Source organism: Arachis stenosperma, chromosome 1 (assembly GCF_014773155.1).
Source record: "Arachis stenosperma cultivar V10309 chromosome 1, arast.V10309.gnm1.PFL2, whole genome shotgun sequence".
NCBI lineage: Eukaryota > Viridiplantae > Streptophyta > Magnoliopsida > Fabales > Fabaceae > Arachis > Arachis stenosperma.
In genome coordinates this window covers 128,768,427-128,840,515 of record NC_080377.1, presented here as the reverse complement: position 1 = coordinate 128,840,515, position 72,089 = coordinate 128,768,427, and the positions used below count along the sequence as shown (strand labels likewise).

At 33.6% G+C, this 72,089-nt stretch overlaps 3 protein-coding genes, 1 long non-coding RNA gene and 1 pseudogene across 15 annotated transcripts; 2 read left to right on the top strand and 3 right to left on the bottom strand.

Moving 5' to 3' along the window:
• Window positions 1–15,628: 15,628 nt before the first annotated feature.
• On the bottom strand, window positions 15,629–18,565 carry LOC130973225 (probable sugar phosphate/phosphate translocator At5g25400). The gene has a single exon (XM_057897664.1). It carries the CDS (start codon window positions 18,255–18,257, stop codon window positions 17,217–17,219), a length of 1,041 nt encoding a protein of 346 aa, XP_057753647.1. The 5' UTR covers window positions 18,258–18,565; the 3' UTR covers window positions 15,629–17,216.
• Window positions 18,566–21,401: 2,836 nt separating this feature from the next.
• LOC130934653 (uncharacterized mitochondrial protein AtMg00810-like) lies at window positions 21,402–22,466 on the bottom strand. Its single transcript, XM_057864204.1, has one exon. It carries the CDS (start codon window positions 22,464–22,466, stop codon window positions 21,402–21,404), a length of 1,065 nt encoding a protein of 354 aa, XP_057720187.1.
• An 8,478-nt stretch (window positions 22,467–30,944) lies between these two features.
• On the bottom strand, window positions 30,945–41,257 carry LOC130973146 (arogenate dehydrogenase 1, chloroplastic-like). Of its 10 annotated transcripts, XR_009084042.1 has the most exons (7): window positions 40,708–41,257; window positions 40,425–40,582; window positions 36,874–38,176; window positions 35,676–36,670; window positions 32,749–32,863; window positions 32,531–32,604; window positions 30,946–32,388 (listed from the first exon to the last, which is right to left on the bottom strand). XR_009084042.1 is itself a non-coding variant. In XM_057897614.1 (5 exons), the coding sequence occupies exons 3-4, from the start codon at window positions 37,989–37,991 to the stop codon at window positions 35,704–35,706; spliced, it is 2,085 nt and encodes a 694-aa protein (XP_057753597.1). In that variant the 5' UTR covers window positions 37,992–38,176; window positions 40,425–40,582; window positions 40,708–41,257; the 3' UTR covers window positions 30,946–32,604; window positions 35,676–35,703. The 10 variants fall into 10 exon arrangements, 7 of the variants coding, with proteins under 7 accessions (XP_057753597.1, XP_057753602.1, XP_057753585.1 ...); XR_009084034.1 differs by having other exon boundaries at window positions 30,945–32,604; XR_009084039.1 differs by having other exon boundaries at window positions 30,945–32,604; window positions 32,749–32,853.
• Window positions 31,931–34,075, top strand: LOC130934644 (heparanase-like protein 3; annotated as a pseudogene).
• A 19,854-nt stretch (window positions 41,258–61,111) lies between the features above and the next one.
• Window positions 61,112–64,278, top strand: LOC130973124 (uncharacterized). 3 transcript variants are annotated; one of them, XR_009084026.1, is made up of 4 exons: window positions 61,112–61,522; window positions 62,003–62,168; window positions 62,298–62,342; window positions 63,536–64,278. It is a non-coding gene; the product is annotated as an uncharacterized LOC130973124 (long non-coding RNA). The 3 variants fall into 3 exon arrangements; XR_009084025.1 differs by having other exon boundaries at window positions 61,991–62,168; XR_009084024.1 differs by lacking the exon at window positions 61,112–61,522 and having other exon boundaries at window positions 61,533–62,168.
• The last annotated feature ends 7,811 nt before the right edge of the window (window positions 64,279–72,089 follow it).

The window sequence follows — 72,089 nt, the reverse complement described above, 5'->3', positions numbered from 1 at the left end:
TTGCTGGAAGCTGTGCTTTGATCACCAACCTTAAAACACAAATGCCAAGAAGTAACATGTTGCAGTAGTAGTGATAAAACTATACCAAATATGATTACAACAGTGCTTAGCCCAACATATGTAAACAAGTTCAACAATTGATGCACAATAATGTTTCCATTTTGCAAGGCCCTAATTATAAATCAGTAAATTCACATTGCAACTACAGTATTATAAAAATATAAACAGTTCAAGATCCTTTGATGAGAGAGTTTTGCAAGAGCAGTAGGTTCCACTTCCACCTGTTCATGGGTAGCATGAAAGACAAAGAAGATGAAAGAAAATTAGCATCTTGACAATCAGTAATCCACTTAATACTTAGTGCAATGAAAAACATGTTAACAACACAACTAACGAACTACTTTACCACCTGAGAATCACCAAGAGTAAATTGATGATACTGACTCTACTAAAATTGACAATGTAGGTGTAAAGCTTGACCACCCCCAAGGCCCCAACTTCCATTCAGTACACAAGAGTTCTTTACCACAATGCAAAATTAAAGAGACCCCCCCCCCCTTTTTTTGTATCTAGATTTTAAAACATTTAAATAATACCATTGCTTAATGTCAAAACACCAAAGCTTCAATTTGTCTCGTAACAATAAAAAGCAAAATGGAAGAAACTCTAAAATAGAACCTTATTGATTCTGGAAGAATTGCCATTAACTAACTTATAATGCAGCGGAAAAGTTTCATTTTTTTAAAAAAAAATTCCATTATAACGTGCAAGAAAAAGAAAAAGAACAAAAGAAAGATACCCTCTTCATCCTCCTTCTCGTTGATGATAAGTCTTGCCTTCTTCAAAGATGAGAAGGCTTGTAGGTAAAAATATAACCATCGACGCATCCATGGGGACTCATCAACAGCATTATTCTACTTCTGAAAACACACCAACATTTTTGTTTCCAAAACAGTTATGAACTTGTACAATTGAAAAGGAAAACAAAACAGAAAAGGGAGAGAAAGATAGAGAGATGAATGAAGAATAATTCGCCTTGAAATCCTTGATTCTTGAAGCATTGCCATTAACTAACTAATAATGCAGCAGAAAAGTTTTTTTTTTTCAAGAAAATCCATTATAACGTGCAAGAAAAAGAAAAAGAACAAAAGAAAGATACCCTCTTCATGATACTTCATCTTCCTTCTCGTTGATGATAAGACTTTGCTTCTTAAAAAATGAGAGGCTTGTAGGTAAAAATATAACCGCCGACGCATTGATGGGGATCCATCAACAGCAACAGCTTCTTTCCCACCATTACTCTGCTTCTGAAAACACATCAGCATCTTTTGTTTCCAAAACAGTTACGAACTGCTACAATTGTGAAAGTAAAACAAGACAGAAAAGGGAAAGGAAGATAGAGTGATGACTGATGAAAGAAGAATTAAGAATAACTCGCCTCGAAATCCTTGAGGAAGCGAGAGAACCGATGCATCGCGCATTGTGAAAGATCAAGAACCAATGGCATCACGAAATGTAAAGAGGGAAAAAAGAACCCTAATGGCAATGCTCTTTTTTCTTCACTTGCAATATAATGCAACTACGCTATGCTGTTATGTCAATGCATAAATCAAAGTGAAAATGATAATGAAAACAGAAGAAAATATTATGCAATTTACGCTAGAGATTAGAGAAGAGTGCTTTTCTTTTTTTAGGTCATGAAAGACGGTTGATTGTTGAAAAGCAAACATGTAACAAAGGATACTAAATTATTTATAGGTCTAAATTGACGCTAATCCAAGTCGGTGGCTAACTTGTAATTAACACTACTTTAGGACCAACAAAAATAAACTTCTTCGGCCCAACATGACCCATTTTACAAACCAAAACAAAAAGCTAAAAGTGCGTTTGGTTTTCTTTTTTATTTTTTGTTTTTATTTTCAGTATTTTTTATTTTTTAAATTTTATAAAAAAAAGTGAAAATAAAAAAAAAGAACAGAAATAGAATTTTTTTTTTTTTTTTTCATGAAATTCCTAAAACATAAAATATTAAAAATAAAAACAAAAATATGAAAATGCAAATTAAATACATCCTAAACTAACTTACGATGACAATAAAAAATTAATAATGGATTAATTTTTTAAGTTGTTAATTTTAGTTTTAGATTTGATCTTTAGAATTTAATTTTTAATATCATATAAAGTAGTTTTATACATATATCTAATTATATAGTATCATATCAAAAAAGTATTTTTTTTTATATTAACTAGGTAAATAGTGATATAAAAAAATAGATGCAATTGTTTTACATTGTGAGTGCAATCAAAATTAAACTTTTGATTCTTATACATAAAAAATTTTGATTTAGGTACAAATATATTTCAATAGCCATATATTTTTAAGTTGTTGTTGCATTTATTTTGTTTGGTTTTTGGTCCATAGAAAATTATTACGTATGTTTTACGTTTTTATAGAAGTTTGTAAAGGTCTTGTATTGGTCTCATTTAAAAGTTTTATATCACAGGGGATTATATTTATCTTTTTCAATTAAAAAATTTGATTAAGAGAACTCACTTCATCAATGATATAACAAAAAAAAAATATTTTGTTGGTTTTTCTTTTTAAATAAAAAAATATCTTTCTAAAAATTTTCTTATACATTTTTTGAAAAGGAAAAGAAATTTCCAAACTTTTTTTCTCTAAATTTTCAAAAACTCTGAATGGGCTGTATATTGGACTGGGACCTCACATTAGTGTTTGGTGTTTGGGCCTAACCTTGATATTTGGGTGAGAGATTTTTTTTTATCTTCTAATGAAAATGTGATATAATGTTCATCCGTCGTCCCGCCGCCGTCCTCTGGTTCCCTCGCCGGCGTCATCTGCTTCTGTCGCCACCGTCGTCTGCAACACCAAGCGGTGTTTTAATTTCTGTTAAATTTCAATGTTAAATTCATAAATTCCGTTGCTAATTGTTGCAAAATTCTATTGACTTGTTAAGCGTTAAATTGTATTTTCCCTCACCGTGTTGAGTTTCTTTGAGTTTTAGGGAATGGAGTTCGTTAATACAATAGTTGAAAGCGTAAGGAAAGTTTCAAATAACAACACACGGTGATCAATGTTTGTCGCTACTTCCTTCGTAGTGCTGACTGGTAGATTTTTCAATCAGAAAAAAATAATTGAGGCTCTGGAGACTGAGAAAGCGAATCTTGTAAAATCGAATAAGGATATTAAAAAGACGCTTTGGAATTGGAAGCAGCAGCTTTACGCTGAAGCCACCAACGAAGACGCTATCGTCCCATTGCACAAGCTCAAGGCCATCTACCGTGAAATCCCGCATTCTACACTCGGTAATTTACTTCCTAGTTCCTACCCCTAATTTTGAAGAGTTTAATTTTGATATATTAATGTAAATTTACAAAGTTATGCAATTACATCTATTATTTTGGACAACCATTTAATGTGAAATAAGTTATTTTTGGTGTTACCTAATTTGGATGCATGCGAAGAACTGTTTGCATAAAAATTAAATTCATTTTTGAAAGCAATTAGATTTGGAATTAGTTTGTATACTCACGTTATAGAAATGTTTTAACTAAAGCAAACATCCAATCATGTATGGATATGATTAGGTAATTAGTTTTAATTAAATTACTTGAATAGTGATTTGATTTACACTCTGTATCTATTTATACTTTGATGAAGTTAAACAAAGAAGTACATATGTCATTGACACTTAGGTAAGCAACTATCAGCATAAAAGCCTCATAGACTTTGAATTTTTGTTAGCTCTGTTGATGTTTAGAATTCAATCAACCTGTCAAAGATGTCAATCCAAATTTTCAATTCAATCTGGTTAAAGATGAGAAAAGACAATAAAGAAATAAGAATTTCAAAAATAAGAAAAGGAGAAAGGAGAGAAGAAAGAAGACTAGAATGAATGGAAGAGAAAAGACATAGAGAAGGGAGAAAAAAAAGAAAGATAAGGAGAAGGAAGAAGAGATGATAGAAGATGATAGAAAAAGTGAAAAACAAAGGACATGAGATGATTTTTATTACATTTCTCTCTTTTTTTTTTTTACATTATCATGAAATTTACCCATTATTTGTAGAAGTACATCTACCATGCATGTCTGCGATTTCTTTTTGTTCGTCCTCTCCATGCCTTATTCGTTAAGACATGTACAGATGATGATCATTCAATGTCTCTTGTCATCTTTTTATACTTTTCTTTTTCTTATCCTTCAATTGTTCAATTTGTCTAGCATTTTCAGCAAGTTGAGCCAAGTTATGATATTGTTGATTTACAAGATTCTTTCTAATCCATTTGTAGCCATTTTGACTTCAGAATCTGGAATTGGAGTAAAGCATCTATTTCTCGTGCAAGTGAATCAAAATTAAACTCATTTGATTTTCATAATGTCTGTTGTGATAGCTTGCTAAATAGGGTCTTACAATTGTTATCTTGTTTTTTATGTGATTTTTTGTGGTGTTATGAATTTTGTGACATAGGAGCCACTGTTATACATATATCGTTTTTCCTACTATAGATTTAAAAATTTCCGAGAGGGAAAAAGGGCTTATTTCACAAAGCAATTGTGTTGGTATGCCTAATGATAATAAGTTTCTTACTTTTGCTATTTGATTATGAGGCAGTTGAGTGAATGTTAGTTGTTTTTTTATGTCATTTTGATAAGAAATTGATTTGTTCTAAGAACTTATTATCGGTTTCTGATTATCTCATCAACTATTCCCGTGATAGAAATTTCCAGTCAGATAGAAACAATGATATAGTATAAATAGATGGAGAATAATACCAGGACAAGGAGGCAACAACATTAGTGCAGTGAAGTGTTAAAAGTTAAAATTGTAAAAAAAAATTAAAGAAAAATATTGATACACAAATTTCACTCATTAATCATTTAAATTTCAAATTAGAATATGTTCATCTCTAAAATACTTCATATTTTAATTTGGTTCTCCCCCTAACAATATTATTGCCAGTTTCAAGGCTGCCCCAGTTTTATAATTCTGGTTTGATGCCTAAAATATTATAAAGGATTGCAAAAGCTTGATGTTGGTCATCCAAGTTTGGATTTATAGTGTGAAAGCCAGATTTTCTTTCTGTAATGCGAATTTGGCTACATCATGATTTTTTATTCTTCTTCTACTACTTTATGGTTTCTCCCGGAGATGCTGTGAATGAAGACGCAAATTCATCTAGTCTCAGCAAGTTTATTGTCAGAAATCAGCAAAATTGTTAGCAACTGTGAAATTTTTTACACTGAGGGTGTGTTTGGTAACCACGTTTGAAGGAAAAAAGCACGTTAGAACTTCTTGAAAGCTTCACTTTTTTGTTTGGCTAGTTTTTTTCTCTACAAACGTAGAAATGATTTTGTTCTTAAAATCACGTTTACAAGAAGCAATAATTTCTAGCTTCTCCGTTGTACTAACTAACGTGCTTTTAGCCAATACCTTGAATATTTATTTTTCTTTTACCAACTTTATCCTTTATACATGTTATTGTATTATTTATAGAACTTTTATTATTCTTCTCTATATGAACTCTTTTTTTATTATTTATTATTTATATTTTTTATTAATTTTTTATTTGACATTATATATTTTTATAGTTATAATTTTTGTGTATTATATTTATTATTATCTTTTTATAATAGAAACTATTGATCCCATTAGGTAAAATAAATTAAATAAAAAAATTATTCATAAATAATAATAATAGTTAAAAATTATAATGTACTAAAAAAGAATACTAAGAGTATTAAAAATATACTATATAAAAAACATATAAAAAAAGTATAAAAAAATTAAACATGTATACAAAAATAATATTATAATTTAATGTCATGTCCTTTTAAGTAATTATCTATCTAAAAGTGATTTTAACTAATATTATCCAAACAATATTTATTTATCAAAATCAATTTTGCTAAAGAGTTGCCAAATATAAATCATGTTGACACAAACTTACTTCTATCTAAAATCAATTCTATAAAATCACTTTTATTCAAACTCCAGTTTGACCAACTACAATTCAAACACACACCGAAACTCCAGAAGAGTGTTAGTAAAATAATTTCTAACGGAACAAGAACATACGATTCTGTGATACTGTGTTGTTTTAGTTAGCATGCAAATTTAGAACCTGGAGGAAATTAAAAGTGGTGAAACCTTCATCAATAGAAGGACAAAATCACATTTTTGTTATGGTTATATGTTTGATCTTTGTAACAATGGGGTAGGCTTATAAAAGCAGGAAGATTTTTTCTTTTTTTTTTGGTGACTTTACATTAGTTTTTGGTGACTTAAAATAAAAAACAGAAAGATTTCACGTTGCACAATGGATGATAAAAATCATTGCTCAATATGATTGCGACTCTATTGTGTATACTGTATATTCTATTGTCTATTATATAAAATAAATATTTCAAAGAGTTAGAAGGTTAATTATATCATTTAGAATAATCAAATAAACACCATTAAACAACAAAATTGCAAATTATTACCAATAAAAAAAGTTTCTTTTAAACTAATTTAAAAATATTTACAAATAAAAAATATTTACATATTCAACATTTTATAGCCGACAAATAATCTAAATCATATAATTATATTATATGTGGATAACCTAACTTAATCTAGGTATTAATAGATTGAATAATAATATCCTTATACATAAACCATAATACAACATTAAAATTGTTCTAATAAAATAACAAAATTAAATGAAAAAATCACTAATCTCAGTCTAATATTTTAATAATGTGTCATCTCTTATTCAATTTTTTGATATCCACTAAACACACCGTAAAAGAGTTCTATTACATAGAATAATCTTAAAAAAAATTCCAAATTTTCTCAAACTTAAGCATTTTTTTTCTTTTTTCGGTTTTAATCTAGTTTGCAGTTTATATATAAAGGTATTTTTTGTTCTAGTTTGGATAAACAACTTAATTAAGTTCATTTTGAAAAAATAATTTAAATAATAAATACTTATATTAAAAGTAGTTTATAAATAAGTTATCTTGTGTTTAGTTTTTTAATTTAAAAAATGTTTATTTTAAAAAAATATATATGATAAAAAAATTTTATTATGAAAAAAGTCATTTTTTTTACTTTTTCATAAATACTTAAATAGTTTTTTAGAAAATTATAATTTAATTTTAAAATTTTCACTAGATATTAATACTAATATTTTTTATAAATCAAAATTTCAAAAAAAAAAGTAACTTTTAAAACTTTTTAAACGAGTCCAAATATATCTCATTGATACTTACGACGAGGAAAAAACTAAATTTTAATTTCATTTATAAATAAAATATATTTAAAATTTTCAACACATATCTCTTTAAAAATTTTCGATCGAGATCTCATTCTGATTTCACTTTTTTTTTTTCTTTGGAATTTCAAACCATCTCATGTATTTGCGAATCATCAAACGCCCTCTAAGGATTATAATGGAGATCTGTGGAGTTGTAGAGAGGCACTGAGGAAGAACAATCGATCGTCGTGATGAGATCCAGCAACAGATTCTTCGAGAGAAAGCAAGAGAGCGCTTAGCATCTGGGTAAATAAGATGAGAGGATCGATCGGCAGTTCTTTCTCTCTCTAGAATCTGCACTATGGAGTGGGGGAAGACACCCGATTTCTTCGGAAGAACCTTTTCATTCTCTGTTTCATCAGCTCCAGTTTTCTTGTGTCTGCGCAATGGAACGGTAAGGCCGATCCAGCGAGGGTTCCCGATCTAATCCATCGCCAAAGTGGACCGAAACTGGCTTCAAAAGTATGATATTATATTATATTTGATATAATGTCCCAACCGTTCTGTTCTTTTCATTCTTGTTCATAAATATAAAAATTATTTTCCTTTTTGCCTAATGTTTATGGCTTTCTGCGATTGTGATTTGTTTTATAGGAGAATGTGGGGTGTTGTGAAGTGTGTCTGATTCTAATTTTGAAAAATACAGAGTTGGGGTGGCAAATGGGATTGAGTGCTGCAAAGGAATCTTATCCCCAAAGGCCTGGTAAGGCTGATTGTATCTACTATTTGAGGAATGGATTTTGTGGCTATGGTTCCTACTACTGTTTCAACCATTCCCGTGACCGGGCTGAGGTAAGATTTATAGTTCGTTTGATTTTTAAGTTTGTGGAGGGTTTTTTGTTGTATTATTTTTGTGCTTGATGTGATCATCAATTTTTTTTAGTGTAGTCTGATTTGATATTGGCTATCATCAGTGTGATAATATTGAGCTTATTGAATCGAAAGTCTTTTTATTTGAGGGGTTTTTCTTTAAATTACTATTTATTTTTAATCAATTGAACTCTGAGATTCATATATTTGCAGTGATCTAATGATTTGGAGATATGTGAATGTTTCAGGCTGTTGGTGCCGTTGCTAGGACTAGAAGAGGGAAGTACTCTGAGCGAATTGGCCAGCCTTTGTGCCAGGTGCTTAATATGGTTTTTCTTATACTTTTGATATGCATTGATATTCCCTTTTGACAATTGACTCCTGTGATTTGTTGTTTTGTATGAAATGATGTGTTCTGTGGTAATCTATATTTCTATTATATGTTGAGGATAGAATAATCTTGAATTTCTATTTTGACTCATCTTTGTAGTTTGAGTTTTCTTTTGCATATTGATTATATCTGATGACGCTTAAAAAAGCAGTATTACATGAAGACAGGGTCATGCAAATTTGGTTCTTCCTTCAAGTACAACCATCTTAAGCAAGCTGGAGGCTCTGCTACCCCTATGTCACTAAATTATAAACATGGAGGAGATGAGTCTTATATCTCTGTGTAATTATGGTGAATCATTTTAGTTGCTGTATTATTATAAACAGGGGCAGAGTTTGGTTGAGACAATGGGGCCATGACCCCAAACTTTTTATAAAAAAAAAATTTAGTAGTACTTCTTTAAAAAAATAAAAAATAGTTTAGTTGACTCAAATACTTTACTATGATTAATCACCAAAAAATACTTTACTATGATTTAAAGCACCCAGATTTAATCTTCATCTCTTGCTTTTATTGCACAATAATTTTTAATTTTAAACATCAAAATCATGTTGGATTTGGATTGAACTGGGTGGACTTTTGTTGGCTTTCACAATACATCAAAATTAAAATATAAAATCAAATCAAATAAAAAACGTTATCTAACAAAAAAAAAAAGATAAGAATAAAAAAAATCATCTAACAAAATAAAAGATGAAAATCGTCATTATAAAAACACAATGCTTTACTAGCAGCTTTTCTATTCACATTTCACAGTTTTCTATTCAACAAGCAACACTCCCTCTACCTTTGAGTTCAAATATAAAAAATTAGATATTTTTATTTATTCAATTTAATATTATTTTATATTTTACTGTTTATTTAATTTAATTTTTTATAATAAAAAATATTAAAATATTCAATAAGTATTGATATTATTGTATTTGTATAAATTGATATAAAAAATTCAATAAATATTATAAATTGCTAAAAAATTTAGTTCTGATTCAATTATTGAAGATTTTAAGTCACTAAAGACTCGAAGAGAACCATTATAAACTATTTTATATTTTTTATCTGTAGAATTATTTATTTATTATCTTATTTATAACAAACTTAAAGAATAATTATATTTATAAATTTTATTTTAATATAAATATTATTATTAAATTTTTATGTTAAATTTTTTGTCTCTTTAAAATTTTGTTTCAAGCTCCACCACTGTATTGAAGGTACTGTTTACTAATCGTCCAGTTTTTTCACTTTTTTTTCTCATTTTCGATTGCGAAACACTAGATAATCATATTTCTATTTATTTAGTAGATTCATTTTATGTTCTTGCGTTAAAATACATATTACTATTCTCATTATACTGTTTTTTTGGTGATAACTGTGTTAGATCGATATAAAAATATTGTGTAGTTTTTCTCGTATAGTTTAACCTATATTTGTATATGTTTGAGGAATTTAAATGTATTTTGTGCATGTTTGAGTGTTTACATGTTTTAAATTGTGTTCATGTGTAGTAATCAGTAACAACTTCTATATGTATTTCATGTGAATTGAGGGTGTACTTAATGATATGGTCCTCTTTTTATTGTAACTAAATTAGGCAACAGAATCTTGTTATAGTACTTTTGGTGTCATTTTGTGTATGCTTGATTGAGTTACATGTATTTTTGAACTGACATTGTGTGATGCAATCAAGAGATAATAGCGGTATATTTGGTTTATTTCCTGGCGTATTTTATGTGAATTGCGGTGTTCTTGGTGTTGTTGTCACCTATTAACCTAATTTTTTATTCCTTATGACCAACCCTGGCTCAGTTACACGAAGATCCGCGCTGAGACCAAGCAGCACTGGTTTGAGAAATGGGTGGTAATTATTTTTATTGTTTCTGTTTTAATTCTTTTTAGCTAGTTTATATCATCTATCTTGTCTAAATGAATTTAAAGGTTAGTTGTTGCAGCTGCACTTCATTTGGGATGTTGAGCACGACCTGGCCATCCGGAAGATATTTGACTATAGATGGGTCGGCGGCTCCAACAAATGATGGACGATGTTTGCCTCGGTCGGGACCAACGGACACACTAGCTCCGACTAAAGAAGGGCTTGTTCGCTCATTAGGAGAATGATGCGGGTTTCAAGCATCGGTGTCTTACCAACCGAGCTAACAGGACAAGTGGTCGTCAAAGTACACTGGCGACTAGGTGATCTTCATGAAAACGAAGGCTAGGCTGGTATGTAATTCCTTTAATATTGTTAATAATTTCGTTATGTTATCTACTTTTCATATCATTACTAGGTATTCTGATAATTTTGTATTTCAATGCAATTTGTGTAGTTGAATTCATTGGACCGCGAGGCCATATTGGCGGAGACCTTCAAGTACACCCACACGCTGAAGAAGAACAAAGCGAGATTTGTTGATCAGTGGCCTCAGGACCATTATGTGAGTAAACATACGTCTGATTATCTTATGCTATTAAATTATTAGATATTAACTGTATATCTGTCTTAGCTTACTAATCACACAATAACTTGTGTTAATTGCAGAAGAGTCCTACACATAGAGATTGAAGGCCGCAACTCAGTAAAGTGGGTAGGACACCGTCGATGGATCTGCGGCCTCAGTCATCGACCCCGATACAGTTTGGCGCGAGATTGCCTCAGCCCCATATAAGAACCGTATATATGGAATGGGGTTGTTCTTCGCTAGCAACCTCTGCACCTCGACGGGCCGTCGTCAGGCTCCGCCACCAATCGAGACGTCCAGCTCGAGGAAGGCGTTGATTTGAGGCTCCAGGTGCAAGAGCTCCACCACAGTCTTCACCAACAGGTTTAGGAGCTTAATGATTATCGGGAGAGGTATTAGGAGATCCTCACTCACGTTACGTCTACGGAAGAGTTCAAGTTGGAATTTAGGGAGTCGCTAGAGCGGATGCAGCATATGGAGGCTCAGATGGAGGTATACCAAGTCCAAATGCGTGCCACTGGCATCAACCCTGCTAGTGGTAGCACCACTGCTGATGGCAGCGGTCCTGCTGCAGGTGGCAGTGGTAGCGCTGGTGGCACACGGACACCGTCACTGCCGACTCAAGACCACGGGACTGGTGACGATGTTGACTACCTGAATCTGTAGATATTAGGTTTTAGTTTTATTGTTTCATACATTTATTTGGTGTACGTGACTTTTATTTAATTTGCACAAGGTATTATTGATGAATTGACTACTAATTGTGTGAAAAAAATTAAATTTAAAATTAAAATTGACAATTTATTTCAAATTTTAAAAAATAAAACAGTGCAAAACAACATTTTTGGCGTCAATATTACTGTTAAAAAAATTCGACGGTAACCAATTCGTTTTCTGAGCTGATAATTCATAATAAAATCCGACAGTAATTATCGATGGACGAAATAAATCCGAGGGTAAGCTTTTACCGGCAAGGTTTATATTGTCCTATTGTTTTCGATGGTAAGTCCGACAGTAAATTGATTACCGTCGGATATGTTTGAAGAATCCGACTGTACTCAGCATTTTTCTTGTAGTGGAACTACATTAACTAGATTCGAATCACACCTCATCCACTTGATTCGATTTAAAACAATAATACAATTCCGCCTGGTTCAATTCACACTCTGAACTTGAAAATACACCGAAAGCATTTCAAAAATAAGCCCATTTATAATTCAAAATACACCGAAACTGAGAACGAAAAAGATTTATCAAAGTAATAATTCGGATTCAGAACTCCTACATTACATTCAAATATAAACTATCAACTATGAACAACAATTTTCACAAATAAAAGCAAAATTATTCAAATATAGAATCATAAACTACTAACGAACTACATATACTAGATTCGAACCACACCTCAGCTACTTGATTCAATTCAAAACAATAATGTAAATCGCCCTGGTTCAATTGACAGTATGAACTTGAATAATTTATTGTCTTTGAAAATGAAATACATGTTCAAAGCTGATTTCAGTGCTTGATTTCAAAGAATTTGATCCAAATCTTCAAATCAGATAAAAGAGTATTGATCTTGAAGGAAGAGAATGCAGAGAACAAAGAGAACATAGAAAAAGAAGAGAACACAAAGAATGCAGAAATGGAAGAGAACGTAAAGAACACAGAAAACACTGAAAAAATTTAGAAAAGAAAACGAAATCCGTATGAAAAAGACAGTTATATATTTGCACGTTAAGTAAAAAATTTGTTAGAGATAATGGCGTGTGTGGAAATGAATTAGGTTAAAACTATTTGATTGAGTTTAGTTGGTTAAATGACTTGGATGTAAAAATTAATTGTAACTATAAATATATAAAAAAAATCTTATTCAGAAAAATAAATAATGAATTTATGGAGAGAAATCATGCAACTATATATTCAATTCAAGCTTTGAAAAAGTAAAAAAAGAAAACACCAAATTGACCGTATTAAATTGAGTATAATGAAAAGGATAATATACTACTACATTTGCATATTGATTTGGTTAAAAAATGTTGAAGAAGATTGCAGTATTAGTTAAGACTTGAAGAGAACAATTAAATTGCAAAAGTTTATATAATCATAATTACTTACATAAAAATATTTTTATAATGTAATAGTCAAATAATAAATTTAATATATTTGATTAAATTAACTGATATAACATATATATTCATGCGAGTAATTATTTAATTTAATTTAATAAATGTTAAATAAAGTAAGTTATAGCTATTTTTGACTAATTTTCTTTTGTTATCAAACATTTTCAATCTCCATTGGCCTTAGATGACGGCATTTGTGTCGTCCCTCTAATGGCGATTCAAGTTACCATTCTACCAAACTCCGGTTTCATTGTTTCTCTAACTTTCAGCCACGCCGCCATTTCATGAAGTTTTGGGCTAATTGTTGCAAGGAGAGTGTAACAAATAGTGATGGTTCTAATAATAATAATAATAATAATGTAGCTATTCCTTTCCATGATAGGAGCATAGTTAAGGACCCAAACGGGCTTAAGAAAATTTATCTGGAAGAGAGAAAAGATTTGATTCCGCTTAGCATGGAGTTTCTAGTTAAACAAGTTTCTTTCATTAGCAACAAGGCACATGCCACTCTCGTGCTGAGTCGTGACAACTGACAATGTTGAAAGTAAGAAGATAGATGGTGGAGTTGAGATTGTATTTGCACTTGAAAAGACTAGAATCCATGCATTCATCAACACCTTTCAACAATACATCAATAGTATCAATAATCATGAACAATAGTTCGCATCATTATCTCTATTTTATTTTCCCCTCCTTGCATTGTTAAGGTAAAATGCATGATTTCTTTTAGGAATTCCCTTTCAAGTTACTGTCTTCATGTATTCAACAACTATTGATATATTGAAAGCAATTAAAAACTTGAGTTATGGTTGGTCACAATCTTCATTTGTTATGCTTCATTGTATGGGGGTACATGTATGTATCAATTAATTAGACAGCAACCAAATTTATATATATAAAAGTTTTTAATATATAATACGTTGGCAAGGGGTTGGTGTGATACATGGACAGGGAAAAGAGATTGGTGCAAATCTTTTAAAATGAACTGTAAACCTAGTTGCTAGTGTGTGATTCTTCGAAGGCAATAACATATTAGGAGTTGGAGTAGTAGTAGTAGTGTAGTGTGATGATATATATGCACGCGAGCTAGGTATATACAAGTTGAAATTAAAACATTAGATGAAAGTATTATGTATTAGACTGAAGAATAATTGAAATCAATTAACTAAGCCAGTAGCTACGACATGAAATTCGCGTTGTTAGTATATACTATTTACTATTCAATATTAAGAACCAATTTATATTCAGGACTCAGGAAACAAATAAATAAAATGTTGTAAGGGATTAAAGTAACCAAGGCAAAGCCTAAATTAAATAAATCCATATATTGTATCAATCATATATCTTGCGGTAGGTAAGATATTTGACATCCAACAACATAAAGTGCTTGCTTATCTTTCCAGAATTTGTTTGTAGCTCGCTAAATTGATCTATTTTTCTTTTGTATGATATTAACATGGAATAAGACAATAAAAGAAAGTGTGGCAAATATATATATATAGAAGACTCAATAATAAAAGAAGAATGGGTGGCAATTTATAAATCTAACGTCTCTGTCGCTCTTGCAATGTGGTGAAGATGGTGTAAGTCTGTAAGATAATGATCCCAGTGAGTAGTTGGTGACGACTATGACCTGTTATGTTGGACTTATAAGCTTACATATATTTCTCTCTGCAACGTGCCAATGTGTATGTGTGTTAATGTTTATTTTTCTCTTGTAATTCTTACATATTTTCTTATTAAAATTGTTATGTGTATGTATAATTTTTTGTTCCTTTGAGCAACAATTTCAATGTAAAATGTCGCGTTAAATTAAAAAGGATGTACTTATGTACATGCAGAAGAAAATTTTCAATTTTTCTTCCTCTATGTCGTACAATCTGTTTCTTTTTTTCATTGGGCCACAATAACTAATGAATTAGCATATTTACTTATTTAGTGATAGCACAAACGTATAAAAATGGAGAAAATAATTAATTTGGGCTATTTCTTTATTCCCTCTATTACTGTTTGAGATGCTGTCGGTAGGACCTAGCTAAAAATACATACAATACGGCCTCTATAGTCCACCTATAGAATTGGCAACATATTCCGCTACTTCAGGTGAAGTTAACACAGGAACAAAAATGAGAGAACGAAAAATGGTTAGTAGTAGGTAAATCTTCTATTATTTTATTTACTTTCGTTTTTTTTTTTAAATGAAAGTCAAATATATATTCGTCGATACATTTAATTAGCATTTTACATTCATTGTAGATACTAGATTAAACTTAAACTAAGCTTAAATTATTGTTGAATTACCTATCCGGACCGTCAAATAGTGTTTTCTGCTATGCTTGTTTGCTAAATATGTCACGTCAAAAATAATTGTTACTAAATACGTAACCGACATTCGCAAGTAACTGTTATTGTACGGTTCGCATCATGATCAACTGTACTTGTATGCTTTGAGTTAGCAAACTGTTAATATCTCCGGAAAGTGACTCAGAGCTCTAGATCAAGGATCTCGCAAGAATGCAACCTTACTTCTGTTAAAGAATGAAAAGCAACTGAGAATTGATAATTCACATGAAAAGTGTTGTATATCTTCTGTTTAAGACAACTTATAGCAACGCCCATAGATTAACCCAGTAGGAGTAAATTATTGTAAATAGAAGATTACAGCACATGGCGCCTCTTTCCTCATGGGGGGAGACAACAGACAAAATAATCTCACAAGGGAAGAAACAATATCGTATCAAACAACACACCGATATAGAGCCAAACAACACACCGATATAGAGCCATCACCACCACCACTCAAGCTAGGGAGTAGGGAGGGACACGTGAGAGTGAGAGTGAGAGTGAGAGAGAGAGAGAGAGTAAATGTGATTAGCACATACTCTCCGTCTCCGGTCTCCATAAGCTAGCTACATATCAAGATTAGCACATCCATGCGAGAAATCGAAGCAACCTTAACCGACCAAAAGTAGTTACCAGGAAGGCTAGAGTAAAATTAAGGTTAGCACTTACTAATCACCACTGATTGATACAAATTATCAAAGGAAAATCACAGAAAAAAACAATATGGCCAAAGTTCAATAAATTCGAATGGGACATGCAAATCCAACAGAATAGAGAGAACAGGAAGCTTAAGTAGAGAGTGAAACAAGCAAACCACTATTATTCTTGTTCGTGTAAAAAACGAAGGTTTGGTTTGAAAAGGAAAGAGAAACCACCACCAAAAAATCATGTCATTCTCTATAATTGTGGTTGTTGGGGTTGGGGGGGCAGGTTCCACCAAACTTGAAAGCTAGTGATTTGACAGGAAAACCAACATACACAGTGATTCTAAAATAATTGAGCGTTGAACATGCGGAGAAAGGGGCCTAAACCTAGAGAAGATTAGAAGACGAAGAAGTACTCAAAGATTTACAGTAAAATTTATTCACTATCAGTGCATTTCAGGACATAAGATTAGAAAGTTAAAACCGAGGTCTTGTAAATTTCATTCTTATCACAATACTAACGGGAACATAGAGATAGATATGTCTTTCCTGTCCTTTCCTATCCTATATCTCAAAAAAAACAAACAACAACGACAAACAATATCATATATCAAATTCAAAACGCTTTCTATCTGAATGATTGCCAGCAGTCTCAAACTCCAAACAGAGAATCCAATCCAAATGCAGTAAAAGCAGAAACTTAACTTATTTTCTTCCGTTCCAAACATTATCTAAACTGAATGACTTCAAACATGATAACAATCATTAACTTATGCTAATCAATATTGAGCTTGGGGGAACATCCACATCGCTTAATTCATTCTCTAGTCATAAACACTGAATCAGCAATATGAGGAGGGACATGCAAATGTCGATCTCAGTCCCCCAATACACATTATCTAATAATAAATATAAAAAAAGGTAACAACGATTAAGGTATCAAGCAGTAACATATTCATCACAGTAATAACAATAATAATAATGATAATTACCTAACAACGGTAAAATACACCACATACCCAAAAACGATTAAAAAAGAAAAAACCTGCCTCAACCGACGCTGAATCCAACAAATCTCACCCAAAAATGAAGATCCATCCACCGATCTGAAACCGAATGGAATGGAATCAACTCTGGTTGTCGCTCTTCCTTCCATTGCCACTTTCCCCTTCTCTCTCTTCCAGCAATCTCCCAGCCTCCTCATCAGCTTGCTGTGCCTTCTTCTGCGCCTCGGAAGCCTTCAAAGCCTGCAACTTAGAGTGGTTATAGTAGGCAACCCCCAAGAACGCCAACCCATAGCCAATCAGATTCACAGGCGTGACGGTATCCTTAATCACCGACCACGAAAACGCAATCAGGAGCCAGTCCTTCACCACTCCAGCAACGTTCATGGTCAAAGCCGAAGTCTTTCCAACGAGCAAGAACACGGCGAGGTTCAAAGCAAAAGCGCAGAAGGAGTTAGTACCAAAGATGACGAAATCCAGATGGAAACTGGAGTTATCCCTGAGAGAAGGGTACTCCATGATCAACCACGGAACCGACAAGAACACGAGGCAGCAGGGCGCAATGTAGTAGAGCGAGGTGATAGGATTAAGCGAGATCCCCTTTGAATTGAGCAGAATCTGGATGAGAACAAGGCGCGTGGCCTCAAACGCAACAGCCATAAGCTGGAGGGAAACCCCCCAGGTGTCGAATTTGGCCTCGCCGTAAGCGGCGATGGCGACACCAAATGAAATGGAGAGCATGTTGGCCATGGTCTCGTTCTTGAAACCCTCCTTCTTGAAGAGAACACCGATGGAGTAGACGGCGACGGGCATGAGAGCCTTCAACATCTGGATGAAGGAGACGGAGAGATAGATGTAGGCGGAGTTGGAGAACCAAAGAGAAAGAGAGTAGAGGGCGCCGATGGGGACGACGGAGCGGAGGTAGAGATCGCGGGACATTGAAACAGGCTCAACGAGCTTGAGAACGCGAACGAGGACGTAAGCGAGGGAAGAACAGAAGGCCATGTGGATCATGGTGAGTGATATCGGGTAGGGCCAGTTGTACATCTTGCGATCTAAGATGTACTTGTTGTACACGATGACCGTGAAGCTCAGGAAGATCCATATCGCGACGTAGGTGTATGATAGGATGATCTTCTTCACGACGCCGTCCGAGACCGCCATTGTTGATGGATTGATTGATGGATCTGTGGTTGTAATTGGCTTCGTAACCCTAACCCTGAGATTTGGGGGTTTTTGAAGAGTGAAGAGGGGTGGTGGCGTATAAGAGAGAAAGAGTGAGATCTCAGATCTGGCCGAATTTCAGGGGATTGCCATTCAATGCAATTTTTTCAAGTACAGTACAACAATGGGGGAGAAAGAAAATACTAGTTTACTAGTTTCTACTCAAATAGGCCAGGGAACCAAATAATATTCTCACCCTCACCCAACTATTTTAAATTCTCCTTCCGCTTCACTTCCAGTGGGGAAAAAGAAAATTAAATAAGGGAGCCGGAGAGTTTAATTTTGAATCAAATCTATTTTTTATTCTTTTTAATAATCAGAAATTCAGTTTTTCTTTTGTTGTCTTTTTAAATTTTTTGTGATATCTTTTAATCCGACCAATTAAAAATCTAAATTTTATTTAAGAATTTATAGCTTATGATTGTGTACTCAATTTCATAATATGCTGTGAGATTTGACATGATACTTTGGGCTATTTAACGTTAATGGGCTTTGCCTGTTGGTGCTGTCCAATGTGACGTTTGGTAATTGGTAATTGTTAATGGTAGTGTCAAATGTCAATACTCATTAGTCATTAGTCATTACTCATTAACCATTTCTGGGGGGATTGCTGGCGGGAATTCTAACTATGCAAAACGGGGGAGTTTTTTGCAATATTTTATTTATTTTAATTTTAAAATTTAATTTTCTATAACTATGGTAAAATGGCAATTAAGGTAGTTGTTTAATTATTTGGAGAGTTGAAAATTGGGGATGAATTGGTATTTGGCGGGGTGGCGCGTTTCGCTCCCACTGAATAATTTATGCGCTACATGCCTAAACTATAATGTATATCTACTAATAGTATTATTAAGAAGGCATCGAAGTTTGGCATTCCATTTGGGCCTATGATATTAAGTCATGATAATTATAGTATATTAGTATTATAAATTACGAATTGAGATTAGGGTATAATAGTCCAAGTTAGGGGAAGGGCGTGCGTGAGGAAGGTGTGGAAAAAAAAGAAAGAGAGCAAGTAGTGCGTGAATGAGTCTTTTCTTTTGGAAGAGAAGGAGAAGTAGACAAGAAACAACTGGCAATGGCAGGTCACGTGGCAGGCTTAGGCTTCAAAGATTTGGGGGAAAGCGATGATGCATTTACTTGCAAGTTTGGCGTGTATTGACCGAAATTTTTCCACATGGGAATGGCTGACTTTGAGTGAACCCACAGCACTTGTCCACTATAGTAACACCAAGCCAACCATGGATTCTGTATTAACCGTATATAAAATTAAATTAAATTAAAAAATACTCATCCCTTTGCTTCAATATGCAATTAGTGTTTACCATACACATTCTCTCTGAACCGAACCCCAAGGTGTTAAGCATTTTACTATTTTAGTTGCATAAACTCTAGGTGAAATTTCGAATGGGATGGAATAAATATTTGTGCAATGAAATCCTTGGACAAATCAGAAATGGACTGAAAAGTTGTTATCTCCGAAAGAAAACAATCAAAGGGCCCAACTCTTGTAAAAACGGAAAAGTCACAACAAAATTGTAAGGTTTAGGTACACTAATGGACCGTGACCAATATCTTCTTATTTTTTGGGTAGGAAATTACCAATATTGTTTCTTTTCCGGATTAGATTTTAAGGTCAAAATTCGTTCAGATTTCACATTCAAGCTTCGACCACTAATTCAAACATGTAATCCTTTAACCTTTTATGATATATTTCTAATTCACAACACTGTAGCAAAAAGTTTACTAAAATGTTAGTATGATACTTTTTTAATTTGCATAAATGTTTATATCATGACACTACAAGATGATGTTCACAAATAATATACTGGGAGAGTCAGACCCCAACAATCCAACATCGTAAGCGTTTTTTTAGACGTGTTTCTAAGCGTTTATTAACATGAAGAGCTGCAAAACGTGATAACAATCATAAAACTAATTAAATGAACAAAAAATCACTTTGGGCCTTGATAGGTGGGCTTCTATTGGCCTCTTTATAAATGAACTACGTATATAAGTTATAGTTACAACTGTTCCTTCGGGGACATCCGATAAAATCTATCAAACTCGGTCACCTCTCAATCACTCCAAGGTAGCTATGCCTCCATGTACAAAAAATGGCCCATTAAGATATGTTGGGCCGGTTGAATAGAATCTTTAATCAAAATCTATCAATCTATTTCATGTGATCACACCAAATTACGCTATTACTAGGATCTATATCCGTACGGGACTATTTAATTTTATTTTATTACAGAGTAAACTTTATTTTATTAGACATATGTTAAATATTTAATATTATTGAAAAATAAAAAATATGAATTTCATTAAAATTTATTATGATATCTTAATAGTAATTTTATGATTTAATAAAAAATGTAGTAAAAAAAATTATGTCAAATCAAAAAGAGAATTCAAACCTAGGGGATGGTAGCTGGTATTGGTAGGAAGAAAGACTTCATACTAGCGTATAATTTTATGCCTGCGAGGGGCTAGTGGCTACAATATAGCTCAGGAATTATGCAATGATAAGTTGATAGCTCCAAATGATGACCATTCACAGAAACGAAAGAATAATAATATGCAATGCATGGACCATATTCATGGGCTTGGCCGCTTCCCGCTTGGGCACATAATAACAACAAAATGCAACTCTCAAAATTTTCGCTTGTTTTTCAAACATGCCTTGCTTCTACTTCATACGGGTAGCCACTAACAGAATATATACTTCATAGGGGTACGCACCAATTAACAGAGCCATGCCATGTGAACTGTTTTCTTTTTTATTGTTAGAAATAAGAGAGTAATTTGAAATAGTGTATTATTCATGTTGATGAAAAGTACAATATACAAGGGATATTTATAGGTGTTAGATGAATTAAAGTAATAAAAACATAGAATCCTACAATTAATATACAGATATGTTATATAAATATAAACGATACTAATTGATCTAAATTGATTCTAATGATTCTCTAACATCTCCCCTCAAACTCAAGTGGGAGCTAAGGATACCAGCTTGAGTTTGGATAACAAAGTTCGGAAACGAGTCGGATGATGAGCTTTCGTGAAGATATCAGCAGCCTAATCCAGTGTTCCAACAGCAATGAGACGAACAGCATCAATAAGGATATGTTGCCGAACAAAGTGACAATCAATCTCAATGTGTTTGGTGTGTTCATGAAATACATCATTATGGGCAATCTGAATAGCAATGCGGTTATCATAAAAAACATCAGTAGGGGACAACTGAGGAGCACACAGGTCTTCGAGAAGCCAACGAACCGAGATAACCTCAGCAGTGGTGTCAACGAGGGCACGGTACTCACCTTCTGTGCTTGAGCGAGCAGTGAACGTTTGCCTCTTCGCACCCCAAGAAATGAGAGCGTCGCCAAGAAACAAACAGTAACTAGTAGTAGAACGACGATCAGTGGGATCACCAGCCCAATCAGCATCGGAGTATGTCTGGAGAGTCAAAGAGGAATGGGCAGAAAAATAAATGCCATGAAACAGAGTGCCTTTGATGTAGCGAAGAATGCGAAGAACTGCCGCATAGTGAGTAGTATGAGGAGCTGACAAGAACTGGCTAAGGACATGAACTGGATAGGCAATGTCTGGTTGAGTGACAGTCAAGTAGACGAGACCTCCAACTAACTCTCGATAGAAAGTCGGATTATCCAAAACAGTACCATCCATAGGGGTAAATCGAACATTAAACTCAAGAAGAGTAGACTCAGTGCGATTATCTGTAATCCCAGCGCGAGTAAGAAGATCTGAAGCATACTTGGCCTGAGAGAGATAGATGTCATCATCTGTGGAGATGACCTCAAGACCAAGAAAATAGCTGAGAGAACCAAGATCTTTCATCTCAAAGGTACGGTGAAGTGAGGCCTTGAGATCAGAGATACCATCAACATCATCTCCAGTAATGATCATGTCATCAACATACAAAAGTAGAAGAACAACTCTACGTTTGCTTTTACGAATAAAAAGGGCATTCTCATGAGGACTAGAAGTAAAACCAAGACTGTATTTGGTAGTGCTGAACTTGTCAAACCATTCACGAGGAGCTTGCTTAAGTCCATAAAGTGCCTTGCGAAGGAGACAAACCTTACTAGAAGGACAAGGATATCCCGGAAGTGGTTTCATATAGACTTTCTTTTTCAAATCCCCATTACAAAATGCATTCTATACATCCATCTGACTGAGAAACCATTTTTTAACCACAGCAATGGCAAGAAGAGCTCTAACAGACGTAAGGCGAGCGATAGGAGCAAAGTCTCTTCATAATCAATACCATACTCTTGCGTACAACCTTGAGTAACCAAGCGTGCCTTATAACGGTCAACAGAGCCATCAGAGCGAGTCTTAATCTTGTATACCCATCTACTACACACAACTTCTTTATCAGAAGGAGGATCAACCAAATCCCAAGTGTGTGCTTTTTCAAGTACCTGTATTTCTTCCTGCATTGCTTGTTGTCAATTTGGATTTGTGGAGGCTTCTCTGAATGACTTAGGTTCATGTTGATGAAGAATAGTAAAAAAGCAATGATAATCAAGAATATGAGGAGGTGGATTTCTTACCCTGTAATAACAAGTACGAGAAGGAGGCATGATGGTAGGAGCAGGAACGTCGTCTGGAATCATCGGGAGATGGAGAAGGCGGAGGAACATGAGGCTATGGAGGGTGACTCGAGATAGAACCTGTAAAATCATCACTAGGAAACATATCAACATTGGGGTTAGTGAAAAAAGGTGACTGAGTAGGAGGAATGGACTCAAAGGAAGAGAACCGAGAAAACATGTGATGCTCCCAAAAGACAACATGACAAGATATACGAATATGGTTAGACAGAGGATCCCAACAACGATAACCCTTGTGTTCAGTGCCATAACCAAGGAAACAACACATACGAACCCGAGGTTCAAGTTTACTATGTTCATAAGGCTGAAAAAGAACAAAACAAACACAACCAAAAACTCGAAGAGAACTATAATCTGAGAAAGTATGATAAAGACGCTCAAAGAGAGTAACATTACCAAGAACAGAAGAAGGGAGTCTATCGATAACATGGACAGCAGTGAGAATAGCTTCACCCCAAGTACGCTTAGGACACGAAGAAGAAAGAAGCATTGTACGAACGGAGTCAAGAATGTGACGGTGTTTGCGTTCAGCTCGGCCATTTTGTTGAGACGTACCAGAGCAAGAAAACTCAAACAAGGTACCCTATTCTGCAAGAAATGTTAAGAGTTTGGAATCACGGTATTCCATAGCATTATCGCGGCGAAAAACCTTAATGACCTTGGAAAATTGAGTTTTAATCATAGTGACAAAGTTAATATAAATCTGAGGTAACTCATGGCGATTGGTCATCAAATAAACCCAAGTAAAACGGGAATAATCATCAATGAAAACGACAAAGTATCGAGCTCCTCCCACAAAAGCAGTGGGAGCGGAACCCCAAACATCAGAATGTATAAGGTCAAAAGGAGAGCAAGCAAGAGAGGAATTATTGTGAAAAGATAAAGCGGGTTGCTTAGCAATTTGACAAGAAATGCAATCAAAAGACTCATGATTAACCTGACACAAAACACCCTGAGACACAAGAGAACGTATCTTTTCCAAGGAGGTGTGGGCAAGACGTTGATGCCATAAGTGAAGAGTAGAAGGAGAAGAGGTAGCACAGAGATTTGGCACAGGAGGAATATGAAGATTCTTGAGTTCAAACAACCTGCCGACCTTACATCTAGTTCCGATGATTTGTCCCGTCCGATGATCCTGTACATGACAACCAGAAATAGAAAAAGTGACATCAAAACTGAGATCAACAAGTTGACAAACAGAAATGAGGTTAAAGTTCAACTTGGGAATATAATAAGTATTAGGGAGATTAAGAGTTGACTGGGAAATAGAACCCTTGTGTGTTGCATGCAAGAGGGAACCATTAACAGTATTGACAGAAGGTGCATTGGCAGTAGTAGACAAAGACGTGAAGAGATGACGCAAATGTGACATGTGATTAAAGCAATCGAAATCAAAGTACCATGTAGAATTACCTGGAGGAGTCGAAAAAGCACCAGGAGTATTACCAGAATGGGAGAGAAGATACTTAAAGAGAGACGTAATATCAGAGAGAGAGACAGGAGACGAGTTGAGAGGAGCAAAGGTGGTAGATTTAGTAGTAGCAGCAACAGGAGAAGCAGACACGTTCTTGGAGAAGTTGGAATGACAAGCATGCTTGAGATGATGAGGACGTGGTGGGCGAGAAGGACAGGCAGTGATCAAATGTCCCGAGAGCTTGCAATAATGACAATTCTTGTGGCATGTGCGACATTTAACAGAAGGACAATCAGAGAAGAGGTGCCCAGAGCGGTTACAGTTTCGACAGAATTTATCCTTTCTGTTAGTGGCAGCAAAAACATCTGACTTTTTCATAATAGTAGACACAAAGATCAAAAAGAAGAGAGAAAATGACAGTTTTGGAGCAAAAAACAAGAAAACAGACGGCAAAATCGAAAAAAGCTGACCAAAAAACTTTAGAGAGGGCCCCATTGTCTGACACGTCAATTGCCACGTCAGCAGCCACGTCAACAGGAATGTGACACGTGGCGACGTCTAAGTGGAGAAGAGAAGCCTCGTCAGCGCTAAGTCAGCGAAGGTGGTGCACGGGTCGTGAAGCGGTCTGGGTCGGGTCGGGTACGAGCGCGGGTTGCTGGAGGCGCTGATTCCGCGACAAGTGGCGTTCGTTGGACCGGTGGATCGTTGCTGAAGATCTAACGGTGCTAGGTGGGCGCTGATGCTGGGGGCGTGGCTTGCAACACGTGGGTCAATCTTGGGCGTTGATGCGGAGATCGAACGGTCCTGAAAGCGTCTGGAAGAAGGAAAAGAAGCAAAATGGACGGCGACCATCAGCCGGCACGTGGCGGCGCATGCAGTGGTTGCCGGCGAAGAGGTTGGTCTCGTTGAACTCACAACGACGAGACGAAGATGGCGGTAGGGATGATGATGAACACGAACCAAAACGTCAAGAAAGGATCGAAAAATGAGGTCAAATAACACTGCCGGAAGAGAAAAAAATAAGGGGCTATGAACAAATTTTTCATTGAAAAAAAAAACTATGCTCTTGATACCATGTTAGAAACAAGAGAGTAATCTGAAATAGTGTATTATTCAGGTTGATGAAAAGTACAATATAAATGGGTATTTATAGGTATTCGATGAATCAAAATAATAAAGACATAGAATCCTACAATTAATATATAGATATGCTATATAAATATAAACAATACTAATTGATCTAAATTAATTCTAATGATTCTCTAACATTTATTTTTATTGTTATTTTCTACGTCTTCAATACTATTAGTAATGGATATTTTTTACTATTAAAAAAATATATATTTCTCCAAAAAGATATCTGAATTTTAAATCCTGAAATACGTTTTATATAGGGCAATGTACCTATATAAAATAAAAGGAAGAAAAATTTACTCAAATGCAACGATACAAATTTAGTTACTTGTATATCCTGAAATATATTTATATAAACCGTGGAACCCTCCCACGTTTTAGAAAATATATACAAACCGTGGTAAGCTGTCACGGTTTATGAAAGAATCATCAAATAAAAAAATCGTGTGACTCTACTACGGATTATGGAAGCCACAACGGGGGCATAAACCGTGCTACCCACCCATGGTTTATAAAGAAGGATGTTTGGACATAAATCGTGGTACCCTCCCACGGTTTATGGGCACCTATATATATACACTTAATTCGCGGAACCTATGGGAGATGTCATTGTTGGGGGTTTTAGGGTATTTGAGGTGTGTTTGGGAAATCGTTGAAAGGAAAGAAGCACGTTTAGACTCTTTGAAAGTTTCAACTTTTGCTTTGGCAAATTTTTTTCATAAACACAAAAGTGATTTTGCTACCAAAATCACATTTACACGAAGTAACTATTTTTAGGTTCTGCGTTTTCTTAATGGACTTTTAGTCCTGAATACTAACAATTTATTTACCTTTTACCAACTTTATGCTTTATGTATATTATTGTATTATTTATAGAATTCTTGTTATTTCTATTTATATGAGCTCTATTTTTCTATTATTTATTATTTTTATTTTTTTCAACTGTTTGTTTTGACAATATACACTTTTATAATTGTGATTTTTGCGTATTATATTTGTTATTATCTTTTTATAATATGATTTATTGATTCTATTAGGCAAAGTAAATCAAACAAAAAATTAACTATAAATAATAATAATAATAGTAAAAAATTATAGCATACTAAAAAAGAGTACTAAAAATATTAAAAATATACTATATAAAAAAGATCATCAAGAACTTTCAGACAAAGTTAATATTTAGTTTTTTTTATTATTTTTAGTACTCTCTTTTATAATTGTAATTCTCGTATACTATGTTTTAGTGTAATTTTTTATAATATAGATTATGATTCCATTAAAAAAGATAAACTAAATAAAAATATTAATCATAGATAATAATAAAATTATAAATATTAGATTCTAAATTAATATTAAGAATAAGATTATTGAGAGTATTAGAATAAGAGTACGATGTAAAAAAATACTAAAGGAACATTCTCACGTTAATACTTAAAAATATAACATATTTGATTAAAAATTCTTATATATATATATATATATATATATATATATATATATATATATTTAAAAATATATTTTTTCTATTTTATACCGACCAAGAGGTTAGTTATACTATTTTAGTAGTATCAATATTTTTGTATTGAATGCTTGATATGTGTCAAAGTTTTGCATGTTATATATCTTCCTCAATTATAATATGTTTAATTTTAAAAATATAAGATTATATGTTTGTTGGCGTTATCTTTAAGAATGGAAAATGAAAGTAAATAAAAGAAGGACCTATTAGTATTTTTATTATACTGAATTGTTTGTCTATATGTGTTATTATTATTATTATTATTAGAGAAAATATAAAATAAAAATGAGAAATAAAAAATGTGAAATTTCAATTACTGATAAAGAATATAAATGCTCAAGTTATATGTTTATATTATTTTTTTAAATTTTATTTATTTATATTAATATTATAAGTATAATAAGTAGTACATGTTATATGTGAACTACTCTTTTTTATAAACGGTGGGGTGGGTATTACAGTTTAGATGTGCATGTCTCTTTTTCATACACCGTGGAAGAATACCACGATTTATGTTCATTATTCTCTCTTCATAAACCGTAAATACTAAAACGTGGGAGAATCCCACAATTTATATAGATATATTTTAGGACATACAAGTAACCAAATCTGTATTATTATAATTGAGTAAACATTTTTCTAGTTTATTTCATTTACATTTTTTTAGTTTATTTCATTTAAGTAATTTGTCTTTATATATATATATATATATTAATCTCAACTATATATTTTTTTATAATTGAAATTAATAACTAAAATTAATAAAATATCATAACTCCTAAAATACTTCAAAATTAAAACACTTTCTATGCTCCAGACATCCTACTATTTTAATATCTATCAATTTTATCTATAGATATAAATATAAATACAACTTTATTTTTTCTCCAATTGTATTCATATAAATCCTACTATTTTTTCTCTAACTAATTACAATTTTTTTAGAAGGAGGTTTATTCTTGCATTCAGATGTTATACTATAAAAAAAGGTAAAATCATAAATTATTACTTTTAACTTACTAATACAAACAATTAGTTAATTTATATAAGTAATTCTGAGTAAATATAAATTTTTCAAATAACTTAATAAAAATAAATTTAATATTAATTTTTAAGTTTTTTATTAAATAATTTTTATATATAAATTAATTTATATTAATTTTACACGGATCTAAATCTAGTTGTATAATTTCAGATCTTTTGTCGCCTAAATTTCTTTACTATATGTCCGAAAGAAGTCCAAATTATTAAAGACTAAAATTTCATACCAATGCCTGCTTATATATTTTCTGAAATTGACATTTTCTTTAGATTTATTCTGACTTAACATGCTATTTATATTAACCAAGTGATGTACTGTTAGGATTGATGTTTATTTTTCACTAATAATCGATTTTTTTTCGACGCTTTCTTTTTTAAAATGTTAAATTTTTAAAATTATAACACTTTAATTTTGGTTTGTAAATTACATATTATGACATAAATATTATAATGATGATATTAAAGTTGTTAGTGTACAAATTGTGAGAAATGTATTAACATACTTAATAACTTTTTAACTGGTTACGTGATATCCTTGAGCTTTCTTCTCATTGTTTCCACTCAACTTTTTAACTGGTTGCGTGATATCCTTGAGCTTTCTTCTCATTGTTTCCACTCAATGAAGGTTTTATTGTATCTCCACAGTATGAATAATTTATAGTATATTTTAATGGCTATATTGAACGAAACAATAAAATTTTGCTTCCATATGGAAGAATACCAGAACCGCTTCCTATTTTATAATCTAGTGAATTATACACCATGTGAATTGTTGATCTATCCTATAATAATTAACAATCAAGTATCACTGCAAATGAACAATGCAAAATCCGGATACTTATCGTTAACTAAGCTGAAATATCAATTTAATATTAAGTAGTACATTGTTTATTTTAGTACTTTATCATTGTGAAATAATTTCCCTTGCTGGTTAGGTTAAATTCGATTAATCAAAATTCTAATAGATAAAATAATTCTTTGTCGAGAAAAAAATGGATTAATAATTTTCTTTTCTTTTTTGTAAGTTGTTCGTTTGTGATCAACGTAAGTCCAAAGTGGTACACCTGGTTGGCTTAAGTTCTGGTGCCTGCAGAAGTTTTTTTTTTTTTGGTTAAATCCTAGGTACACAACCATAGTTGTCAGAACCGAACCGGTGATCGAACCGGTCAAGTCACTGGGCCACTGGGTTACTGGTTCAACCGGTGGATCACTGGTTGAACCGATTGACCCGGTCCTATGTAAATAAAAAATAAAATATAGTAAAAAATTTAAAATTAAAATTTAAAATACATATTTTTACTAACATTTTAAAAATATCTAGCTATTCTAAAACAATATGAAACAGGAACAATAAGTATTTTGTTAATTTTATTCTATCATAAATATTTTTATTTTTTTATATTAAAATAACTATTATTTTTGAATTTTAATAATTTATTAATTAATTTATATCTATTATACTATTATATACTACAAGAATTTATTGAAAAATAATATTAATAGATATTATATAATTATAAAAAAAATAAATGAGTTTATAATTATTGTTAAATAAAAATATAATTAATTTAAGAATGAATGAGTTTATAACTAAAATTAAAACAAATTAAATAGAAGTAAATTATTTGCTGAAAGATATTTATATATATATTAATTTGCAAACATATTGATAACAAGCTCAACAGCCTCGTGGTTGTGAGTATCATATTTTTCCTTGAGGAGGGGGGTTCGAACCCCAGCTTTAACATTTTGGAAAAATATTGAAACTGAAGCGGTTCGGTCGAACCGGTCTTATCGAGTTTGACCGATTTTGACCGGTTCACTCTGAGTTTGACCGTTTCGTACCGGTTCACTACCTTATCCGGTCAGATCATTGGACCGGACCGGCTTAGGGTCCGATTTACCGATTTTCCAGTTGAACCGGCCAGTCCGGTCCGGTTTTGCTAACAGTGTACACAACACACCCACATACTCCTCACACACTTACCACATTTTCTCCTTGATTGTAACTCGTACGATTTGAACTTGCGACCTTTGAGGTGAGGAAGGGGAAATATGATTCTGAAAGAAACATAAGACCCACAATATTCGTGTTTGGTCAAGAAGACCCACAATTTTAATGTTTAATCCATGGTTCTGAAAACCGGACCGGACCGACCGGTTCAACCGAAAAAACCGAGAACCGGTCACCTAACCGGTCCGGGTAACACTAATAACCGCCTGGCAAAAAACCTGTCGAACCGGCGGTTAACCGGCGAACCGGAAGAACCGTCCGTTTTTTTGCGGTTCAATGGTTTGCGAATTCATATGCCAAACGACGTCGTTTTGGCATTTTTTTTAAAAAAAAAAAAGAATAACGTTCGCGAATCGCGACTAACCCTAATCTGATACCCCCCCTTTCTTTCCCCTTTCTTCCCCAGTTCCCTTTCCCCACAGCGTCCATAGCCACCCACAGCGCGCAAGCGTCCATAGCCACCCACAGCCATCAAGGCCACCAAGGCCACCATACCCGAGCCCGCGACCACCACCGGCCGAGCCTGCCTTCTCGTCGCCACCCACAACCATCGAGAGCAACAGGACTCCTCGTCGCCACCCACAACCATCGAGAGCAACAGGGACCACCACCGGCCGAACCCGCCTCCTCGTCGCCACCCACAACCATCGACAGCAGCCGACGACCACCGGCCGAGCCCGCCTCCTTTTGAATTTGGTAAGACTCTCTTCTTTCACCTATGCTTCTTGATTTTGATTTTCTGAGGTTCTGATCTTGTTCTGTGCTCGCCTGTTCTATGCTTGATTTTGGATTTTGATTTTCTGAGCCCCCCTTGATTTTCAGGATTGATGTTATTTATTTTGAATATGTTTTGCATTGCTGCTTCTGTTAGCTCACTGCTTCATGAATCAAATCATGATGAATATTTTTTTCTGCTTCTGGTAGCTGCTTCTGTTTTGCATTGTTGCTTCTGTGACCTTGTTACCTGCTTCTGTTCTGTTTTGCATTGCTGCTTCTGTTACCGCCTTTTCAATGCTTGATTTTGGATTTTGATTTTCTAAGCCCCCCTTGATTTTCAGGATTGATGTTTTTTATTTTGAATATGTTTTGCATTGCTGCTTCTGTTAGCTCACTGCTTCATGAATCAAATCATGATGAATATTTTTTTCTGCTTCTGGTAGCTGCTTCTGTTTTGCATTGTTGCTTCTGTGACCTTGTTACCTGCTTCTGTTCTGTTTTGCATTTTCTGCTTCATGATGAATATTTTGATTATTTTCATGGTTGTCTGAAGTTTTCTGGTCTTTGGTTTTCTGATTGTCATAGATGGAACAATCACAAAGTAACCCACAGCCACAAGATTCTCAAACTGGTTCATCCAGAGGTAAATCCGATCCAGCTTGGTAGTATTTTACAGTGAAGTATGACAAGAATAACAAGGCTCAATATACATGTATTTTCTGCTTGAATACTTACAATGGAGGGGGAATATATAGAATGAAATATTTTCTGTTTGAAGTTGTTTGTGAACCTCTAATATTAAGTAATGGATAATTTATTATGTGAAATATTAAATTTTATTAAGTTAGAGATCATTGAATTTATATATTTAAGATTATTTTAAGTTTTTAAATAATTTTATTTAATATTTAATTAAACCGGTTGAACCCCGGTCGAACCAGTGAACCATTGAACCAGTGACCTCACCGGTTTATTGACCGGTCCGGTTCTCGCAACCTTGGTTTAATCCCATTTAAATTTGGGCGTGTATTCGTTCTCCCAAGTCCCTAACATTATACATGCTGAAATGGTTCCAACTTAAGTGCACACTGTTAACCAAAAAAGGAAAAAAAAAGTGCGGGTTCTCTGATGACAAGGCTTGTGGGTCTGTTCTACTTGGTGGTGAGTTTGTTGAGCTTCACTGGAGTGAATGCTATGCATGGAAGAGAAAGTAGTGGACATGAAGCAGTGAAAGGAATAATGATACATGGGAAATCTCACATTGGAGGGATTGATGCAACTCTTGATTGGTGGCGTCCTCAGAAATGTGACTATAGAACAAGTAGCTGGGGTCATGCTTCTCTTCTCAACCTGGTATTCTTTCTTTCTTTGTACTGTGCTATTTGAATCTGTCTAATTATTATTCATTTTTCCGCTTAAATTTTTCACTGCTGCAAATTATTCCAACATAATGATATGTTTCTGCTGCTGTGTTATACTTTTTTTTTTCTTGAGCTCTGAATATCATTCTGTGATGATATTCTTTTTTCCCATTTATGGAATGATGCTGTAGTGACTTCTCAGACTAACATTCATACATTTAGAATCTGTATGTAGCATAAAAGTGAGAGAGAGGAATTTATACCTTTTAATTTTCATTTCTTGCAGGACCTCAACAACAAAAATATTGTTAAATGCAGTAAAAGGTAAGAAAGAATAGACATCTCTATAATATTCACAAGAAGTTACCTCTTCTTTCTTTTATTCTTATGGGGACCACCTTTTTCCTGGGAGCTTATTAAGGATCATTACTTCTGAATATTCTGCAGCATTTTCACCATTGAAGATTAGGTTAGGTGGCACCTTGCAAGATAAGGTCATATATGGGACTGAAGAAAGTCCAAAACCATGTACTCCTTTTGTTAACAGTTCCTCTAAGATATTTGGATTCACTGAAGGATGCTTACCAATGCATAGATGGGATGACCTAAACAGCTTTATCCAAAAAGCAGGGTAAAAATCAGTTCTCCCTTTTAAGTTGTTTCCTTCCCTCTGTGTGTCTCTCTGTCTAACTTTTTAGCACTAAACAAGAATCATCTTGTTAGTAACAAGTTTAACATTAATGATAGGTATATTCAGGGCTAATGTTATCTTTGGATTGAAAGCTCTTGCTAGAAGAACCATAGAATCTAGTTCTGCAGTTGGACCATGGAACTTCTCCAATGCCGAATCTTTTATCCGTTACACTGTAAGAAAGAATTACAGCATTTCTGGTTGGGAATTTGTTAAGTGTATGCTCCCTCATTACATATATGCCAAAGTAGCAAGCGTCGGTGTAATTGATTCAATAAGACTAAAATTAAAAGTGATCTTTGTCACATAGCAGGATTTCACATTGAGTTTCTAACACAAACATTGCAAGTCTTTCAAGTACTTTTTGCAAAATTAAAAATAGCATGTCTCCCTGGATAGAATTAATTGTATAAATGAATTCCTTCTAGCTTGTGCAGGCAATGAATTGTGCCGGAGTAGAGTTGGAACAAGTGTTTCTGCATAACAATATGCTTCTGATATTGCTGCTTTAAGAAACATAATTCATGATGTATATAGAGGGATTAGGCATAAGCCACTGGTCATTGCTCCAGGTGGCTTCTATGATGCAAATTGGTTCCAGGAATTTGTAAACAAATCTGGTAAATCTGTTAATGTGGTATCTCATCACACATATATAAAACCTTGGACCAGGTATCATCCACCAAATAGGAATACAAATAATATTTTACCAATGTTTATGAATTTTGGTTATAACAAAAGCTACTACTTTATCTTACATACAGGAGTTGATGAGCACCTAATTGAAAAAATTCTTGATCCATCATATCTTGATGAGTGGCTAGCACATTCAGTGGCCTCAAAAACATACTTCAAAAATCAGCAACCAAAGCAAAAGCATGGGTTGGTGAGGCAGGAGGGGCTTACAACAGTGGCCACCATCTTGTGTCTGATGCATTTGTCTACAGCTTTTGGTTAGTTTAACTAACTCACCTTGATTTTTTTTTCTTTTCTTTTTTTTTTTATTTTGTCATTGGAGATTCTACAAGCAGTTGCTCTAATGTTAATACATCATAACACAGGTATTTTGATCAGCTGGGAATGTCAGCTGTTTATGACACCAGAACATACTGCAGACAGAGTTTGGTTGGAGGAAACTATGGTTTACTAAACACTACTACTTTTGTGCCAAATCCAGATTATTATAGGTACCAAATATTAAATTTCATAGTTGAAGGATGAGCAGCACATTATTGTGGACTATTTCATTTTAGCTTTCAAGTATCATTCTCTTCAGAAAAATATTGTGTGCTCAATATACAAACTCACACATACCTTTCTACCATTGGTTGAGGGTGTAGACTTATCATATGCAGATCACACATTCTATCCAATGGTGAAAAGATGTGTTGTTTAGATATATAAAATAAAAATGAGTACAAAGACTTGCAATGTTTTTGTTAGAAACTCAATGTGAAATCCTGCTATGTGACAAAAATAATGAGTCTTAAAATCACCATTTTTAATTTTAGTCTTATTGAATCAATTACACTGATGCTTACTACTTTGGCATATATGTAATGAGGGAGCAGACACTTACCACATTCCCAACCAGCAATGCTGTAATTCTTTCTTACAGTGTAACGGATAAAAGATTCAGCATTAGAGAAGTTCCATGGTCCAACTGCAGAACCAGATTGTATGGTTCTTCCAGCAAGAGCATTCAATCCAAAGATAACCTTAGCCCTGAAATATACCTATCATTAATGTTAAACTTGTTACTAACAAGATGATTCAAAATCTATGAATAATTGGATATTATTAAGTTTTAATTTTTTTTAAAAGATAATTAACACAAATATAATAAAATCTTATATAATTCAACCAAATATATCAAATCACGCATAATTCAAACACAAATTTAACATAACATACACATAAAATTTCCAACATATAAATTAAAATAAAATGAATTAAAGTTACTTACAAAACTTATATACATAAGGACATTTAAGTAAATTATTTTTCATGGAGATTTCGTAGGTCCCCGTGGGGTGGGTACCTCAATCCCCACCCCCGTCACCATTTATTCAGGGGGGTGGGTCTCCGTCCCCGTTAACCTCCTCGTCGCAGGTAATCTCAGTGGGTATCCATGGGTACGGATTTTTTTGCCATCCCTCAGGATTGTCCATGATCACACTTCACAGCAGTTTTCATGATCATTTCCTGCTTTCACGTTATACCAAGTGAATATTTGCATTTTAAGTCACTCAATTCCAACAGACATCCAACTTTTATCTAAAGTATCTACATTTTTCATTTCAATGAATATCCCATTTCAGATTCGGAAGGGGAGCTTAAGAACAACAATTGAGTTGTCTAGCTTAAGAACAACAATTGAGTTGTCTCCGTGTGAACCCAAGATCACGGGTTAAAGCCGTGAAAACAGCCACTGATTTAATTATTAGGTTAGGCTGCGTACATCATATCCTTTAGTGCGACTCTTTCCCGAACCCTGCGATAACACGGGATGCTTATCCACTGGACTGCGCTTTATCTCACTTAAGATTCAGAACTCTTAAGTCTACATTTAACGCCAATAACTACATTGGCACCTAAATACATGATCATCTAGCTCCACTGTTATCGATGCAGCAAGCTAGACATGGAATGAAAACTAAGAAATATATGGAAGTTAAAATATATTGAAAATTACAACATTTTTCTTTTACTTTCAATGGGACAGAGCAGCCAAACTCCGAGAACTATTGAATGTGAGATTTTAGAATTAACAAATTTATTTAAACCTACTATTAGAATAATTGGGGCCTGCAATGCTTACCAATGAGATGGAAATCTTTGGGATAAATTCATTTGGTGTCTACAGTTTTTGAAAGAGGTGATGATACATCACTGTCTTCAGATTTCTCTTGCAGCGTAGACCTCTCTGGCAAAGCAAGGATCTGTTCTTCATTTTCAAATAGTTGCTTTCGGTAGATACTATGCAATCGTCCGAAAAGCTGCTTCTTCAATGATTCAAAAGCCAAATCGAATCTTTCTAGTTGCTCCATGGCATTTAAATTATACAAGAATAAACCATAGTACAGATCAAAACTATCCTCCACGGTATTTTCCACCAAACTCAACAAAGTTTCATAACCCTTTGTGTTTATTGGTGTTGTCTCTAACCCCAATTTTTCTAAAAATCTTCCTGTTGTGTGTGTAACAAACTGGGATCCAGCTGCATGCCAATCATGTTCAGCACAAGACATTTCAACCATCCGGCATCCTTCACTGGCAAAAATGTCGAGAAACTGACAACATCGCAATATTCTTGATTCTTCGTTCCCAATTCTAACTTTGTCATAAACAAGAGGAAGGTTTTTCCAGCCATTCTTTCCACTCTCCGGCCCAAACATGGGATGTGTGCAGAGAACATCAAAATCAGGAGGCAAGTGCTGAAGGAAGAGGTTTCTAGGGAACTCTTTGACGGATAGTACATCAACAAACAATGTACTTCTCTTCAACCTTTGGAAAGGTAATGATTTAAGAACTTTAACCGTCGAAAGGATGGAAGTGCAGAGTAAGATCACTTCTGGATGTTGCTCACAAAGATCATCTGCGTTGCTGAAATATGAAACCCCCAACTCCCGAGCCACATCAGAATAGTCTGATCTAGAATACGCTAAAACCTCATGACCTTGACTAACTATAGTTTTTGCAAGGAACTGACCAAAGTTTCCAAAACCAACAATTGCAATCTTGAGCTTTGTGTTCTCATCAGACAGGCTAGAATTGTTTGAAATGGAACTACGTAGCAGAGCATCATCATTGGATCTGCATTATTAGCATCATTACTCGTCAATCATTATTATGTATTAACCATTTTCCCATCACAAGAACATCTTCCGAATTCAAAATGATTAAGTTGCTTGCTCTCAATCTCAACAAACACGAACACTATCTAAAACATCAATCAGAAATATTCATACAATGTAGCAAAAATCCCTAAGATTTTTCAAGTTCCAAATATCAAATACCTGGAATGCAGCAATGCAGATCCATTACCAGCTTGCCGGAGCAGTGCATGGCTGTTACTTCCATCCAGCTGCTGCAACCTTTCACCGTCCTCCATCAACTGATTCCTAACCACGTGATGCAACCGCGCAATGAGCTGCTTCCTGAGATCCTCAAACGCCAAATCAAGCTTCTCCAGCACCTCCAAAGAATTCTTATTAAACATGAACAAACCATAATACAAATCAAAGCTATCCCCAGCAGTGTTCTCCACCAACCCCAACAAACTCTCGTACCCTTTCGTATTAATCGGCGTCGACTCCAGCATCAACCCTTCAAGAATCCTTCCAACGGTATGAGTAATGAATTGCGAACCGGCAGCGTAACGGTCGTGATCCTCGCAACTCATCTCCACCATCCTGCAACCTTCTCTGGCAAACGCATTGAGGAACTTCTCACAGCGAGAAACACGGTGCTCCTCGTCGAGGATACGAACCTTCTCGAAGACGAATGGGAGGCCGGTCCATCCGTCGGGTGCGGACTCAGGTCCGAACATCGGGTGAGTGCAGAGGATGTCGAAATCGAAGGGGAGGAGCTCAAGGAGGAGCTTCTTGGGGAATTCTTTGACGGAGAGGACGTCAACGAAGAGAGTGCTGCGCTTGAGGCGCTGGAGAGGGAGCGTGAGGAGCACGCGCTCCGTTGAGATTATGGAGGAGCAGAGGAGGATCACTTCGGGATGCTCCTCGCATAGGTCGTCAGGGTTTTGGAAGAATGATACTCCAAGCTTTCTGGCTGCGGCGGAGTGGTCGGAGCGGGAGTGGGCGAGGACGGTGTGGCCCTGGCGGACTAATGTGACGGCAAGGAACTGGCCGAAGTTGCCGAAGCCGACAATTGCGATCTTGAGGCGCTGGGAGATAGTGAACTCCTTGGCGAGCTTTGACTCGTAGTCGAAGAGCTGAGCGGCGTCAATGGCGCGCACGCAGAGGGGTCTGTAGGTGGAGGAAGGGCAATAGGGATTCGATTTGGATGGTAGAGAGAATGTGGATGGGAGGAGAGAGTGACGGTTAAGGATACGGCGGACAGTGCAACCTGGGGAGTGATTGAATGGGGTTGAAGGGTTGAGGGTTGCAATGGAGAGCATGGTTGTTTTGGCGGCGGTTCTGAGTGGTTAGCGGTGGCGTCAGAGAAACAGTGAAAAAGACTCTGAAACCGTGACAGTCACAACTCCCAAGTACAATCAAGGTTCTGAAAACTGAACCGGTCATCAAACCGCTCGAGCTACTAGTTCATCGGTTTAGAAGTTCAACCAGTTCAACCGTAGTTCAACTGAAATAACCGAATTATAATAAAATAACATATCAAATTATAAATAAATATATAAAAATATAAATATATTCTGATATAAATCTTAAATATATACAAATTAACAGTATAATTCCAATTAAAATCTCATAATCACATTTAAATACAACACGAGTCAAATATAAAAAAACAAATATCAAAGGTCAAAACTTATATAAGCATAAAATGTATAATATTATATGAAATTTAAGATAAATCACAAGAAACAAAAAAAATTCATTGAATTAACCAAACCAATAATAAATATCCGATCATCTACTTATCTAGTTAATTGAGTTTATTCGGTTAATTCAATTCATCTATTTCTTCATTAAAAACAAAGATGACAAATTTATTTCTTCTCTAACAAAAGACTGATCATAATGAACAAATAGAAACTCTGAAAAACTTCTAACAAAATTTTCAGCATAATTTTCAGCTGATCACAATTTTAGCAAAATTTCAGCACAATTTTAACAAAGATTAACAATCTTTTTCCAAAAATTAACTAAAAAAAACCAGCAGTGAACTAATCCTTCAATCATTCAATCAACACCAAAAATACAGAATATAGAGAGTAGAGAATATACAGCACTGGAGCATAGCTAATCACTCAATGATTCAAGTTATGGAAGGAAAAGCTCTAAGATGGTTCAATCATCGCTAACAACCAGATTTGCTTTCAATCTTGCCAGAATCAAGCAATAATTCAGCAATCATCAACCACAATTTCAGATTTAAAATCAGAAACAACAGAAATTATCAAGGTTCTGAGAACCGGACTGGTCATCGAACTATTTTAGCCATTGGTTCATTGATTTACTGGTTTAACCGGTTCAACCGTGGTTCAACCGGAAAAATCGTTTTGTAGTTATATCTCTGAAGTTTCAAATAACAGAAGCAGCAATCATTCAAGAAATGACCCCTTTTCTCTTCAAACTCTATAATTTCAGTAAAATAAACTACTTTTCATGTATTTGCATAGAGTTTTAGTCCAAAGCTTTAAAAAATATGCTTTTAACTAGCTTCTTAGTACAATCAGTTTTTAACATGTAAAATTAAAAATACAAAAGTTGTAAGAGCTTGTTTGGGTGAGCTTCTAAGAGAAGATCTTTTTTCGAGTTATCTTTTTTAAAAAATCTTATGGAAAAGTAAAAGTAATTTTATATTTGGGTATCTCATGCAAAAAGATATTTTTATTTATCAATTATGTTTGGGTATAACAATATAAAAGTATTTTTTTGTTTATTTATTACATGAAAAACATCTTTTTTTTAAGGAAAAAAGATCTTTTAAAAAAAGATATAAATTACATCTTCTCAAAACAGATGTTTTTTTATTTTTCTAGAGCTTTTACTTTTACTACTAGAAATTTGCCAAACACATTAAAAAATAAAAAAAGATATTTTTCATTGAAAAAATATCTTTTTTAATCAAAATAATGGCGTCCAAACAAGCACTAAAATCGTTAACCTTATATTTTAATTAGGACTAAGATTAAGTAGCCCAGCTAGTCTACAAAATATACTGAGTTTCAAGTCCAAATCTAATTAACTAACAACTGCTGAATTATACATGTTTGCAAAGTACTCCAAAAGTGTATGAAATATTGAAATGCACCATTCAATGCAACAAAAACCTATGCAGGATGCAGTGTATAACAAAAGTATAGTTCAGGACTTATATATGGGAAAATAAGATAGTAAATCAAAAATAAAATTGTTTCACCATATCACCATATTTAAAAACTCATATCTAAGACAAATAAATTAATCTCAGAATTAAGCCAGTCATAATGCAGCATAATTTGTGAAGCTTAATGACACACAAAAGTCACTAATAATTCAAAGGCTAGATTTATTAATGCTATTGTGCTAGAATAAAAGCTATAATTTCCGCAACCCAGGCAGAAGCAGTCTATTCCCAGCATTCAAGGACAGAAAGGTTGGCAATGTTTTGAACAAAATATTGGGAGTTCAATTAATTATTAAGACAGTCACAATTTAAGCATAATTAAATCACAAAACAGTAAAACACAAACCAGCACATCATCAACAGCACATCATTACCCAAAAAGATCACAAAACACAACAACAACAGCAGAACAGAGCAGCCAGAGCTAATCAATAATCATTAACCAGATAATCATTCAATAAAAACGTAAACATTCAATAATTGTTCAATGATTTCTGAAAAGAGCGTAAAAAAGAAACAAGAACAAGTGAGCACTGACTGCGGCGGACGAAGACTCAAAGAGACAAGCCCTGACTGCGGAGGACGGTGGCAAACACGACTGCTCCTTGCGGCGGTGGTGGAGGCTAGGGTTTTTCTCTTGGTTGAGCTTCTGATCTCTGAACTCGAGGGAAGGAGATTTGAATGGAGAAGGGTTTTCTTCAACAAAATCACAAAACAGTCAATAATCAATTAATCATCCTGTGATTTGATTTCTGAACAGAGCATTAAAAAAGTTTTAAAAAAAACGAAGAACAAGTGAGCAGTGAGCAGTGAGCAATGACCTTCGGTCTGAAACCGCGAGCATCACGGCGAGCAGATCCAGCAGACGAAGACAACGGACGCTCGAGGAAGAAGCTGCTCGCCTGCGACTGGTGAATCTGAGAGCGGACAGCGGTTGGAGACTTGGAGAACGCCGAAGGACGAAGAGAGTAGCCTCGGACAACGATGGACGGCGGCAGTGGAGACTACCTAGGGTTTTCACTTTTTCTTTCTGAGTTGAGCTTTCTGATTACTTGATTAGTGAAGAACAAAGGAAGGAGCGAAAGAGGGGTAGTGGGAGGCACAGCAGTGAGCAGTGAGCAGTGAGCAGTGAGCACGCGTTCCTTTTTTTTTTTTTTCCTAGGAATTTAACCGAAACGGGGTCGTTCCATCTAAATCGGCCGGTTTCCAATCCAGTCCAACCGGCCGGTTTCCAATTCGGTCCAACTGGCCAATTCAGCAGTTTGTGCCCGGTTTTAGAATGATTGATTTTGAGCAAAGAACTAAACCATTTGTATTGCCGGTTCACAGTTGAATCGGTCCAATTGGCTGGTCCCAATCCGATTTTCAGAACTACGGAAATTATATGATTGCAAATTAGTAACTACAATGAAGCAGCAACACAAATTCGGCAACAACAGAATCAACTGCAACAATTAAAAAACTTCATGCCAACAATAACTTCAGAATCACAACAACAATAACTTCAGAATCACAATTTCAAAATACAAACTCAGCTCAGAATCTAAAAAATTAACTAGAAAATAAAGATGAAACTGAAGAAATAGCCTACTGGTGAGACGCCGAGGGAGGAACGGCGGTGACAGAGTGAGCTCAGAATAACGCGGTGCTGGCAGTGACCTCGTAGATATAGAGAGAGAGCTTGAAGAGAGAGATGCCGGGAACAAAGCTTGTTACAGCCGAGCATGAACAGTTTGCGATGGCAATGAGAAGAGCTCCGAGCAGATATTCCACCGCGAGGAGAAGAGGGTGAATGGCAGAGACGTTCAGCGACGGCACCCTCTATTAGTTACAAATCTGGCGGCGACAGCAAGCTCTGGCGGAGGAGAGGAGTTCGACAATGGTAGGAGCTGCTACTTACTGTAGCTAGCGGTGGCTGTCTAATGAGTGTTGATGAATTGCGGGACCGGGGAGGCCTTTAGGGTTAACTGGTTAAGAAAGGGTGAGTGAGTGAGTGGAGGCTAGGGTTGCCGTTTGAGGTTACTTTCTGAATCAGGAAGGGGCTGGAAGGAGAACTGAGTGAGTGAGTGAGGTCGCAACGGTGCTGCAATTTGGTTAGGTTTTTTTTTAAGTTTGAAACAAAACGGCGCCGTTTGGGGGAATTTCTAAAAACCAGACGGATTCCAATTCGGTTCGATTGACTGGCTTTCGACCAATTCAACGATTCAACAATAGTTTTCAATTTTAGTGGTTATAGTTTCTAACCAAATCACAAATCTCGTCGGTTCACAGTTCAACCGGTTCAATCGAACGATTCAAATCTATTTTCAGAACCTTGAGTACATATATGAGGGGAATATTTGTAAGACAAATTTTCTATCTTTTTCTTTTTCTCTAGAATTTAATTTGGAGGATTTTTTTAAAATAAATATTTTAAATATTTTATTTATCAATATATATAATTTGAAAATAATTTACGTTTTGTATTATATTATTTATCTCGTTTACTGTGTAAACGAATTAATAAAATATACTATAAACGAGATAAGATATGTGATATGTGTGAATTGACGTACTCCACATATCGTTTACCATGTAAACGAGATATATTCATAATTAACTCGCTTACATTATAAACGAAATATGTGTCTATAATTATTAAAATATTAATAATTTAATTTAGACCAATTTAAAAAAATTAATATATTTTATTACCATTTAGATCGAATAGAATATTAACAAATGTTATAATTGCATCGTTAAATTTGAAAAAAAATTCAAATACTTTGTTTGTTTTGTTGACGTTAAAATCCTCTTCCAAATGTTTTCCAATTTTTCATGTTGTACGTTTTCACTAATTGTATCAACTAGCTCTCTCTTTTCTATTATATTATTTAAGCAACCAATCTTCCTTTCTCATCATTCATTCAAATTTTTAAACTCTACTATTTTTTTAAATTTATTTTTATTATTTAATTAAATTTAAAACTACCCACTATTTCTTAAAGAGAATTTGAAACAACATATTTCCACATTCATTTGAACTGATTTCTCTAGAAGCGTGAAGTGGGAGTCTCTGTATTAATCCAATATTTTAATTTTGTAGTGTACACGTACAATTACTTTAAGGTGAAAATTTACAGTCAATGAAATTGATAACCGAGAGCATTAAATAAAAATTTAGTTAAATCAATTAAATTATTTAACGGTTTTTAACTATCAACTTTATGTGAAGTTGACTGCACCTGAGTTTTCACATTACTTAAAAGAGAATAATGGACGGTTTTAAATCTAATTCATAGGAATTAAAAAAATGAGAAATTTAAATAAGTGATGAAAGAAAATATTAAATTAAAAAATTTAAAAGTTAAATAAATTTAAATAAAATTTTTATGTATTCTTCTAAATATTAAAAATTTAAATACATGTATTTTTTGTACTGGTTACAAATTTAAAAATAAATTTAAATAAAATTTATATGTATTCTTTTAAATATTAAAATTTAGATTATTGTAATAGTTTTTTTATAATAATACACATATCACTATAAACGAGATATGTATATTTTTTTAAATTCTAAATATCTCGTTTGCAAACGAGGTACGTGCAAATTAAAGCAAAATTCGCTTATCTCGTTTAATTTACATAACATTAATATAAAAAATAATAGTTTACAAGTATATTTAATTTTTTAGATGATTATACATCTTAAATTTTAAATTATTTATGTATTAATATAAAAAATAATTATTTTTTATTTTATTATTTAATTAAATATATGTATAAAATTATTTTATATTAATAATGTCTAAAAATTATTTTTTTTAAAAATTAGGTGAATTATTTTTTTATAATTATTTTACAGCATAATTAATGATAGAATAATATTAATTAATCTCAATTTTATTTTGCCTTTGTTCTCCTAACTTACAATTATTATATATTTAAATGCAGTTTTTTATATTTTTAATGAATTTAACTAATTTGTATTTTAAGAATACTTGTTAAAATTATAAACTAAATTTTTTAATTAAAAATATAAAATTTTTGAAATTTTCAATGCCTTTTTTTGTATTTATTAAAAAATATTTAAGATTTTTTATTAATAATAGTCTTATCATATACTTTTAATGCATATATTAGCTAAACTTATTTTTAATATTTTCATGTTTGTTATCTTTAAATTTAATGACTTTATAAATCAAATACCAATCTAAATGTGCAATAATTATTTCCTTAATAAATTTATGGTTTAATTATTCTGTTGGTCTTTATAGTTTCACCAAATTTTTAATTAGGTCTCTATATCTTTTTTCTTTTCAATTAGATCTCTACATTGCTTTAATTTTGTAATTAAGTCCTTTCTAGTATAAAAAATATTAGAGTTAACTTAATATTTTTTCGCAAATTGAAAGTATTTATAATTAAAAACTTAATTAAATCTTTGACCGCATGTATTTTGGTAAAAATATTATGTTAATTTTAACATTTTTAACATAAAAAAAAACGTAATTACAAAATTAAAAGTAGTATAGAGACTCAATTGAAAAGAAAAAAAAAGTATAAAGACTTAATGAAAAATTTGATAAAATTATAAAAACCAACAGAATAATTAAACATAAATTTATCTTATTAATTGTTTATGGATTTAGTTAACATGACATACGATAAAATTATTAATTAAAAAAGTCTTCATAAAAATAGATGCACGAAGTTTAAATTTTAATGTATTTATTATATATTCGTTAAAGTAAATACTTAAAAAAAGTATTACCAGTAATTTTAACTTATGTCCACATACGTGTTTATTAAATCATTTGTTTATTACCAAAACAATAGTGTTAGTGGGCCAACAAATAACGAATATTTGGAAAGGAATGAATAATAAAAATAAAGTTTGTGAATTATTTGGAAAGGAATGATACTTGTTGGCTGAATGATGACTAAATTTAATTAAAATTATTGGTCATTCAGACTTTTCTTTTAGCTATTATTCAACCAACAAATATCATTCCTTTTCAAATGACTCACAAATTTTATTTTTGTTGTTCATTCCTTTCTAAATGCTGGTTGTTTATTAACTCTCTTAGCACTGCTGTTAAGTTATTATTCTTCTTTTTTATTTTCCAAAGGCATTAATAATTTTTATTGCATTGACCAAAATGAATAAGATACAATAGGTGGTCCCAATATGCCTTATTTTTTCATTCTTCTATTACAATATTATCAACAAATTCGTTTTAGCACCAACTTTTTTGAAATTTGAAACGTTTTTTTCCCTTGACAATACCGAATTTGAATATAATAGTAGTGGTCTATAATCAAATTTAAAGTTCTCAAGGTGTGTGATTGTATCTATATCATATTTTCGTCGAAGTGTGACTAAGATTAACCCCTTGTCAATTTTCTTTGACTGATCTCTACTGAATGCTCTTATTCCATCGTGTAAATTTGTCTCCCACATAACCTATATCTATGAGACCTCCTCTACTGATGAAATTGTGGAATTGTTAAATCGATTGAGGAGTCTTGTCTCTGCTACCTTCTTTTTATCTACTGAAAGTATGACATTAAAATCATCTATAATAAGATACTTATCACCCATGCTGCGTATTAAATCAAGTAGAGCTTCATACTATTTATTTTTGTTTTTTTTTCATCTAATACTTTGATCTAAATATAAAACTCACTACTGCTTTTTACTTTCACATTAGTACTATCTTTTCATGCCAAGGCTAGTCCATCAGTTAACCCTCTCAGTTCTATATAATACACATAATCATAACCACATTTCTATATTTTTCTGTCCACATACGAGGTTTGGTTTTTCGTTTCGCAAGGAAAAACCACTTCGGGGGAGTGAGATTTTCTAATCCCTTATATAATGTATGTAAATTTCGTATAATTAGTCAATAAATTAATTAGAATTAGAAAATTAAATTTTATTAATCCAATGGGGGTAGAAATATTAAAAATACGAATTTCAACACTAACTTTAAAGATTTTAACCTAAAATTAGGCCAAATGGGCCAAATTGATTGAACTGGACCTAAACTGGGCCTAAGGCCCAACCAACTTATCAACACTTAAGAGCATAAGTTCTTCTTCTTTTCCAAATCAAAGGGAAACACGCTAAAACACTTGGGGCAAGGGCAAGAACATCAAACCCTCACTAAAAGATTCAATTTGTCCTAACTTCCAATTTCGAGCTTCGATTGTCGCATCATTTGCGACTGTGCGTCAACCGCATCGAGCTCTACAAAGTCCACTAACCAATTTGGTAAGAAAATTTCAAATCTATTCTCAGCCTCTCTTCTTCCCAATTTTCGAAAATTGAATTATGGGTATTGAGATTTATGGTTTTTTTGGTGCTTTAGGATCAAATTAATTTCGGAAAATTAGCGGGTTTTGTTCAATTGGAGCATAAGCAAGGTACCTTGTAAATTCTTTGACTATATGAGTTTGGGTATTGAGTTTGAGTATATGGATGTAATAACATGTATCAGGTAGTGTATATGTGAATTTGGAACACATTTGAGGAGGTTAGAAGTTTGAATTAAGCTTGGGTGCTAAAATCTTAGCGGTGGAGGCTTGAGATTTTGCTAAATTGATGAGGTCTCTTTGACTTAGGGAGGAATCGACCAAGGTATAGTTTTGGTTTCTCGTAGATAATATATAATGTAGCGTGAAAAATTAGGCTAGACGACCTAGAATAAGTTGAATTATGTATTCGATGCATATCTAGTGGTTTTAGTTAATGTAATATATGTTGATATGAATGTGGTTGATGCTTGATGAAATGATTATTTTGATGAATGATAATGATACATTGATGATTACATAAAAAGTTGTATTGAATATGAATTGTTGGGTTGAACTTGATGAAATTGAGTATTGGTGTGTCAAGGAGCGAATGAGGAGTGTTGAGATATAGTTTAGGTTGTTTCGATCTTGTTTAAGAGCTTGCCATGTTGGTATTGAATTGTGAAATTGGTAAACATAGAGATTTGTGATTTTGAAGAAAAATTTTATTTTGGACCGAACTTTGGCGGGCCAAAACTCGGCTTTCAGACTCCCAAACTTTTTTAAACATCATTTAAATAAAAATTGGCTTCGTGAAGTTTATGTTGTTTGAAGACGGATTAAAAATAATTTTTAACAAAAGAGTTATGCGCGTCGAAAGTTTGGTGTATAAAAGTATTTTTTGCAGAACTTAACAGCTTTTTACCATTTTTAAGAGGGCATGCGTACGCGAGTGCACACGCGACGCAAGCGTTTAGTTTTGTCCAGACGTTTCCACGTACGCGGGCGTGTACGTGCGTATGCAAGAGGTAATTTTTCAAGCCCACGTACGCGGGCAAGTGCCACGCAACGTGGGATATCTTTGCTGTTTGAAGGGCTCGCGTACGCAGACGATGGTCACGTACGCGAGTTGGATAAATTACAACCCCGCGTACGCGAGATTATGCATGCGTACGCGAGACCCTATTTTTGGGAAAGAGGAGATTTCTTGTGATTTAAACCATTTTCCAACTTCCAAACCTTTATAGTTACCTTCTAAGGTCCTAAATTAAGTTCCTAATTACAGGGAGAGGAGTAAATTTGGAGGAGAAGTCAACTTGACAATGAAGAAATATTTTGAAATGATGATGTGTGGTTGGAGAAGTGTCGAAATGATGATAATGTTTTGTATCATGATGAAAATTGATAATGAATGATTAATATTGAATTATTATTTGGCTTTTGCACATCCACTTATCTGAGACACGAGTTTTTCTGAGTAGATGCAGTAGCTAGCCACCACTCGCTCCACGTTGAGACTCGATACTCTTTTAACTCTACATTGCAAGATGTGGCCGGGAACTTTAACTCCCCGAAAATTTTCTCAATGAGCTTAATTTGATAAATGATTGAGAAAAAATTATGAATGGACTCTTGGGGATGCACGCACGAAGGATTGTCTAGGGTTAGCTATCGGACATGTCGGGTTTGGCTTTATAACTAACAGATGAGACTCATCAGCCATAAGACAGGCATACATCATATGTATGTATTTTTTTTTTGTTTAATTGTGTATTATTTGGGTTTGCCTTTGTTATCACTATGCTTGTTTGCTATACTTACTACCTGCTGTATTTGTATCATACTTGTATTTTCTTTGTCTCTATTGTTTGTCTGTGCAACTGAGATGCCCCTTGTCTGGTCGAGGAATGATGAGGGCATTTCCACCGGAGTTTTGGAGGATTGGAGGAAAGGGAGAAGTGATGGATCAAGTTAGAATTGAGTTAGAATTTAAGAGCCTTTGACAACTTACCTTGCTTATGGTTTTCAATTATAGCTTTAAGTTTTAAATCTAAGTGTCGGAGTTTTAGGATCGCCTCTAACTTTTCCAGGATCTTATATATTATGTATATTGGCACCATTACCATACTGAGAACCTCCGGTTCTCATCCTATACATATGTTATATTTTTCAGATGCAGGTCAATAGGCACCTTGTTAGGCGTCTGGAGTTTCCTATCGCAAGCGAAGTTGGGATATTGTCTTTTGGGATTTGTTATGTATATGTATATATATGTATAGACTTCTCCTTATATATGCTTTACTTTTGTCCCTCTTAGAGGCTTTGTGTGTGTGTGTGTGTGTGTGTGTGTGTGTGCGCGCGCAACTGAGATGCCCCTTGTCTGGTCGAGGAATGACGAGGGCATTTTCATCGGAGTTTTGAAGGATCGGAGGAAAGGGAGAAGTGATGGATCAAGTTAGAATTGAGTTAGAATTTAAGAGCCTTTGACAACTTACCTTGCTTATGGTTTTCAATTATAGCTTTAAGTTTTAAATCTAAGTGTCGGAGTTTTAGGATCGCCTCTAACTTTTCCAGGATCTTATATATTATGTATATTGGCACCATTACCATGCTGAGAACCTTCGGTTCTCATCCTATACATATGTTATATTTTTCAGATGCAGGTCAATAGGCACCTTGTTAGGCGTCTGGAGTTTCCTATCGCAAGCGGAGTTGGGATATTATCTTTTGGGATTTGTTATGTATATGTATATATATGTATAGACTTCTCCTTATATATGCTTTACTTTTGTCCCTCTTAGAGGCTTTCGGAGAACTAGAAGTTTACTTTATGCATTTTGGATTATCTGGGTTGTATATATGAACTCCGCTAGGGAGATAATGAGAGATCTTGATAATATGTACAATGAAATGGTTATTTAGCCCAATAGGAGTAATAATGTAAACCACTCCACAGATTATCCTAATTCAAAAATCTCATTCAGTTATTTCACAAAAACAACCATCCAAACCCTAATTACAAACTGTTTATACCCCAAATTCTTTTTCCTCCCAAAACGGCACCCACCCCCGACCTTCTTCACTAACCATCCAACCCTCAGCGGCGTTCAGCTTCAACCCCAGTCTACCCGCTTCTCTTGTGCGCGTGTGTCTCCGTCATCGGCAGCCAACAGCTCGGACGGGTGTCTCCTTCCCGTTGCGGGTCTCTGTGTCATCCGCCGGTAGCTTGCATCGAGACAGGCCTTCCTCGTTCTGTTCGCGTGTCCCTGGTACCTGGCTCGCTACTTTCTCTCGCGCCGGTAAGCAGCCTGTGGCTCACATCCTGCCACCGCCGCCCTAGCTTCCCAATTCGTCGCACTCGTGTCAAAAAAACAACCAGCTACGTATAGAGATGAATATCCGACTTTTACGAACAAAAAATAATCATCCAATTACTCATGAAAGCAACCATCTGTCCCCTGTATGTCGCAGATGAAGACGCTGGGACGGAGAAACCCGCTGGCTGCCAGGGGTGCTGCACGGCCGGCGTGTTGGGGGGCTATGCAAATGAGGCAAAGTGCATAATGGTGCTGTTCGGACGTACGCGGTGTACAGGGTAGCGTCGGCCGGTGCTTTGGGCAGCGGCAGCTGATGTTGCTGGTGGTGACGAACCGGTTAAAAGGAAAAAGACTGGGAGAGAAGAACGTACCTGAAGAAGTCACATCACATGCGGAGAGGGGGTTCGCAGTATACGTAACTGCCACTGTTGCAAATCCTTATTTTTTTTAATTCAAAATGGGAAATTATTAAAAATTACTTAACTTAATTATCATCTGATCTTAATTTCTTTTTTACCCCTATTGTACACATTGTACACTAAACTCATTGTCTCCCTGTACTCTCTCTCTCTTTCTCTCTCTCTGTATGTATGTATGCATGTATGTATGTATGTATGTATGTATATGATATTTTCCGGCCGGCCTTGGCTTCACAGGTTGAGCCCGAAACTCGATATTTTGTATCTTTGACACTCCGATCTTATTGTATGTATATGTCCTTCTTTTCTTCGTCTGCAAGTTTATGTTACGTGAGCGTTGTGCTTTTCTTTTCACGATTTTGTTTAAACTTTTTTTCAAGATTCCTTGATTATTAAATTCTTTCAACTATTATTATGTATATATATATTTTTAGAGGTCGTAATATTATACCATCTCAATTTACAGCTTAAGCGTAAAGTTTTGTGTGATAGAATGTTACAATGTGAACTATAAAAAATTTTCCTAAACCCCAACAGTTTCACATTAGCATTTTCATGGCTAGTGGAGTGCCTTTTGTAGATAGTCACCTTCTTCCCATTCATTATTAAAACTCAATCATTCTCCCTTCCTCGTCTTTCCCCTTTACCTCCATGTCTCCTTGTCTCCTTTTTATTTTAGTTATCGGCAACAACTTATACCATTCTTTCTTGCTAATGGCTTCAACTTTCTTCTTTTTCTACTTCCGCTTCCTTTACACTTTCCACTGTCCACACTACACAAACTCAACTCGTCTACCCCTTTCCCTCTTTTTCTCTATTCCATACTTCTCTATGGTTGAAAGTGAAAGGTAATTTGATGTAGTGAATGTTTGAAATTAGTACGTGTTTTGGTTTGTGTTTAAATGGTAGTTACTATTTTCGGATTAATTGGGTTGAGGGTTTTGATGAAAGGTTATTATTGGATGTTAGGGATAATGGAGTATTTTGGATATTGTTTGGGTGGTTCTATAGTGAGGTAAAGTGCTTTTGGTTAGGTTGATGTTGCTAATCTAAGACTGAGAACTATTAGTAAAATAACTGGGGTTGGTTTCTTCTTTGTATTCTCCTTTCGTTCTTTCATGATTAAAGTTATGGTTCTCCATCCATCCAATTTGGTTTGCTTTTAGATTTGTCCTCCATTTTATCTCCATCTGTTGTTGTTGTGTTAACTCTTCTACGTATTTACTGCAATTTCTTGACTCATGGCTTATGAATTCACAGTAAATGCAGCATTGACATAGTCCTTCATATTGCAGAAAAATCTCAGAAACAGATTTGTTGGGGCTAGCTATTTTGATGGTTTATCGAAGGTTTTTTTTTGTTATGTCAAGGTTAACTACTCTAACCTTTATTATTCGATCCTCTCTCTTTTTCATCACACCTACCAACATCAATCACTTCTCCCAATCTTTCACCAATCTTCTTGGCTGTCTCTTCTGTTTTATAGTATTCGGGCATATTCCACATTTGTACCCAAATAGAAATTCTGGTGTAATCCCCTTCTTCAATTTTTGTCTAAGGACTCCATCTCTTCATGTGTATCATGAGCTGTTTGAAGAGTCATAGAGAACTCCGTTCCACTCTAATCACATAAGCCTTTTTACCAAAAAAGAACTGAAATATATTATTCTCATGCGCCTTGATTCTAAACTCTTCAGGTTGGTTCCAGATCGCATTGAAAGCTACCTCTATGGTTCCCATGTTAAAATTTCTATCTACCATTAATCTACTAATAAGACTCCTTGAGCAATCATTCACACCAGATCGAATGTCCTCCTCCTCTAAAACCACCACTTCCTCCTCCTAAATACAAGATCCTTCATGAATTTGATTAAACTTTCTATTTCGACTTCCCTGAACCTCCTTTTCTTTCATGTTTTTGTTTCTAGATGACACACTGCTATTGAAAATCTCGCTTTTTCACTTAAAATTTGGTGACTCTTGCTGAAACTCGGATGCTCTCGCACACAATGATGAAGAATGACACTAAATCCTATTAGGGTACACTTATATAATATAAATTTTTATTCTTCGTGCAGCATTAAATAAAATTTACTTATATGATATGATCTTTCAAACAACCCATGCACGCATTGTGCATCAAGTAGTACACGCCAAAAATATATACATTTTCATGTCATATAGGTAGCAGTACTTTAAAATTGTTTGTAAAACACAATATAGATTATAGAGTTAGCTAGCAGGAGCCGAAGATAGACATAAAGATATAATAACTACGTATTGTTATTCCTAATAGTCTTTAATATTTATACATGATGAGACCTAAAAAAAAAAAAGGCACTCTATTTTTTATGTTAGCTATGAATAAATTAAATGAATTATGTACCGTCAATATTATCTATATGTATTCTTGTCTCATTATAATCAATTTATTTCTAAATACTAACATAGGGACCCTAATAGAGAGAGGCTAAAGTCTCAATTGCAGTTTCTGTTTGTGTTTTGCGATGGTGTGCTAATTTAGGTCTAGCTGCGCCGGCGGCCTGCGCCTAAGACTCCATTAATTTAACTTCCTCTCATTTCTTTAATTTTTCATGGAATATACTAATTATACAAATAATATAACGTGCATAATGTACTAAAAGAAAAATAATGCACATAATAATTGACTTAAAAAGCTAAGGTTTGTAAAGTGTGCTCCCTTAAGAAAAAACACATAATAATTAATCTATATGCTTAAATTGAATTATTCCAAGTTCAATAAAATTTTTAACGTTATTAACTTCAAAAGGAAAAAAAAAAACGCATAATGTAATCTTTTTTGTAGTTTATAGCATGTTATCCTCCACACATAATATGATAAAAAAAAAATTGTGGCAGAAGTTTTGCTTCATCATAATTTAGCTAGATGTGTTACTTTAAAGATGGTTTTTTTACAAAAAATTATTTTTAATGTTGAATCTTTTTGAAACTTCTAATTTTACAATTTAAGATTATATTCATAAAAATTTTAATACTTAACCATGAGAGTAACTTAATAATGATAATAATTTGATATCATCATTTAGAGTGTAAACATTTAATTTATAGGTGGGTGGTCTAACAATGTTAAATTGGATAAACTCTAATATTATATTAAAAATTAAGATCGAACGAGTCTAATTAGGGGTGAGAAAAGGTACGGCGGCCTGTCAAGCATCTGCAGTTTGGCCTGATTTAGTCTATCTATTATAAAATAGACACAGATTTAGATTTTTGTAAAAATCTTAATATATTAATAGGTCATGTCTAAATTTACTAATTAACCTATATATAATTTTTTATTATTAACAAAATGTTAAAATATTTTAAATTTATTATATTTTATTATAAATACTTTTGTATATTTTAAATACTTTTAAATTATGAGATGGAACTGACGTCTTCTCGTCAACTGCGAGCAATGCCAATTTCTCACTACTTGTGAGATGCACTCGTCAGTCGTCATCACTCCCGTGTCCAACCCCTATTAACCTCACTCACTTGCATAACATTTAGAAAGACACAATATAAAAAATAATTTATGAATTTTAAGAGGATTATCATTAAGTAATTTAGGTGCATTCTAGATTTAATTTTGGTGCATTCTGGATCTAAATAAAGTGCACTTTTGATCTGAGCTTGTTTTCAGAATACACCTCAATTAACTTTAAAATTAAAATAAAAATACACTGAAATTTCTTAACAATAACACATTAATTTCTTAGTTTTTATACTAAAATTTTGCTACAAATGCACAAAAATATTTTCTTTAATGCTTCATTTTTTCTTTTTCTTCTTTTTTTTTCTTATTTTTTTTAGTTGAATGAATTTAAATTCATCCTCTTCCAAATAATTTTGTAACATTACGTGTTTTTTCTTCTCTTATTTTTGTTTGATTTTTTTTTTGTTTTTATTCTTGTTAAGAGAATAAAACAAGAAGAAACTTGAGAAAGTGAAACAAGAAGAAAAAGAGAAATAAAGAAAAGAAAAGAAGATGATGATGAAAAAGAAGAAGAAACAACAAAAGATGAAAAGGAGGAAGAGAAAGAATTTTTAATTATGCACAATTTATCAGAATAAAAATACACCAAAATTTCTTAACAATATCACATAAATTTCTTAGTTTTTACACCGAAATTTGGCTACAAACTATAATTAACTCAGAAATGCACCAAAGTTACTTAATGATTGTGACGCACAAACTCTGTTTGAAAAGAACTCATAAAAATGACTGAATTAAAAAAAACACATCCAAATCAATTTTGGATCAGGCAACATTATGAATATAGCAAAACTTCTACGATAACGATAATAATAACGATGATAACGATAAAAATGATACGTATAAGAAGAAACGACAATGACTATAACATGATGATGAAGATGATGGAGGAGTAGGAGGAAAAGAAAGGAGGAGAATCAATTCCAATAAAAAAAAGAAGGAGGAGGAAGAGGGATGTTGGTGACGACCATAACGAAAAAGAAAAATAACGAAGAAGAAGAAGAATGTGCTGTGTGCACGCGTAATTATAAATGACTTAATTAGACTTGTTTGGTTAAATGACTTGTATGTAGAGATTAGTTTTTTTATTAATACCTACTCGACATTTTAATCACTAAGTATTAAAATTTAAATTCTAAAATTTATCCTAATAATATAAAAATAAGGTGTTGTCAAGTGTTGATCAATTTTTTTATTTTTTATATAGTGTAAAAATATAACACAATAAATATAAAAATTTTATATTTATTTTTGGTTAGAATATTTGTTTTCTGGTTGGTAGAATATTTTTCTTTTTATAAGAATGTGTTTTGTCAATGAGACCTGCCAAATATTGTTTGTGGTAATAAGTTAGGCCTTTCTCAAAAGTAATCCAATCCTATTAGAAGAGGACCATTATTCTTGAAAATAAATCCATGATTTTCAAACTCATAAAAAAAAACACCAAGAAATAAATAAAGAACATCAATAAATCCCCCCCCCCCCCCCCCCCCCCCAACCAAAAAAAAAAAAAATCAATAACTTGAACGAATAAAAAATAAAAAAAATACTTCCTACCTCATCACCAAAAAGAAAAAACACTCACTACCTCTGCAGAAATTTTGGAAGCCTCAAGAAAAAAAAAAAAAAAAAAGCAAACTTGAGAGAAATTTCAGAGGAGCTCCATCTTCTAATTCTTCTTCTCCTCTTTCTCTCAGCTTTAGTATGTGTGTTTCTTCAGTTTCATTTGCCAATAATTAACATCTAATCTTTTTTTCTATAACAAGGAGAAACAATATTTTGTGTCTACTTTATTTAATTTTAATAATTAATCACATGAGTATCTTAGCTAAAACAAAACTCACCATATGCAATATAGAAAACTTCATATTGCAGTTCTAAATCAATCAATCCCAATTTTGAAAATCTACAAAATTCAGACCAAATATTTTGTGCCTACTTAAAAGTTGAATTCACAATCTGAACAGTAGTACCAATTATTTAAATCCACCAATAAGATGTTACACGCTAACAACTATTTAATTTATTATTTGATGATATATTATTTATACCAAATTTTAAGTATAAATATATAAATGATTATATTTTAGAGAAAATTATTATGAGTGTTTAAGATTTGAAAAGACAAGATTTGAAATTTAAAATTTAAACTTTACTAATAATAAAATACCAAACTTAAAATTTTTAAATCAGGATAGAAAAAGTTAGTCAAGATTTTTGAAAAATTAAAGAAAGGTAAGATTTTTTTTATTTTCGAATTTTAAGAAAAAAGAAAAAACAACTAAAAATACCAAACTTAAAATTTAAGATCCAAGGACACCAATTTTAAAAAATTTGAAAGAAAAATACCAAAAGACACCAAATTTAGAATTTTTGAAATCAAACAAGAAAAATGACCAAGAACAATTTGAACACAATGAAGAACACTCAAGAAAAATTTTCGAAATTTTTAAGAAAACAAAGGGGACACCAAATTTAAAAACTGACACAAGATTCAAACAAAAGACAAAGATGACTAAAGAAAAGAAAAGGTTTTAATTTTTTTTTGCAAAAGAAAACAAAAGACACAATTAAAAGAGTAACTAAACCTTAAAGAATACCTAATCTAAGTAACAAGGTAATCCTATAGTTTGTCAAACTCGAACAATCCCCGACAACGGCGCCAAAAATTTGGTGCGTGAAATTGAACTCCGCACGACTGAAGCGGCAAGTGCACCGAGTCGTCTAAGTAATACCTCAGGTGAGTGAGGGTCGAATTCCACGGAGATTGTCGGATTGAGCAAACAATGGCTATCTTGTAAATCTTAGTCAGGCGATTAGAACAGATGGTTATTTGTTAAGAAGCATAAACGAAAAAGTAAAGGCAAATGAAATACTAGATTAGTGTAAAAGCAATGATAAATATTCAGTTAAGGCTTCGGAGATGCGTATTCTTTCCGGAATAACTTTTTTTACTGTCTACTTCAATAACAAATGACTCATTCAATAGCAGCTGTAATTGACTAACTCATGTAGCATCCACATCAAGTTAGTCTCTTCTAAACCATACCAGTCCACCATATTTGAGCAACTCATGTAGCATCCTCATCAAATTAACTCATGGCTTCCCGCTATAGTCGAAGGTGAAAACCTAAGCAATCCACTTCCCTTCGCGATCCTACTCAAAACGCTACAGACTAGGTCGGATCTTACGGATCAGGGAACGCTGCTTCTCATACTATAGCCTTAATGCCACAGAAACCACAGTAACCCATGGTCAATGGGATTAGATGTCGCATATCCAAAGTCACCCAGGCACGCTCTTAGAATTCGCAGTGCATTCTCTAACTGTGGTTCAATGCTATCCGGGTAGGACTCACACGGAATTTATGTAGAACAAGAATGATTGTCACGGGTCATCCTCAATTCATGAGATGAAGAACAAAAATGCACAAGAGAATGGAATCAAAAGTGTATTAAAATAGAATAGTAATATTATTAATCCATGAGAATCAGCAGAGCTCCTAACCCTAACTTAGGAGGTTTAGTTGCTCATACTTTTACAGAAAGTAATGTAAAACGTGAAAAGGTAAAGATGAGGCCAAAGCTCCTAACATGGGTGATCTTCTCCTTTAAATACTAAACTAATAACTAAGAAGTACAAAAAGTATGAAAGGCTAGACTAGAGGTGCGAAAATCCATTCTTGGGCCCACTTTGGTTGAGTACTTGGGTTGAGCTTGGCATCCAACTTTCAGGAATGGGTGTTGAACACCCATTAGGGGGTGATTCGCGCTGCCTTGTGTCTTGGTGGGTGTTGAACGCCAAGAATGGGGTGGTTCTTGGGCGTTCAACGCTGGCTTGTCTCCTTGGGGCGTTGAACGCCAGCCAAGGGGTAGCTCCTTGGTGTTCAATGCCTAGTATGGCAGGCTCCTTCAAAGAAAGTATAGACTATCATATATTTCTGAAAAACTTTAAAATTTATCTTTCCAACACCGTTAAGAACGTATCATTTGGACCTCTGTAGCTCCATAAATGCTCGTTGGAGTACATGGAAGTCAGAATCTGACAACATCTGCTACGCTTTCCTTGCCTCTAAATTGGACTTTGCCAAAATTCCTTAATTTCAACAAAAAATTACTTGAAATCACTATAAAACACAAAAACTCAAAGTAGAATCCAAAAATGTGAATTCTGCACTAAAACCTATGAAAACATAATAAAACTTAAACAAAACATTACTAAAACAATATGAAAATAATGCCAAAAAGTGTATAAAATATATGCTCATCACTTCTACATGCTTGCTTGCTTTGATTATTCGAGTTATGCCTAATTGAATAATATGCCTAATTGTTAATTGATTACCTATTGTATATGTATATTATTTGTGCTTTACTTGTTTGCATTAATTGTGTTTTGTGGGATTGAGGAGGATCAGTAAGCGGTGGTGATGGGATCGCATGGAGGGTAGGCTGGCGAAGGCTGTGGGACAGCGGTGGCCATAGTTAGATAAAAATCCTTAAGTTAGATTACCTTGTTATGGTTAATTATATATATTTCTTTAGGCTTGAATATTTGTATCGATGTGAAGTTCTAGAATTGTCTTTGACTTTTCAAAACCTTATATCATCATCTATTAGGCACTGTTACCATACTGAGATATCCCTAGTTCTCATACCATATGTTGTTATTTTTCATATGCAGGTCACAACCCACCTCGGTAAGTTTGCGGATAGTGACAAAGCGAAGGATGGCTCAACTTCTTTTTTGGGTTACTTTTGTAGTCTTTCACTTTGTATATTTTGTTGCCTTAGAAGGCTTGTCATTGAAAATTTTGAGAGATAGGATGTTAGCTATTTTAAACATCAAAACTTTGCTGTATTCTGTTTGAACTAGTTGGCCTAAGCTCCACAGACTGTGGCTAGTTTTCTTTTGTATACTATATGTCTATATATCTTGTTTACTCTATGTATTTCTGTTTATCTTTGTACCTACGCGTTTAGTTATCATGTGTGAGCACTTCACGATTTGTTTCTTCTGTCTTCAAACTCTTGTTCCTTATATCAAGCTTCTAGTATTATTACTTCTTTATATATATATATATATATATATATATATATATATATATATATATATATATTGTATAAGTTTTAGAACTGTCGTAATACTTTGTTATCCTTTGCTTTATGGTTACAGGTAAGGCTTACGGTAATAGGGTGTTACACCCGGCAATTGACTCAATGCATAACCCCAGAAGAATGAGGACTGAACCAACCCATCCATGGATGAGTTCTACCCAAATTGATGTGACATTGGAATTATGGGAACGCTCAAGTTCACCTGGCCACGCCAAAAAAAAATGCTTTTCATAGATGCAACTCTTAGAAAGGTTTCTTTTGATCAAAGATTATTAACTGTGGCATGTTCATGTAAGCAATTACAAAATTTAGCAACTTGATAAGAAAATAAAGAAAAACAACTACACCTATCAATATGAACTATGATCAAGTAGCAAACTTTGGTAAAAGTAGAAGAACAAGGAACATCTATGGTATGAAATAAGGTGAGTCAAAGAACTCTTCTTCCACACCAGATTAGCGCCTCCACAAAAAGATAGATAATGCATGAGTAATTTTAGAGTTGACTTGTAGATTGGACAAGTTGCCAAAATGGATAGGAGCCGCTGGTGAATGAGAAGCAGAACAAGAATCTTACCATGGAGGATTTTTCATGCAAAGAGCAAAATCTTGTGATGAATTTTTAACTTTCATAAATGGCTCAAAACTAACCTCTATTGCATGAAGTTTGGACAAAATTCAATGGTTGTATGATAAAATTGGTAAGCAATCCTATATCCTGATACATCATCTTATGTTTTTGCTCTATTCATTACCTATTAAATTGTGTCTTCACCTTCTCCTAGGGTTATGGAGAGGATTCACTAAGCAATTTCTGGAAGAAAAATATTTGAGATTATACTGATGCACCAATTCTGATGGAGGCAAAAAGATTTTGAAAGGCAAATGGTGTGGATTAGTTGGGATAAAATGACTAGGCCTAAGAAAGAAGGTGGACTTAGTTTCAAATATCTCAAGACTCAAAAGCTGGCTCTTTTGGGTAAATAGTGTTGGAAAATCACGACTCAACCTAACTCTCTTCTTTCTAGAATACTTAAAGATAAATACTTCAGATTTAATTCTATCCTTACAGCAGAAGTAGGAACTTTACTTTCTTGGGGTTAGCAAAGTATTATTGAAGGGAGGCGAGTTGTAGAGAAAGGCATTAGTTGAAAAGTAAGTTCTGGTGATATCCAAATCTTCAATGAACCATGGCTCCCTCCTCCTTACTTCTTCACTATTCCACTTTCTTACTTCTTCACTGTTCCACCATCTGTGGCACTATTATCAGATAGTTATCATCTATTATGGGTGAAAGACCTGTTTTTGTCAAATAAACGGTGAAACCAAGCATTAATCTCAAATATTTTCCCTCCAAAAATTGCTTAACGAATCCTCTTTATAACCCCGGGAGAAAGTGAAGACACAATTCAATGGGTGATGAATAAAGCAAAAATATATGATGTTGCACCAGGGTACATGGTTGCTTACTAATTTTACCATACTTCTATCGAATTTTATCCAAATTTCATACAACAGAGACCAGTTTCGAGTCATTTATGGAAGTTGAAAATCCCTCACAAGATCTTAGTCTTTGTATGAAAAATTCTCTTTGGCAAATCACCACCAGAATCACTCATGTACTGTCTATTTTTCTGTGGAGATGCAATCTAGTGTGGAAGAAGAGTCATTTGACTTACCTCATTCCCGATCTTAGTTGTTCCTTGTTCTTCAATTGGTGGAGGGATTCGGTGTTATAAATTAGACTTTAGGGAACAATCTCTCATAGAGCTCAACATGTTTTGATTATAGTTTCAAATATTTGGAAGGAAATGTGTCGGTAAGTTTTCGAGCATGTCCAAGAGCTTCTAAAAGAGTGCTAGCAATATTGCTTAAGTTAAATCAAGAACTATCAAATTTATCTTAGATATAATGTTTTAATATTTTATTTATTTATTTTTATATTATTTTTTTATAATTTTATTTGTTCATAAATATTTAAAAAATCTTTTTTTATTTTTTTTATTTTAACTTTAAACTTTATATTTATTTTTTTATTAAATAAATATTATTATTATCTAAAAAAATTATATAAAATAAATTAAATAAAAATTAAACATTAAATTATAGCCACTATAGAACTATGACAAATGCTCTTGGTAGTAATATATGAGAGAAGGCATGGAGATACGACTAAATTATTACTGCACAGTTTTTGACGTTTTGGGGAACAGGTGAAAACGTGAAAAAGATTTGAATATATAAAGGGAAAATAAAGAAAGGGCATCCAGCCTCCGAAGGTTGAGTGACATTCGTGTGAAATGGAATTGCGGCCAAGTAGAGGACTGAATGCTAAAAAGTAAAAACACGGCGTGGTGTGATCCCAAAACTGATTTCCCAACGGCATTCTCTTGAAAGAAACACGTGGCAGTCGCTTTCAGGGGGAGTGAGAGAGACGAGACTCAGCCACCGCAACTTAATTTCCGAGTTTGACCACATGTGCAGAACACCGGGGGCTGACACCTATAACACAAGGAACGCCTACGTGGCACTGCCACACGTCTACCTTGCCTTACTGGATTAACCCCGTGGAGACACGTTCTAATCATTTTGCTAATTTTGGAGACTCAGTTCTGGAAACTTGGATGATGTGGTGCGCCATTCAGGCTCAGCAGGCTCACTCTCCCATCTTATAAGTAAATCCTAATCATTGGAACAAAATATATTCTGGCTTCTAACTACTTTGTTACCAAGGAGGTGCACTTCTCCTTTTTGTTCCCAACATTAGCGGGTATACACATATTTGTCAAGCTTCAACATCAATATATATAGACAAACACTTGGAATTGTTGAGTGAACAGGGATTACGCTGCCAAACATAGAAATCAAGAATTGGCTCCTTTGTATCCGTGCGTTCCATCTTTCTTTCTTTCTTTCTTTCACATAGCGGAAAACCTCCACTACATGAATTTCACTTCTGCTGCATCTTTTTCCACAGGTAATTCATAACCGCCTACGTCACATATCCTATCCTATCTTCCCATGTTTTTCTTCAATTCACTATGCGCTATTCATATCTCGTTTACTTTACCTAGTTTCTTTATTTTGTTGGAAAAGGAAAATTGCTTGATCAATTAGTTGGAAGCTTCAACCAATAATGCCGCCCCCTTTTTTGAATCCTCCAATGCGACCGGAGAAACCGTATTTTCAATATGAATTTCCCTAACAACTTCCGGTCATTTTTTAACAAACAATTCGTTACTACGAAATTTCTCAGAGGTTCCAAAATCCTGAAAGGTTTCCAACGGTTTTTCGATTTTTTGGCTAATTCTTCGGTGTTATCGCTTAGAAAACAAGATTGACGGCGCTCCAATATCGCGTGTCTTTCTGCCTTTTTCAATTATTATATAGTACGCGTCTTTGCAATTGCGATGCCGTTTTGAATGCTTCTAAACTACTCATACAGCATATTGTACAGATCGACGAAGACGCAGTAGCTCGGGTTATCACCCTGCAGCCGCCGCCAAACTCCAATTAATTGAAGCTTATCTGATTTGTTCTTAGTCATAGACAATGGATATATTTTACCATCCACACATGGATCGGGAAATTGAATCGCTCATTGGGAGAATACATCCTCCCAGGTACTACACATCATTTGCTGTTTGATTTTCTCTTCTTTTATTCGCGTGCTTCTGATTTTTGGTTCGATCGGTTGGTAGGGTTCATTGTAAAGATATTTTAATGGTTTCTGTTATTCTCTGTGTGTATAGGGTCTGCATAGACAACGATTCTTGCGGAGAATGCACCGAGTGAAGGTTAGCTGCATTTTTCATATCCAACAACTTGCATATGTTTAATACTTTAAAATCATAGTTTATTCATTTAATATGAACTTGACTTTCTAACTATGCTTGATTATGCTATACATCGTTTTCGTAACCCACTGATTTTGAACCAACCCTAGTCTTGCAGTACTTTATGGTATTATATTTAATAAATCACTTGATAAATTTTAGGATTATGCTATATATGCATCACCAATTAGACAGATATCCATTGTGTGTGAGTGGAAATTCCTGAATTCACCCCACTTTTAGCTTTAGTGTAATACTTTATCATATGTGATGCATCACGATCCAGAGCTTGAGTTGTCACTCTTATATACCACTTGCAACCAATTAAAGCGCAATGGATTTATTATCGTGCATAATAATTGTGTTTACCCTTTCGGCCGTGACAAGTTAGGAGTACATTAGTGGTCTTCAGCTTTATTTGAGACCTATTCGTGAAGCAATTTACTTTCTTATCTATTTCTTTTTTGGTGTCATCTCATTTTAGTATAAATTATACTTAAAAGACAAATAAATCCCAGCTTCACTCCTAACAAATAAAAACCAAATTAGATTTGTATTCTATGAAAATGAGACTTGGGAATCAGAGGCAAACAAAGCAGACTTCCGAGCAGAAATAAGCCTCATTTCTTTGTACAATTATTGTACGGTTGAGAGAAGTATTTTAAAATAGAAATAAAAAATATTTTGTATTTAGATATATTTATATAATTATTTTATATTGAAATTAGAAGCAGATATAAGTATTTTTATTATAAAAATTACAATAAAGGGTATAATTATTTTTAGAAAATAAAGGGTATAATTATTTTTATTATATATTTGTTTATTAGTATAAAATTTTAATTAAAATTTTTATTTTAATATTATTGGTTATAGTTTATATTTTTTACATGTGTATATTTGTCTTTTTAAAAATATACGAAGATAAATTACTTATTTTCTGCTTCATTTTTTTTAGAACAATCAACCAAAAAAATAAAATATGTATTTATGTTTTCCAAAAGCACAAACGAGTGAGGTCAATTGATCCAGGACACCAGAAATGAATGACTAGGCATAGTATCATATATCATGAGATTTTAAAAATTGTTTAACCTTTATGTAGATAAATAAATCAAATTCAAATTTGTAAATAATGTGGTTCCCCTTAACAGGTCGATAGTGCAAACAAGCACGGGATATTATTGGAGGTGGTCCAGAGATCTTGATCTTATTATTTCTAGATCATACATTTCCTCTCATGGTGGATAGTTTATGGATGGTATGTGTCTCTCTCTGCACTCCCATTTTCTTTTCCATTTATGATTAAACCAACACTGTAATTAAAGAGGGATAGGAATATATATTATTCGAACACAGAAATCTTTTAAATAACAAAATACTGACTTGTCTCTTTTTAGTTTGTGTCTACTTAAAATTGGTTTACCTGCCCCTCTAATCCTCTATGATGATCACTTACACATTTTTAAATAATAATTTTCTCGGGTGATCCGTAGATAATTGATAAGTCGCTTTGTTTGTTGTTGTTCTTGTTACCGTATGACATATGCATGAGTAATGTACACCCGTAGCCCCATAACTACACTATCGTCTCTAAACTGCAATATAATGACACCACTAGAAGAAAAGGAAATATCTCAAGTGATGAAGATGATGAAACTACGTCAGAACCATATGGTTGCGATGGGCCCCACTCACTCCAAACACGGCCTTGGAGATGACTGGGCTGGACCGGCCCGGCCTACTATCTGAAATAGCTTCGGTGCTAATGTTAGTTCTTCAACATCCTCATTGTGCACAACAAATCTTTTTTTTTTTCTTTGAATGTCTGACCTCTCAAGAATAATGTCTATTATTTTTATATTATTCTTATATGAATAACATTTAATTTGTCTTCTTTTTCTTTTAGGATTTCAAAAAAAATTTTGATTTCTTCTCTTCTGAGAATAGTTTTTCTTATTTCTTTCTCTTTCGTGACCACATCTTCGTCTTTGTCCATGGTTTTAATTTCGTTTTTGTCTTTCATTTTTGTTGGCTTCTTCTCTAAGTTTTGCCTGCAAGACATATTTTATATGTTACTGTTTTGTCTTTGTCCATTCTTTCTTCATAAACCTGTAAAGAACCATTCAACTGATCATCGTATTTAAATTTTTGGACTCCTCAATGATAACCATCACATAGTAAAATTTTGAGTCGAGAGAACGAAGGATTTTTTCAACAATATTTTGAGTTGAGAGAACGAAGGATTTTCTCAACAATATGAACATCTTCTAATTTTTCTCTAAGTTTTTTTATTTGGTGCACTATTGTCAAAATTTTGGTGAAATAATTCAAAATGAATTTAGTCTTCTTCATCATTAAAGACTGAAATTCAACTTTTAGAGTTTGAAGATGAACATTTTTCATCTTTTCAACTTCTATGACGAAATTTTAAAGAGTATTTTAAGTTTTTTTTGGTGTTGGTTACATCAGCAATATTCTCAAATATATCAATATCTAAGTCTTGATAAATGATAGTAAGTGCACATTGATTTTTCTTTCTTTTATTTTTCAATTTGTTTTTATGGACTTTTGTTAGCTTCTTCACATTTTTTGGTTTTACGGTCGTTTTTCAACTATCTCTCATATTTCTTAAGCACCAAAAACTGTTTTCATTCGGGATGTCCAATTGTTATAGTTGATCCTACATAATTGTGGATATTGAAAAGATAAAGTGGTTTTTTTTTACGAAAACATTTTATAAGTGACTCTGATATCATTTTGTTAGAAAATTAAAAGAATAAGGTACACACTCACAAAGAATATATAAAATAAAGAGGAATATATTGAATATATTTGTTGGGTGTATATTTTATGAAATGATTACATATATATCTGTATTTTTTTTAGACATTTAAATTTTAATACATTCTAAATAAATAAATATTTTAAAATAAAACTAAATATAGATAACCCATTTAAATGAACTAGATGGTTAAAATTTAAGAATTGATAGAAATTACTATTTAAATAGGTTGTCTATATTTAGTTTTATTTTAAAGCATTTGTTTATTTAGGATGTGTTAAAATTTAGATGTTAAAGAGAAATATAAATATGTATGTAATCATTTCATAAAATACACACAACAAGTATATTCAATAATTTTTATTTTATATATTTTTTGTGAGTATGTGTGTCTTGTTCTTTTATTTTTTAACAAAGTGGTATTAGAGCTATTTATAAAATGTTTTCGTAAAAAAAAAATCACTTTATATTTTCAATACCCACAATTATCTAGGTTCAACTATGATAATTGGGTATCCAGAATAAAAATAATTTTCGGTGTTCAAAGCGTGTGGAAAATGGTTGAAAAAGATTGTAGAACCAAAAAATGTGGAGAAGCTAACAGAAGTTCAGAAGGACGAATTAAAAAATAAAAGAAAGAAAGATCAATGTGTACGTACTATTATTCATCAAGGTTTAGATGATGATATATTTGAGAATATTGCTGATATAACTAACGCAAAAAAAGCTTGCAATACTCTTCAAAATTCTGTCATAGTAGTTAAAAAGGTGAAGAAGGTTTGTCTTCGGTCTCTAAGGACTGAGTATGAGTCTCTAATGATGAAAGAGTCTGAATTCATTTCGGATTATTTCATCAAAGTTTTGGCGGTAGTGCACTAGATGAAAAAATTTGGAGAAAAATTAGATGTTCGTGTCATTGAGAAAATCTTTAGTTCTCTCAATTCAAAATTTTACCATGTGGTGGTAGCTATTGAAGAGTCCAAAGATTTGGATACGATGTTTCATTGATCAGTTGAATGGTTTTTTACGCCCATGAAGAAAAAATGGATAAAGGCAAGCAAAATCGTGTGGAGCATGTCTTGCAGGCAAAATTTTCGTTGAATCCAAGAAGAGAAACCAACAAAAATGAAAGACAAAGACGAGGCCGTGGATCAGGACAAGGACGTGGTTATGGAAGAGGAAGAAATGAGAAAAATTATTCCCAAGCGAAAAGAAATCAAAATTTTTTTCGAGGTCGTGAAAGAAGAACGGTTGATAAAAGACAAATTAAAATGTTATTCATGTGGAAAGAATGGGCATTATTTTTGGGAGTGTCAGACAACTAAAGAAGAAAATAAATTTGTTGTGCACAGTAGAAATGTTAAAGAAATAACATTATTCCTTACGCTCAAGGAAGATCAAAATACTGAAGATAGTACGTGGTATCTTGACAACGAAGCTAGCAATCATATGACACGTGATATGATACGTGATAGAAATAAATTTGTAGCACTCGACACCAATGTAAAAGGACACGTGCATTTTGATGATGAATTAAAAGTAGATATCAATGGCAAAGGACTATTCTATTTGAGCTGAAGAACGGAAGTCATAAGATTTTTTTCAATGTTTATTACATTCCAAAGATGATGAATAATATCTTGAGTATTGAGCAACTTATGGAGAATGGTTATAAGATAGTTATAGAAGATCGCTATCTTTGGTTTAGAGATAAAAATAAAAATTTTATTGCTAAGATTTCTATGATAAGAAACCGTATGTTCTTGTTAAACATGAGAACTAGTAGAGTTATATGTTTGAAGTAATGTATCGAAGATCCATCATGGATTTAGCATATGAGATATGGACATTTAAATTTTGGTAGGCTCAAGAATTGGAAACGAAGAAGATGGTAAAAGAAATTCCAACAATTGATCATCCTCATCAGTTATGTGAAGCTTGCTTACTTGGAAAACATTCAAGAAAGTTTTCCAAAAGAGCTACCAAGCCACTTCAGCTTATCTACGCAGATGTTTGTAGACCTATCAAGCCTTTATTACTTGGTAAGAGTGTTTATTTTCTACTTTTTATTGATGATTACTCAAGAAAAGCATAGGTTTATTTTTTGAAACAAAAAAGTGAAGTATTTAATGCATTTAAAAAGTTCAAAGCTATCGTTGAAAGGAAAGTGGCTATGAGATAAAAGCTCTCAAAATTGACAGAGATGGAGAATTCACTTTAAATGAATTCAAGACATTCTGTGAAAACTATGGTATTCGATGTTCCCTGACTGTTCCTAGATCACCTCAACAAAATAGAGTTGTTAAAAGAAAAAATAGGACAATTCTAAATATGGTGAGAACGATGTTGAAGAGCAAGTCATTGCCAAAAAAATTATGGGGAGAAGCAATTGTATGTGCAGTTTAACTGTTAAATTGCTCACTTATCAAGAGTTTGAGAGATATAATACCTCAAGAAGCATGAAGTGGTTTAAAACCTAATGTGTCACATTTAAAGAATTTTTTATCTATTGCAGATGTCCAAATTTCTAAACAAGAAAGATCAAAACTTGATGATAGGAGCTAAAAGGTCGTATTTATTGGCTATGAGAAGAATACTATTCTTCAATCTCGATAACAATAAAGTAATAATAAGCAGAGATGTTGAGTTTGAAGAGAGTACAAAATGGGATTTGACTACACAAAATGAAGCTATTTATGATTTTTTGCCTTACTTTGAGGAAGAAGAAGCTCCAATGCAAGAAGTACAAGATAAAACTGATCTTTCAATACTAACATTAACCCTACTATCATCGTCATCTCCATTCTCTAGTTCAAGTGAAGATCGTCGCAGATATCGAAGTCTCACTAATTTTTATGAGCAAACTAAAATGCTAGAGGATGAGAATTTATTGTGTCTACTCTCTAATGATAAGCCTTTGAGTTTTAAGAAGCTGTCAAAGATGAAAAATAGATACAAGCTATAGAGGAGAAAATTCAATTGAGAAGAACAATACTTGAAAACTTGCATCACTTCTAAGTGGTCATCAGGCTATTGGAGTCAAATGGGTCTACAGAGTTAAAAAAATGCTAAAGGTGATGTAAAAAGGTATAAGACAAGACTCGTTTCAAAGAATGTATAAGAAAAAGCAAAGAATAGATTATGATGAGGTATTTGCTTCTATTGTTCGCTTGAAAACGATAAGGCTATTGTTATTATTTGCAGCACAAAACCATTGAAAAATTCACCAAATGGATGTGAAGTCTGTTTTTTTGAATGGTAATCTTCTGGAAGAAGTTTATATTGAACAATCTTTGAATTTTGTTGTTGAAGGTTGTGAAGATAAGGTGTTAAGGCTTAAAAGGGTTTTATATGGACTGAAGTAAGCTTAGAGTTTGAAATGATCGTCTTGATATGTATTTTTAAGACAATGACTTCAATAGGTGCATTCATGAATATGCACTTTATATGAAGGATGAAAGAGAATATTTGTTATTTGTTTGTGTCTATGTGGATGATCTTATATTCACAGAAAATAATTAAATAATGTTTGAAGAATTTAAGAAGGTAATGGCTCAAGAATTTGATATGAGTGATATGGGTTTAATGTCTTATTACGTGAGAGTTGAAGTGAAACAAATAGAGGATGGGATTTTCATCTCATAAGAGGCTTACGCAAGAGAGCTATTGAAGAAACTCAACATGTTGGACCGCAATCTTACCAATACACCTATGAAGTGTGGAGTTAAACGTTTCAAAGAGTCAAACTTTTCAAACATTATTCAAAAGCCTCGTATGGAATTTAAGGAATTTAACCTGTACCAGACCTGATATTTTGTTTTCAGTTGGGTTATTTAGTCATTACATGCAGAATCCAATAAAAACCCATATCAAGGCAGCCAAAAGAATTCTTTGCTATCTTAGAGGTATTCTTGAGTATGGCATGTTTTATTCAGCTTCAGATGAAGTCAAATTAATGGGCTATTATGATAGTAATTATGCTGGGAATATTGACGGTAGAAAGAGTACTATTGGATTTATTTTCCTTCTAGGAAATAATGCAATTTTTTTATGTTTAAAGAAACAGCCTATATTCACTTTTTTAACTTGTGAAGTTGAATATGTTGTTTGGCTGAAGATACTACTGAAGGAACTTCATTTTGAGCAAGCTGAATCCACTAAGATCATGATGGACAACAAGTCAGCCATTGCCCTAGCAAAAGAACTCACTATTTCACGATAAAAGCAAGCACATAAAGACAAAGCACATTGAGAACATGCATTTGGAGGTTGAGTATGTGAAATCACTTGATCAAGTTGTCGACATTTTCACAAAGCCTTTGAAATATGATATTTTTCAAAAGTTAAGGTTTATGATTGGAGTCGAAAAATTATTAAGTTTAAGGGAGAATGTTAAAAATAAACTTGATGGTTAGAATTTAAGAATTGATAGAAACCACTATTTAAATAGGTTGTCTATGTTTAGTTTTATTTTAAAGTATTTGTTAATTTAGGATGTGTTAAAATTTAGATGTCAAAGAGAAGTATAAATATATATGTAATCATTTCATAAAATACACACAACAAATACATTCAATACACTCCTCTTTATTTTATATATTCTTCATGAGTGTGTGTGTCTTGTTCTTTTATTTTCCAACGCTGTGACCTCGAGAATGGCCTAGACCCACAACAACAGAGCGGCCTGCATCATCTACATAGAAGACACTTTAAAAGCAGGGCCGATCAAGGACCCAATACGGCTGGGCCACGTTCAAGAGCAGCTTCAGAATGTGGTGGAGGCCCATGGCGATATCAGAGAGAGGAAAAGCGTGAGGCTAAGAAACTTGGCGGCGGGGAGCACCCACACAGAACGGCGGCTCCACCAGCTAATGTACGTGGACAAGGACTACGAGAGCTGTCGTACGTGTCACAGGGAGAGAAGCGGAGGGGTGTGATGGGACCTACGTGTCCGTTAATAGATGCAAGGACAAAGGGTATTGGGTGGTGAATGTAAGGAGCAGGGGCCATCCTAAACTACTCTTTGATACCGTCTACGTCTTAACTGACTTGAATTATGTGGTGTTCCACGCCGCCATCAGGTCCAAGAGTTCCATGGCCGAGTAGGAGTACTTTATAAAGCACGTCGTTGCTGGTGCTCGACTAGACAAAGAATTCGAGAGACAAAAGCTCATCTTATGCTTAATCGCTACCATAGAACGCAAAGTCTCCCATGTACATCTCATTCCACCCATCATTAAGGTGTATTTTTATTTAAAGTGCATGCATGTATGAATCTACATATAATATCATTTGTTCGTCATCACTAGCTAACGCAATACGGTATGTATGCAGGGATTAAGGGTAGATATTCACACCAAAAATAGGTCGGGTCTACTATCGAACGTGACAAGGGTGTTCCATGAGAATGGACTATCGGTATCAAGGGTTGAGATTGAAATAAAAGGGGACAATGTGGTGGGATCATTCTTTGTGACAGACTGTTCTAGTTAACAAGTAAACCCTAATATAGCGGAGCTGGTGAGACAAGTGTGGGGCAGAACTTTAGTTACTGATCACAAGTCACCTTATAGGGTTCCTAAATCATCCTCCTCCTCCTTGTCGGCTATGGATGAAACCACCAACAATTTGGTGGCCAAGGCAATAGTTTCTATTGGGAACATGCTATGGTCTCAGATAAAAAGTCCTTCAGGTAGTTTGGGCTTTTGGCTCCATTAGATCCTGAGAATTGAGAAGCTACCACCCGAGAGCGTTTGTCTTTGGAGACAGAACAGAATATGACATTGAGACAGAGACAATAGAATAGAGACACTAAAAATTATTCTTTGTGTATTGTGTTTGAATACGATGTACAAGACACTAATGTAATGTTTAGTATTATGTTTGGATAGACATGGACAAGACTAAATATTATATGAAATGACTAAAATAGACATATCCTCTTCTCCCTCCCTCCCTGTGTCTCTTATTCCTTGCCCTAACCCTTCGCTAAACACAAACTCAGTCTCTCTTCTTTATCCTCTTCTAAAATCTAAAAATCTGAAATCCATCCCTAGCTAAATTCCTCTTCTAAAAATCACGAAGGGACTATAGGGATACATTTTTTTATCTCTGTTAAAATTTTAATTCTCTTTGCTATAGCTTTGGTTTGTTACTCCTTTCTCACTTACACTCATATTTTCTTTCTAATTTTCTTCTTTTCTCTTTCATTTTTTGTTTCAGTTTGGTATGCTTTTGGTTTTGCTGTGTTATTGTGTAATTTTTATTTATTTGTTTTGAACTTCGGTTTGGTTCTTCAATTTGTCAAAATGATTGAAACTAAAATCAAATAAAAAGAAGTGAATAACACAATGAGGTTGATGCCGGGCTGATTTCATCATGATAGGTATTCAATTTAATTTGATTTTGCTACTTTTTACATTTAATATGAAATCGCCTCTAACAAAAAAAATGGAAACAAGAAACTAAGCTAATACATATTTGCTATTTGATAAAGAACGATATGTGAAGTTAATCCATTTACATGCTTTTGTTTCGACAGCTTGTAGACAAAAAAGATAAAAGGAGCCACTGTAATAATATAAAACAAGTTAGTCAAGCAATTGTCTAATTTAGTCAATTAATTTTCAAAGATGAAGTTTATCTTTTTTGCATTTTTGTTGAGTCAATTTATTGAAATATTTTTACATCAAATAATTTTTATGATATCATTAATTTTATATATGATTATCTGACGTCTTGTTAACTATTAAAGGCCACATAAGTCTAAAATGAGCTTGAAATATAAAATAATCAAGATTAAAGGTGAATATAATATGCAATAATCAAGCATGTGACAAATTCATTATAGATTTATGCCTATTCTCTGAATGCAATGAATTATGATAAGGAGATCTATTGACTCCTAAGTTGAACTTTTTTAT

Coding starts and splice junctions, on each gene's coding strand:
- LOC130973225 (XM_057897664.1), bottom strand. CDS start 18,257: ATGGCGGTCTCGGACGGCGTCGTGAAGAAGATCATCCTATCATACACC.
- LOC130934653 (XM_057864204.1), bottom strand. CDS start 22,466: ATGAAACCACTTCCGGGATATCCTTGTCCTTCTAGTAAGGTTTGTCTC.
- LOC130973146 (XM_057897614.1), bottom strand. CDS start 37,991: ATGCTCTCCATTGCAACCCTCAACCCTTCAACCCCATTCAATCACTCC. Junction 36,671..36,873: donor TCTGCATTGCTGCATTCCAG/GTATTTGATATT, acceptor CTAATAATGCAG/ATCCAATGATGATGCTCTGC.